Consider the following 71,195-nt stretch of genomic DNA (forward strand, 5'->3'; position numbering starts at 1 on the left):
TGGAGTTTATATCAGATAAACGCAGGTGCTGCATTATGGGAAAGCAAATCTTAACAGGACTTATACATTTAATGGTAAGGTCCTAGGGAGTGTTGTTGAACAAAGAGACCTTGGAGTGCAGGTTCATAGCTCCTTGAAAGTGGAGTCGCAGGTAGATAGGATAGTGAAGGCAGCGTTTGGTATGTTTTTCTTTATTGTTCAGAGTATTGTGTACAGGAGTTGGGAGGTCATATTGTGGCTGTACAGGACATTGGTTAGGCCACTGTTAGAATATTGCGTGCAATTCTGGACTCCTTCCTATCGGAAAGATGTTGTGAAACTTGAAAGGATTCAGCAAAGATTTACAATGATGTTGCCAGGGTTGGAGGATTTGAGCTATAGAGAGGGGTTGAATAGGCTGGGGCTGTTTTCCCTGGAGCATCGGAGGCTGAGGGGTGACCTTATAGAGGTTTATAAAATCATGAAGAGCATGGATAGGACAAATAGACAAAATCTTTTCCCTGGGGTGGAGAAGTCCAGAACTAGAGGGCATAGGTTTAGGGTGAGAGGGGAAAGATATAAAAGAGACCTAAGGGGCAACTTTTTCATGCAGAGGGTGGTGTGTGTATGGAATGAGCTGCCAGAGGAAGTGGTGGAGGCTGGTACAATTGCAACATTTAAAAGGCATCTGGATGGGTATATGAATAGGAAGGGTTTGGAGGGATGTGGGCCGGGTGCTGGCAGGTGGGATTAGATTGGGATATCTTATTGGCATGGATGGGTTGGACCGAAGGGTCTGTTTCTGGGCTGTACAACTCTATGACTCTATGATTCTATCTGTTCCTTCTGAAAACCAGATGAGATATCTCTGCGCCCGCCTACCTATTTTGAGAGGTTAGAATTCTCTTTTACCATCCTTGTTTTCCCTTTCTGGTACGTGCTTCTTTCTCTAAAGTTTAACCATTTTCCGTTAGGGATCTCTAACTTTACCTCTGGACCTTTACTTGCTCCTGACAGAGCTTCTTGCACTCAAGCTACTGGCTTTCTATGTGTAGCAATGATTCTGGGGAAATTGAATCACTGTCCACCTCCCAAACTGTATGCTATTAAATGACACTCTCTGCAATTCTATCTTTCAGAAAGCAAGCTTGGCTGAAACGATTTAAGGTCTGAAGCAACCATATAAATCCCCATCTGTAACGGGCTCAGCAAGAATGTCAGAGAATCTCAAAAAAACCTGCTTGAGATATATTTTTGAGACTGACCACACAAAATCCACCAGCATTAGTTGTGGTGTGATCAGGCTGGTGCAAATTGTATTGCAATAACATAATACCAAATATTGATCAAAGATACTAAAAAGCACTATACACAGCACTATTTTAAATAAAAGCAGGGGTCCTTTGCTCAGTGCCCTGGCCAATATTAGTCAAGTAACAAATAACACTGAAAAGTGCGAAGGAGAAATGCATTTCCTTAGGCTTCAATTTTGCCATAAATGAAGTGGTTCCCAATTTTAGCCAAAACAATGCCAGAGGCCCAAACCTGGAAGTTCATCCCCATATCCTGGATCCCACCGTTGTTATAGAGGAGAAATAACAGCATAGAGGCAACTGTACATGTTAAACTGCAAACGTTTCAATCAGATCCAACTTTTGTTAGTGTATTTCCAAAACCTGACCTGTGCACTTTCAGCATATTAGGAAGTCCCGGTTTATAACGGTCCATTGGAGAGTCTGGAAAGTCTCTTCTTTAGAAGAAGTAAGGTACCCTTTTGGATTTAGTTTCATGGAGAATGTGAGGACTGCAGATGCTGGAGCAGAGTTGAAAGTGTGGTGCTGGAAAAGCACAGCAGGTTAGACAGCATCTGAGGAGCAGGAGAATCGACGTTTTGGGCCTCAGTCCTTCATCAGGATATAGTTACATGACAATTTTGGGATTGGCCAAATGTGCTGTTGGAGCGTTAGGTTTTAAATAGGTATGACCAACCTGGTTGGAACTGTCAAGGGAGCTATTGAGAGTGGAACATAAGACTTAAGAGTAGGAGTAGGCTAATCAGCCCTTCAAGCCTCCTTTAATATTCAATAAGATCATGGATTGTCCAGTGCGGTCCCAACTTTAGTTTCTTATCTGCTGCCTATTACCCTTGTCTCTTCTATATAAATAAAAAATTACCTTATGAATTCAATAATACACCCCATACTGTTCTCTGGGCATAAGAATTTAACAGACTAATGAGCCTCTGAAAGGAAAACAAAATCTCATCTCTGAGATCTCCTATCCCTAAACTGTGTTCCATAGTTTAAGTCAGGCATGGTCAGGGCAGGAAAGATGAGATGCAAGGTAGATGTTTTCCCTGATTGGGGATTCCAGAAGCAGAGGACCCAATTTCAAAATATAAGTAGATCTGAGATAAATAAACATTTCTTCACTCAAGGGATAGTGAACCTGTGGAACTCTGTACAACAGAAAGCTCTACAGGCCAGGTAACTGAATGCATTCAAGAAAGAGATAAATACGTATTTAGATTTTAGAGGCATCAAAGGTAAGGGGAGAAAGCGGGAGTATGGATTGAGATAAAGGATCAGACTGAATTTATTCAAATGAGAGAGCATCCTTTTGGTATCCACTCTATGCAGAAACATATGTGTTTCTCATTATTTTTGGGATGTGGGTATCTTTACCAAGTTGTTGCTTAACCCTAATTGACCTTTACTGAGTATCTTGCTGGGACATTTCAGAGGAACATTTAGTAGTTAACCACATTGCTATGGATCTGGTATCCCCCAACCACACACACACACACACACAGCCGAAACGTTGGCTTCTGCATCTCCTGATGCTGCCTGGCTTGCTGTGTTCTTCCAGCCTCCTGCTTGTCTATCGCACTAAGGATTAGAGATATCTTTAGGATGGCAGAACATTAATGAACCAGTTAAATTTTTATGAGAAAGGCTGGTGGTCACCATTACTGACATTAGCTTTTAATTTCAAACTTAATAATTGAATGCAAGTACCATTAGATGCAGTGGTAGGATTTGAACCAGTGGTCCCTAATGGATTAGTCTGGTCCTCTGGATCGCTAATTCAGGAGCATTACCATTGCTTCCATGATGTTTCAATTGGCCTGGCAGTCTTTGTAAAATTAAATGAGTATAGGCACAACTAGTTCCATCTTTCTTCATAATATAAGCCCTTCATCCTAGAAATGAGTTCAGAGAACTCTGCATTATTCCTGATGCAATTACATGTTTTCTCAAATAAGTTCAAAGAACTATACTCTAGATGTGTTTTCAAAAATATCCTATAGATCTGTAGTAAAAACCTTTTTCCTTATATATTACATTCCTCTTTTGATAATTGCTAACATTTCATTTGCTTTTCTAAAAATAAATTTATAATTCATGTTCTAGGATACTAGATCCCTGTGGACCATTGAGTTCTATGAATAGCGTGAAGGGAGCTGTGAAGAAAATTTTAAACTTAAAACCATTAAGCATTTAAATCATGTGCACAATAAATATTTGGAGGAAAATAAATTATCTGCACTGTTCAAAAAATTAATGCTTGCTCTTTCAATGTACTGCTACCATCAGCCTGAGGGCTATAATGATAATGCTGCAAAGGTTGGTTTCGCAACCTATCATAACAAAGTGGGAGTGCTAATGTGAGAATTATCTTTGCTGGATTTTCTAGAAGATCAGTCATACTGCATGAACTGGTCAATAATTTGAAAGACCGTGACCATATCCTTGCTCCACAATAAGATATTCATATTATATAGACCTAAACATGTCCAACTAGAAATTTGATTAAGAAGTTTGATTCACAGCTCTAAGTGTTGATAAGGTTTTTAAAGTTAAATATAGTGAATAGTTTTCTTTTTAATTAATGAAATGACTTTTAAAAATAACAAATTCATCAATAAATGATGAAGAAATTTGTTTCATCTCAAGCAACAGGAATGGGCGAGAAGGGAACCCCATGACAAGCAGTATGATCTAAAGGAGCAGGTGACAGCAGGTCCCTGAGACAAGCAGTCAGCAACACGCAGAAGAGCAGCTGAGAAGATGCAAAATAGGTTGTCTACGGCACCTATTGGCAAGAAGAAGACACCAAGATAGTCAGCCAGCATCACCTAGATTAGTAAGGGAGGAAAGGACCCAAGTCAAGGAGTCCGTTACAGAACTAGTTCAGGAACTGATTGCTGACTAAGTATACTTTCTGCCTTCTCATTTTCAATTTAAAGTCTATAGTCTGAAAGTAGGCTTTAAGCATGGCAGGACAGCTCATGTGTAAAATGCCCATCCTGTGTCTTTCTGGAGTTGTGTAATCTTTATGTGGCCAAATGATAACGTGTGGGAAATGTTTCCTGCTGTTAAAACTTGAGATCTGGATTTTGGAACTCAGGTCATAGCTAGAGTCCATGATGCATCCACAAAGCAAATTACAACGTGGATAGCACTGTCAAGACTGTATCTTTTTATTTTACTTTACTTTTGATTGTGAATTGAAGTGGGAATCGGATTGTTTTAAAATCAAAGTCTGTGGAAGGAATTGCTGTACTTCTGAAAACAGGTTACTGGTGTGAGCTATGTTTACACTGTTGTTTTGTTCAAGCAGTCGGGGAGGTGAGATAACAAAGCACAGCACTGTGGGGTCTATGTGTGTCCAGTGAGACTTGGCCAGCAACAGGTAGCTGATTGGTTTGTGCAATTGTGACTAGTTGTGGAAGCCAAAGGTCATTGGCCTGACAATATCTATTTGATTGGTTCCTGAGCAGCCGAACAGCTTGGGAATTTGAATGATGCAATGGGAGAAGCATCAGAACCTCTGGAAGAACAGGTGCTGTGCCTCTATCTGAAACCTGCAGATAAGCAGTTATTTTCACCATGCAATTGCTGTATGCAGTTGCCTTTAAACAGTAACTAAGAGACTTTGTATTGCATATAAAAATCACCTGGTGCTTCCTGTGAAGAAGTGAAAGAAGCTGCAAAAGAGATTGAGTCTTGTGTCGTCTGAAACTTTGGAATTCTCTTCTTTAAGAATCACCTCTGGGACATGTCATATGTCCTCATATCTCTTTCTGTGAGTTGATGTTAAATTCTGTCTTATAATGCTGCTGTGAAACATGGTGGAACACTTTACCATGTTAAAGATGCTACATAAATTGCTGTTGCTTTTATAGTTTATTCAAACATTCTGATTTCACAGATGGTGCTCCATAATTTTCTTTCACCTTCTTTTCCTTTTATCCAGATTTGTGTATTTGTTTTATACAGGCCTTCAAACCAAAAAGGAAAAAAGAAACTCTGAGAAAAGAAGGTCATGATTTTCTTTTAAAGATTGCGAGTCTTTTGCTCCAGGTAGAACTGAAAAAGATATTTTTAATTTGAAATAGGATGAATCCAGGTTTCCATGACAACTATGACAAATAAATCGTACAACTGCATTATGCTCATTATATTAGGCATGCATGCATGAATATCTTTGACCAAATTATTGTCTCAATGATTTAATTGGAAATCACAACACAGAATAGGTGGTAAATTTGCAGTGACGGAGCAACACACTCCTTGTGTGATCTGGGACTGTGATCTCAGAGGGAATGGTTCTTGAAGGACAGAACAGTACCTCTGTTAGGTCGTGCACTATGTGATTACATACAAGTAATTGTGCATGTGTGACAATGCAGCACTCAAAAAGATCAAATCTTCAACCTTGTTTTGAGTGACCTGTGATACTCCATTAGTTACTCAATTCATGAGGACATCCATTTACGATCATAATGAAGGCAGACTGGATGTAATCAGGAGTGGGATGTTCAGTTCCGAAATCTATTGTTACTGAATTACAACCTCTTTCACGTTGTATTTCAGAAAACTAGTCCTGATATAAAATGGCATACAGGAGGTTACTGAGCCCATTATACAAACATCCTCATGACCATACGCTTCAGGACCACGAACAGGCCATTCAATAAAATCATAGTTGATCTGATTCCAACTGCAAATCCACAGAGCCACTCACTCCTGATATGCTTCCAATCTGTTGCTTGGAATCTATCAACGTCTGTCTTAAAAATGCTCAAGGATCAAGCTTTCAGCGAGAGAGTGCCAATAATTCATAACATTATGATAAAAATTTCATGTAATCTCTGTTTTAAATGGGTGGCACTTGATTTTTAAACAGTATCCCCAGTTCTAGATTCTCGCATAAGAGTAATCTTCCTGCCCATAATTGTCCATTCAAGACCCCTCAGGATTTTATATGTTTTAATCAAGTCTTTCTTACTGTTCCAAATTCCAATCCAACCTTTCCTCATAATACAACCAGCCCATTTCAGATACTAGTCCAGCAATCATTCTGTGCACTGCTTCCAACATATCCTTCTTTAAGTAAGATGACCAGTACAGTACACAGTACTCAAGGTGCGATCTCATCAGTGCCTTCTTTAACAGCAAGATAACTTCCCTACTTTTGTATTCAATTCCCCTCATGATAAATGATAATGTTCTGTTAGCTTTCCTAATTACTTGCTGTACCTGCAGAAACCTTTTATAATTCATGCACAAGGTCTCAGATCTCTCACCATTTCGATAATTTTTTTTTATTCTTCCTGTCAAAAGGAGATTTTCACACTTTCCCACATTATACACCATATGCCACATGTTGCCTATTCACTGAACCTATTAATATGTTTTTGTAACCTTCCCATGTCTTCTTCATAATTTGCTTTCCGAACGATATTTGTGTCTATGCTAGTCCTCTCACAGAGCTATGCACTGAGTCCCATTCCACCACCTCTTCCATATTGATTATTTTCATTTTCAAATATTTGTCCAATTGTTCAAGTATTTCTTTTATAAAATATCACCAATTGTGTTCCTGATTGTGTTTCAGTTATAGCATGCCATGATTTTATAATTTCCTGCATGAAAGGAAAATCCTAATCTCTGACATCCATCTTCTGATGATTATTTTAAATTGATGTCCTGTATTTATGAATTCATCAGTGAAAGTTGTATTTCTTGATTTACTTTCTTAAAACTTTTCACAATTTTGACGATAAGTATCCCTGACTTGTTTTTCTGAAAAAAAACCTCACTGTTTCTCAAATCTCTCTTATTGACAAACATTTCCTTCTAAAATATCATTTGCAGCATTATCCCCCTAGCCTTGACATCTTCCTGAAAAGATTCTCAAAGCTGGACATTATACTAGACAAAGCAGTACTAACTCAGAGTAATTCAGGTCATAGGAGATAAATGAATTGGCAAATATATTCAAATAAATACAATTATCCCTGTACAACCAAAAAATAATCGCATCAATTCTGTCATGTAATCCATAGTTACACAGGAATTGAAACATTTTAGGGAAATGCTCAGATAAATCACAATCAGTCAGCATTACCATTGCACAACATCAGAGATTATTGACGACTGGTCACTCCTTAGCTCTCATTTGAGGCAATTAACAACTTGACATGGAATGTTCTATATTACCCAGGGAGCAGCAAAATCGACATTTCAGGCAGGAGCCCTTCAGGAGCTCCTCGGTTGCTGCCTGACCTGCTGTGCTTTTCCAGTACCACTCTAATCTTTACTCCAATCTCCAGCACCTGCAGTTCTATATTACCATCAAGCCACTTTATTTAGCAGCAGTGCCAGTATTTTTGAGACCAGTCGACAACATAATCATCAAAACTACAGCAAAATAAAAAAACACAGAGAATGTTGGAGAAACTAAGCAGGTCTGGCAGCATCAGTGGAGAGGAATGTACTGAACAAACTATTGGGATTGAAGGCAGACAAGTTCTGATGGTTTACATTCTAGGGCCTTAAAGGAAGTGGCAGCAGAGATAATTGATCCACTAGTTGTTAAACTCCAAAATTCCCTCGATGCAGGAAATGTTCTAGTGGATTGGTAAAATGCTAATATAATGCCCTTCTTCAAAAAGGGAGCGGGGGAAGTAGAAAGTAAAAAAAACTATAGACCAGTTAGTTTAACATCTGACATTAATAATGGTTTCTAATCATTTCCTAATGAAGTAATAACAGGACATTTGGAAAGTCAATACACAATCCATCAGTGTTGGCATGGTTTTATGAAGGGTGAGTCAAGTTTGCCTAATTTTCTAGATCGTTGAAAACATAACCAGCAAAGTGGACAATGGGATCCTATAGATGTAGTTGTAATATATTTGGACTTTTAGAAGGCATTTGATAAGGTGCTATACAAAAGGCTAATATCATGGGGATATTAACCTTTTGTATAAAGATCACATGGTGTTAGGGGTAATTTATTCACTCAGTGAGAGGATGGGTTAACAAGCAGAAACCAGAGATAAATGGGTCTTTTCTGGTAGGCAAGACGTAATCAATAGTGTGTCACAGGGTTCAGTCCTTAGGCCCCAACTACTTACAGGAAAATCGACGTTTTGGGCAAAAACCCTTAATCAGGAAATGTCAATTTTCCTGCTCTTTGGATGCTTCCTGACCTGCTGTGCTTTTCCAGCACCACTCTAATCTTGACTCTAATCTCCAACATCTTCAGTACCCACTTTCACCCAACTATTTACAATCTATATTAATGACTTGGATACAGGGAAAAAAGTATTATAGTCAAATTTGCAGATGACACTAAATTAAATGGGAAAATAAGTTTTAATAAAGATATAAGAAATTTACAAATGAATATGGATACATCAGAAGAATGGGCCAAGATTTGATGGATGGAGTTTAATGTGGATAAATGTGAGGTTATTCATTTTTGTGGGAAGAATAGAAAGGCAATTATGATCTAATTGGAGAGAAACCTAGAATGCTTCAGTTCAGAAGGATTTGATTGTCCTCATGCATGAATCGCAGAAAACTGGTATGCAGGCACACCAGGTAATAAGGCGGAGGTGGGTACTGCAGATGCTGGAGATTAGAGTCAAGATTAGAGTGGTGCTGGAAAAGCATAGCAAGTCATAGCAAAAGCCCTTCATCGGAAATTGGGCTTTTGCCCGAAACATCGATTTTCCTGCTCCTCAGATGCTGCCTGACCTGCTGTGCTTTTCCAGCATCACTCTAATCTTGACACCAGGAAGGTAAGTGGAATTTTGGCATTTATTGCTAAAGTGATGCTGTATAAAAGTAGGGAAGTGTTGCTACAACTGTACAAGACATTAGTGATAGGGTGCCTAGAATATTGCATACAGTTTTGATCCCCTTAATTGAGGAGGATTGTAGTTGCATTGAAGGCAGTCTAGAAACGATTCATTAAATTGATTTTGGAGGTGAGGGGTTTGCCTTATGAAGAGAGATTGAGCAATTTAGGAGTTTAGGAGAATGAAAGGTGATGTAATGGAGATATTCAAATGTTAAAGGGGATTGACAAAGTCGAAGGAGAGCAATTGTTTCCTCCTGTGGGGCAATCTAGAATAAGAAACCACAGATTTAAATCAGAGATGTGGAGAAATAACTAGTCTCAAAGGGTTGTGAATCCGTAAAATTCATTACCCCAGAATGCAGTGGATGATGGGACATTAAGTAATTTTAAGTCAAAGAGAGACAGGTTATTCTGGAGCAGTAGGTTGAGGAGTTATGGGGAATGGGCAGGAAAGTGACATTCAGTTTGAGATGAGATGAGCAATGATCACATTGGATGGTGATGCAGACTCGAGGCACTGAATTGCCTACTTGTGTTCCTATAACAATACTGAGAAAACAACAACATGGAATTCTCTATGACAGCATTGCACATATTTCTGTGAAAATACTTTGCTCAGATCGAAAGAAACAAATTCAATACAATACAGCACAGGAACGGCCTTCAGCCTGCCAGTGGTCGTTTCTAATCCTAATTTAGACCAGCTACGTTTTGCGCATACACAGTTTCAATCCTTCTGTTCACCTCCTATTTATGTGTGATTCAAGATACACCTTAAACATGATCTATCCCCATCACTAAAACCCCCCTGAGCAGGCAACACCCTGGTAAACCTTCTCTCCACTATCTCCAAAGCATCCACTTAGTCTTTCTGATAGGCGACCAGAATTATGTGCAATATTCCAAATGTGGCCTAACTAAAGTTTTGTAAAGCTGTAGTGTCTTGCTTTGAGTCACCCCCACATTATTGACAGAAATTGTGTTCCCAGAATAGCTGGGAAAAGGAGAAACTGTTTTTTGGAAATAATACAACTTTTACAAACTGAACTTTTGGACTAAATTGCTTTAAATAAATATAGCTTTTCTCTTCATCTAATTATAATAAAACTGATAAGTCTAAAGTGTGTTGCACTTGTGGTGTTCGACTTTTGACATCCTACTTCTTATACAGCTTTCCCTTGATACTGAGGCATGGATCAGCACAGCCATTTAAATATTTCTTAATTTCTCTATCTTCCTTCATAAACAATCTATTTATAGGGTACCCATACAAATAAACACAGATCTCAAAGACACAGAGAGGCAGATTGCCACCAATACCACCTTAGAAATAACCTGATGGAATAGATTACTAGCCCTTTATGGAATTCGCCTAACTTTCTGATGATTCAATACAATAGAAACCGAGACAAATTCTATGAATGACAGATAATATCTATCAAGCTAACAGTCAGACAGTGAAGGTGAAACTTTACCTCAGATATTCTTTGAAAGGACAACTGCAAATGCTGGCCAACAATGGCACGAAAGCCATGCCTGGCATTTTGATTCTGACCTCTTTGTCTAAAGCCATATCAACCAATTCCGTCATTAACCTCTGTCACTGACACAATGGAATGCAAATCCAGAGATGTAATGTAACAAGCTAAATTAACATCCGTTACATGATCACACCAGAAAGGAAAGGATCCCTTTTAATCAGTAATTTAAACTTCTTAAACCTCTTAAAACTTTGTAACTTAAATCTATTGACTATGCACCATAGCTTGCATTAATGTGGAGGGAATTTTAATTAACGTATTTAACCAAACTTAAAACTAAATTTTGAATGACAAAATTAATTTTTCCATTGCTTATTGGCTTGGTATTTATAACTATGTTGTTAGCTAATGCTGCCAAGATTCAGCTTTGCAAGAATTTAAAAAGTACTCATTTGAGGGGCAACAAGTAGAATTGTATTTAATTAGTAATATACAGTCAAATTGTAAATTATTGCATACATAGATTATAAAGGCATTATTTCCCGCTCAGGAAGTCTGTAGTTCTGCTTTGTCAACTAAAACAAGAAGCAACAGAATGAGCATTCAGCTTTGAGAGTTAGATTTTTTACCATGCAAGTTCAAAACCAGAGACACTTTACAAATGCAATCACTGAGATTGTGACACAGACCGTTATATTTCTCAGTTTATGAAAGAATGATGTGACAGGAATGCAAAATTAATTATAATTATTAATAAGAATTATTATTAAGATGTTACATATGATCCCATTGTTACTAAAACTGAGGTAATAACATATTTGAAAATCCTTTATGTGGTATTCTAGAAATAATGGATGTGTTAAATAGTAATGTCAAGCATCTTTTTATATTCCACTACAATCCCGCATGTTCAACAACTGCACTTAAGTGGCTCGTGACTTAATCCATTTAAGGAACTTGGTGACACGGACATAAACACCAGGTTTATTTATCACCCCACAGCGATCGCCCCAGCTCACTACTCCATAGATCTGGTAACGTCCATCCTTCACACAAGTCAGTGGTCCTCCAGAATCGCCCTGAACATGAAACAAAGATATGTAATTTTTACAAGATATGAGCGAGACATCCATTCAGTCATTTAGAGATATAGAGTCATAGAGATGTACAGAACGGAAACAGACACTTCAGTCCAACTTGTACTGTGAACAGGAGTGTTTTTCTTTTGATAGAGACATTTCTTTACTGCGTCCTTACATTTGTTCACATAAAAACATAAGGTAATAAGGCACATTTGGTCATTTGGCCCACTGGCCTTTTATCTATATTTATCCTATCAAATATCAATACTACATTTCATTCACTGCTCCAATGGCAGCATCCATTTTGCTACTGAAGATAGCTGCAACGTATTCATTTCGTACCTCTGCCATACTCTCTGCCTCCTCAAAAAGATCTTTTTGCTCTCCACCTTTCTTTGACTACCTTTTTACACTTCATATGATCATAAAATATTTTTAGTTTCTTTTTTTTAATCTCGTCTCATCACCTTTCTATTCTTTTCTTATTCCTTTATCAGATCTCCTTTCAGTAATCTCTTTAGCTTTGTACAGTATAATCAACATTACATTTGTCATAGTTCTTCTTTTCCTTTTGCAATTTTCCTTTTGTATCTCTGGCTGGTCTGGTGTCTCAGTCCTCAGGATACCCAGTAGTTTATGGGACACCAATGTTGTCATATAACTGGACTAAAAGCCTTCGCAGCTCTGCTTATGGGCTAGGAGGAATAGGACCACTTCCTGCCACTTTCCACCTAGCCAACCTGCTTTTCTACCTGAAATTGGACACACTTTTGGTTTCTCATGATCTGGCACCCCTGTATTGGAATAACCCCCCCAATCACTAATTCCATACCAGCTAACAAAGATCCCCACTTGGTCATCAACTAATCCCACAATATTATCTGACAACCCGTTGACTCCATCATCTCTGACCTTGATCTCTTTCTGGATCCCTGTGATCAGCCTTGACCTTCTAAGTTATGTTGCACTATTACATCATCACCTCACCCACTCCCCATCTCTCGTTGCAAGAAACTTAGCTGCTGCTGAACTGTGACCTCCTCTGAAGTATATTCAATCCAACAGGGAGTAAGCCTATCCTTCAATTTCAGGTGAGATTCCCACTTACAAAACACATGGTCCCTACAGTATCGAGGGCCAGAATTTTGTTTCCTCACTTGGAAATTCTGCCCAAATAAAGATTAGGTGCATAAAGTTCCCAACTCTCCTTTCCTCTGAGCCAGTTCTCTGCTGTTTCTGCAGTTTATCAATCTCATTAACTATGCTATGTGCATTTCAAACCCAATGTACACTGCCTAGTATTTGCCTTCTGAGGGCTCATGCTCTTTGTCTCTCCCAATCCTCTGTGCCTCTTATTTCTTCTCGCTACTATTTCATCGTTTGCCAACTTTGCTTGTATTCTATTGTCCCATAGCACTAACTAACTTCCCTTTGAGGATATTTGTCCCAGTGTGGCTGAGATGCACTCTGCTTGGAACTTCATGCCCCAAAAACCTGAAGCCTGCCCTTTGAACATTGTTTCTCCAGCAATGTATTAACCTGCCTTCATGAAGATTGACCCGAGTCACAAATCACCAAATAGGGCAAATAAATTCCACAATCCACCAAATCCTTATAGCAAACCTGACATGAATCCACACTGCCATCCAGGTTTCCTGCACAAAACATGCTGTCATTGATAGCGTTTCCATAGGAACGAGAGTCCTTACATCGCTTGTCAGATATCAGTCTCACATTCGTATGCAATAACTGATTGGATGATGCCTCTGTACAATTTTTAATAAACAGAAAATAATGTGATGATTTTGTTGCCTATTATCAAAATAATGCTTGAATTTAAAGAAAAATATGATTATAAAATTATCCAAATTAATAGGAGCACCTGATTCTGTCTGACCCCATCCTGAAATGTGACATTCAGTTCCAGGCTGGAAATCAGCATCTGGTAAGCAGGCAGTTTTTACATACTTTGTTTCCTTGGCACAGTGATTGTTGACTTGCTTGATCTTCACCAAAGCTGGAATGCAAATTTTGATTTACATTAGAACTTGCTGAGACACCAAGAGACTAAAACAAAGGATCAGCAAAGGGTGGCAAGGTTAGGAACCTTTCAGAGTGGGGGAAGAGACAATGGTGGCAGGAAAATGTTAAGAAGCTGTGGCAAGGAAAAAGGTTGAGATTCTGAAGGGACATTACAGAGAATAAGGCAGAAATTTAAAAAGGAGGTCCTCAAGGGTAGTAATATCTGGATTACTCCCAGTGCTGCGAGCTAGTGAGGGGAGGAATAGGAGGATAGAGCAGATGAATGCAGGGCTGAGAAGCTGGTGTATGGGAGAAGGATTCACATTTTTGGATCATTGGAATCTCTTTTGGGGCAGAAGTGACCTGTACAAGAAGGACGGATTGCACCTAAATTGGAAGGGGACTAATATGCTGGCAGAGAAATTTGCTAGAACTGCTTGGGAGGATTTAAAGTAGTAAGGCGGGGGGGGGGGGGGGGGGGGAGGTTTGGGACTCAGGGAGATAGTGAAAAAAGAGATCGATCTGAGATGGGTACAGCTGAGAACAGAAGTGAGTCAAACAGTCAGGGTAGGCAGGGACAAGGTAGGACTAATAAATTAAACTGCATTTATTTCAATGCAAAGGGCCTAACAGGGAAGGCAGATGACCTCCGGGCATGGTTAGGAACATGGGACTGGGATATCATAGCAGTTACAGAAACATGGCTCAGGGATGGGCAGGACTGGCAGCTTAATGTTCCAGGATACAAATGCTACAGGAAGGATAGAAAGGGAGGCAAGAAAGGAGGGAGAGTGGCATTTTTGATAAGGGATAGCATTACAGCTGTGCTGAGGGAGGATATTCCCGGAAATACATCCAGGGAAGCTATTTGGGTGGAACTGAGAAATAAGAAAGGGAAGATCACCTTATTGGGATTGTATTATGGACTCCCCCCAATAGTCAGAGGGAAATTGAAAAATAAATTTGTATGGAGACCTCAGCTATCTGTAAGAATAATAGGGTAGTTATGGGAGGGGTTTTTAACTTTCCAAACATCGACTGGGACTGCCATAGTATGAAAAGTTAGATGGAGAGGAATTTCTTAAGTGTGTACAAGACAATGTTCTGATTCAGTATGTGGATGTACCCACTAGAGAAGGTGCAAAACTTGACCTACTCTTGGGAAATAAGGCAGGGCAGGTGACTGAGGTGTTAGTGAGGGAGCACTTTGGGGCCAGCGACCATAATTCTATTTGTTTTAAAATAGTGATGGAAAAGGATAGACCAGATCTAAAAGTTGAAGTTATAAATGAGAGAAAGGCCAATTTTGACGGTGTTAGGCAAGAATTTTCAAAAGCTGATTGGAGGCAGATGTTCGCAGGTAAAGGGACGGCTGGAAAATGGGAAGCCTTCAGAAATGAGATAACAAGAATCCAGAGAAAGTATATTTCTGTCAGGGTGAAAGGGACGGCTGGTAGGTATAGGGAATGCTGGATGACTAAAGAAATTGAGGGTTTGGTTAAGAAAAAGAAGGAAGCATATGTCAAGTATAGACAGGATAGATCGAGTGAATCCTTAGAAGAGTATAAAGGAAGTAGGAGTATACTTAAGAGAGAAATCAGAAGGGCAAAACGGGGACATGAGATAGCTTTGGCAAATAGAATTAAGGAGAATCCAAAGGGTTTTTACAAATATATTAAGGACAAAAGGGTAACTAGGTAGAAAATAGGGCCCCTCAAAGATCAGCAAGGTGGCCTTTGTGTGGAGTCATAGAAAATGGGGGAGATACTAAATGAATATTTTGCATCAGTATTTACTGTGTAAAAGGATATGGAAGATATAGACTGTAGGGAAATAGATGGTGACATCTTGCAAAACGTCCAGATTACAGAGGAGGAAGTGCTGGATGTCTTGAAACGGTTAAAAGTGGATAAATCTCCAGGACCTGATCAGGTGTACCCGAGAACTCTGTGGGAAGCTAGAGAAGTGATTGCTGGGCCTCTTGCTTACATATTTGTATCATCGATAGTCACAGGTGAGGTGCCAGAAGACTGGAGGTTGGCAAACGTGGTGCCACTGTTTAAGAAGGGTGGTAAAGACAAGCCAGGGAACTATGGACCGGTGAACCTGACCTCAGTGGTGGGCAAGTTGTTGGAAGGAATCCTGAGGGACAGGATGTACATGTATTTGGAAAGGCAGGGACTGATTCGGGATAGTCAACATGGCTTTGTGCTTGGGAAATCATGTCTCACAAACATGATTGAGTTTTTTGAAGAAGTAACAAAGAAGATTGATGAGGGCAGAGCAGTAGATGTGATCTATATGGAATTCAGTAAGGTGTTCAACAAGGTTCCCCTTGGGAGACTGATTAGCAAGGTTAGATCTCATGGAGTAAAGGGAGAACTAGCCATTTGGATACAGAACTGGCTCAAAGGTAGAAGACAGAGGGTGGTGGTGGAGGGTTGTTTTTCAGACTGGAGGCCTGTGACCAGTGGAGTGCCACAAGGATCGGTGCTGGGCCCTCTACTTTTTATCATTTACATAAATGATTTGGATGCGAGCATAAGAGCTACAGTTAGTAAGTTTGCAGATGACACCAAAATTGGAGGTGTAGTGAATAGCAAAGAGGGTTACCTCAGATTACAACAGGATATGGACCAGATGGGCCAACGGGCTGAGAAGTGGCAGATGGAGTTTAATTCAGATAAATGTGAGGTGCTGCATTTTGGGAAAGCAAATCTTAGCAGGAAGTATACACTTAATGGTAAGGTCCTAGGGAGTGTTGCTGAACAAAGAGATCTTGGAGTGCAGGTTCATAGCTCCTTGAAAATGGAGTCGCAGGTAGATAGGATAATGAAGAAGGCATTTGGTATGCTTTCTTTATTGGTCAGAGTATTGAGTACAGGAGTTGGGAGGTCATGTTGCGGCTGTACAGGACATTGATTAGGCCACTGTTGGAATATTGTGTGCAATTCTGGTCTCCTTCCTATCGGAAAAATATTGTGAAACTTGAAAGGGTTCAGAAAAGATTTACAAGGATGTTGCCAGTGTTGGAGGATCTGAGCTACAGGGAGAGGGTGAACAGGCTGGGGCTGTTTTCCCTGGAGCGTCAGAGGCTGAGGGGTGACCTTATAGAAGTTTACAAAATTATGAGGGGCATGGATAGGATAAATAGGCAAAGTCTTTTCCCTGGGGCTGGGGAGTCCAGAACTAGAGGGCATAGGTTTAGGGTAAGAGGGGAAAGATATAAAAGATACCTAAGGGGCAACCTTTTCATGCAGAGGGTGGTACGTGTATGGAATGAGCTGCCAGAGGATGTGGTCGAGGCTGGTACAATTGCAACATTTAAGAGGCATTTGGATGGGTATATGAATAGGAAGAGTTTGGAGGGATATGGGCCAGGTGCTGGCAGGTGGTACTAGATTGGGTTGGGATATCTGGTCGGCATGGACGGGTTGGACCAAAAGGTCTGTTTCCATGCTCTATGACTCTATATCTCTATGACTCTATGACACTAAGTGGATCTGCAATCCTGTTATGTCTGCAGTGTCGCTGCGGTAGGACAAAATGCAGAGCAGCTGGAGATTTGCATATTTATGCAAATCCCTGAGTTTAAAAGCAGAAAGGTTATGTACAGGGTGCTGCTGTGGTCACACCTGGAATACTGCATGCAGTTTTGGTCTCCTTACTTGAGAGAGGATGTACTGGCACTGGAGGGGGTGCAGAGGAGGTTCACTAGGTCGGTTCCAGAGTTGAGGGGGTTGGCTTATGAAGAGAAACTGAATAGACTGAGATAATATTATTGGAATTCAGAAGAATGAAGGGGGATCTTATAGAAACATATAAAATTATGAGGGGAGTAGATAAGATAGAAGCAGAGATAATGTTTCCTGCGGCAGGTGAAACTAGGACAAGAGGGCATAGCCTCAAGATTAAAGGGAGCAGACTGAGGACTGAATTGAGAAGGAACTTCTTCACCCAGAGGGTTGTTAATCTATGGAATTCCTTACCCAGTAAAGTGGTTGACACTACTTCAGTAAATGTTTTAAAGCTAAGCTAGATATTTTTTGAACACTAAAGGAATTAAAGGATACGGTGAGAACATGGGTAAGTGGATCTGAGTCCACACAAAGATTAGCCATGATCTTATTGAATGGCAGATGGCCTACTCTTGCTCCTAGAGCTTATGTTCTTATGTTCTTAAAGGCCCTGTAAATTTCGATTGGTCATGAGGGGGAATTCCATTAGCTCGGATGGCTGGTTTGCAATGCAATGTATTGCCAACAGTGTGGGTTGAATTCCCAACACTGACTGACGTTACAATGAAGGAATCTCTTTGTCACCCTCTCCCTTCACTCGAGGCATGTTGACCCTCAGGTTAAATCACTACCAGTCATCTCTTTCCATTGAAATAGCAGTCTAATGGTCTGCTTGGGCTACTGCAACTTGACCATTTGGTGAAGAGGACCCACAGCCCATACAGTGACGGCAGACAGGTCAGTCAACACAGCAACAATGAGTCATTTTGCTTCTGACTCCCTGAATTTTTCCTTTTTTTTAAACTTACCTTGGGGGAGAGCTTGAAGTCGCCTACATTCCTCAGCAGTGATGCCTCTCCTTCTGCGCCCTTCAGGTCACAATCTGTCTCCTTCATTGGCAGGCAGGCCTGCAGAGGGTAGCTCTGCCTGAGGGAACATCAGTGAGCCGCTATCGGTCAGAGCAGGCTCAGGACCTGATTCTGAAGCTCACAGTAAAACTCAGGAAGGAACTTGAAGGTACAAGTCTCAGACTACTTACCAATATCATTGTATAATCCCACTGAGCTCTCATGATAATTTTCATGGACAATTATATTTTCAACGTCAAAGTTCTGTTCATGCCATTCATCTCTTTGAAGGTCTTGTTTGCCAAGCTGTACACGGAAATCTCTCGCCTGTGCCCTATGTATTGGTTTAAAAGAAGAGACAATACTCTTAACTAAAAAGGATTAGCAATTGATTCTTAGAATTACTGATAATATGTAAAATGAATATTGCAATCAAAATATAGACAAACAGGCATTATAGCCTTCCTAAGTGTTTGATTTACCAGATATCAGTTTTCTCATTAATTAAGATGTCTGATTCTTATTTAAGTCTGTTGTTAACAAATTAAATGATTCGAGGTTTTATATGTAGCGTTTGAAAAGGCCTCTCTCTGTACTACCAGATTCACGAAGCAAAGTAGTAACTTGGATGTATCCCTCTACATCTCCAACCTTCACCAGGACTGTCTGCAGCTCTTCAGTTCTTCCTTGTACAGGGGCCTTTACAGTCCAAACACCTCCACCTGGTGGAGCTTTCTTCTCTCATTGAATAATTTCTCTTTTAACTTATCTCAATTCATTCAAATGAAAAGATTCACCCTAGGTATTTGCATGGGCCTAGTTATACTCTGCTCTTTGAGGCATATGTGGAACATTCTTTGTTCCAGTCCGAGATGGGCCCTTTCAACAACTCTTTGGTGTAGGTCAAGGCCTGCATCAGTGTCACCTCCTTCTCTTGTCTGGAACTATAAAGATTACTCAACTTTGCTTCCAATTTCCATTCTTCTCTCATCCTCAGCTAGTCCATCTCTAACTTTTCTCTTTCCTTTCTTGACTTCTCTGTCTCCATTTCTGGAGAGAGGCTGCCTACTAATACTCACTGCAAACCCATGGACATTCCCAGCTAAACCTTAACTGCCCTTTATAAATCCTGAAAGGACTACATTCTATTTTTCCAGTTCCTCTGTCTCTGTTGTAACTGCTTGAATAATGGCTTCTTTCCCACCTATGCTACTGGAATGTTTTCCTTTTTCCTCAACTGAGGAATCCTCCTCCCTACGCATTATGATGGATAGGACCCTTCAGTTTGTCGAACTCATTTGCACACTTCTGTCCTCATTGTTCTCCCCCCTCCCAGAACCACTGTTCCTCTTTTTGATGGCCTGTAGTGAATTATATTTGGGGATTTTGGTACATTTGATGGAGTGCTGTGATATCAGCCAGCTCTAATAGAATACCATTACAAAAACATCCATAACTCCCTGTAATTACTCATGGTGTCTTTGCAAGTTTGGCTATCAAACTATCTATTAGCTATGTCTCTGTCTGATAAGGCTAACTACATTATTCAAAAAGCATAATATTGTCACTTAGAGACTGCTAAATGCATGGCCATGGATCCCATTCCTGTAATCCCAAGGTTAATTGTGCACAGCAGATAAAACAAAAGATTTGGATCTACACTCAGTATCATTGAACTAACAGCTGGAATTATGAAATGGCGCTCTGCTGGCATCAGACAATGAACAAAAAACGAAAACACAGCATTGTGGTCATCTCCTTATAGTTTGCACAATGTGTTTTCTGATACAATCTTTATCACCATTTTTTTTTTCTTGTGACCCTTGACTCCACCATTTATGTTCCAGAGCTGAAGATGAAAGTTATTCCTGGAATTTTCTTCAGATTCATTTGCTTCCAGCTGTGGGATAGACATTCTAATTGCCCAAACACTTATGAGACAAACTAATTTGAAATATGACATTAAATTAAATATTTGAGTAGGACAAGGAGACAGGTTCAGGGGAGTAAAGAGTAAATTTAAAACTGGTGTCAGGAGATTCTTACGCAAATAGTGTTCAACATCTGAAATATACACTGGAGGGTTTGAGAAGTGGTAGAGGTAAATTAAAGGCTGTTGGCTAAAGAAATCCTGCATTTTCCCCCATTTTTGAACAATTCAGTATTTGGTTATTTCTAGCTTTGATTGTCAAACTGTGAAGGTTGATACATATAAAGATTGTCGGTGGAATGTGACTTTGTTTTTCCTACTATTTTCCCATCAATCCTCGTCCCTGTCATTACACACTGGTAGGAACAATATGGTATCTCAGCCATGAACAGAGGGTGGAGGTTATTGCTGAAGAAGGCCATTTCATTACTGAGTCAAGCTAACATTTACAATGTCTATTATAAGATGAGGTTTGTTCACTACAGTTTGGGAATTAGTTGGAGAGTCTTTGGATTTCCCTTTAAGAATTCCTCATTAAAACTTTTTGATGAGAAGTATGTGGATATGGAGGAGAGGTTGCGGGAATTTGAAAGAATCCAATATTCTAAATATTGTCAAAACTATAACCACACATCCATAAATTCAGACCAAAGAAATAATAAATGGATTTTAGGAAACTATAACTCCCAACTGAGACAAGAGCGGAGTTAAGCCACCTGCTGAGCTTAAGTACTGCCTTATTTTGCTCAAAATACAGAAGCAATGGTTTTTAGTTGGATCCTGTAGATAACTACAGTAGAAAGTAAATATATAATAGCAAAGTTACAAAATGTAGAGAGGCATCTCTTCAGAAATGATTCACTAAAATAAGGAGATAACTGAAAGCAATGTACAAACATGTTAATACCTACTGTGAGACAATGCAGTGGGCGGCAGTGAGAACCCAACATGGTTTAATCAATGTTCCTCCACACACATGTCCTGGTTTATAAAGTCCAATGCGATTTTTCAGCTGTAGAGATACCTGCCATGGGTATTTTCCTGGTACTGTCCTTTTTCCACCAAGGATTTTGCCTAAGACTACTGCAACCTCAGGTATTCCACACTGAAAGCGTGTAATGGAGGACGCAGACGCAGGTGATCGGGTCACAGGTTTGGCTGTAGCTTCTCTTTGGGGTGGTGTCTTAGCCGCTGTGGTGGAGAAACAGTACTGAGTCAAACCTCATTCTATACATTAGTGTTTGTTAATCATTGTAATTTTTCTTTGTAATTGTGCTATTTGATCCCTTTCCAGAAAGGATCAGAAAGTTGCTGAAATTATAAAAGAACAACAACAAAATGAGCAAGACAATCACTGCACGTCTAGAATAGGAGATCATTAACTCCATTAGATGACTATCTTATTGTGAACGAAAATGATTGAGGACCACCTTGAAGGTTGCTATGGGAATGCAAGTTCAACTCAGCAGGCCTGACAGGATTGGTGGTTGAGAAACTGAGTTACTGTTTTGTGTCCAGTATTTCAAAGTCCTTAAAGTTCATACTGAATTTGAAATGTTCACTCTGTCACTCCCTCCACAGATGCTACCAGACCTGCTGAGATTCTCCAGCACCTTTTGCTTTTATTTCAGATTTTCAATATCTGCACGATTTTGCTTTTAAAAGAATGCAAGTTGTTATTGCTCCAACTGTTCGTTAATATTCTTTAGTTATCATGAACAACAATATAATGAACCGAACAAGTACAGATATGCAGTTTTCAGGCAACAGACTTGACCCTTTCTTGTGCACAGGCAGATTGTGTGCTGATTAGAATGCTTCCAGTTGAAAAGGACTGTTGGAATAAATTAATGACAGCCTTTAGAATGCACTTTGAGAATCTGAAAATCTTTGGCTGCCAGAACAAAATAAATCTTTTTACCCAGGCACTGTCCCAGAGCAAAATGGAAGGGGATTTGATAAAATCTCTCAACCCTGAAAGTATTGAATCTAATAGAGAAAATTAGAAAGGTTTCAACTTAATTCAAACCAATTGACATTGTCCTTTTAATCTAACATTTATGCAGCAAAAGAATTAGGAAGCTCCATATTTATGACATTATTTTGTAATTATTGCTTATTAAGTAAGATAGAGCTAATACTCATCTGGATTATGACATTAATGGAATAAATTAACTGTTGTAAAATGCAATTAACAGCTGATACATACCTGGAGGGCAGGGAAAAATGGCACAATGTTCCCAACTTAATTTATCACGTTTCTCCCGATAATAGCACCAAGGTTTATCATCGCCATCAGGATTTCTGGAAATTTTTAATGTATTTTTATTGTAACCAATCCTGCCACATATCTTTAAAACAATATCTAAATGTATACCAAATGGCTTCAGTGAAAAGGCTGATTTTGATTTCAAAAGATCTATAGGATTGCAGGTGGTATGTAGCCCCCAGCTGCTTATATGTCAAATAGGTGACATACATTAATTACTTTACCTGTAGAACAGGAACAATATACACAGGGAATGGGTCATGTGTGGAATGAACCACCAGGGAAAGTGGTGGATGCAGGTACAGCTACTACATTTAAAAGACATTTCAATAAGTTCATGAGCAGGAAAAGTTTGGAGGGATGTGGGCCAAATGCAGGCAAGTGGGACTAGTTTAGTTTGGGAACATGGTTAGTGTGGACTGGTTGAGCCAAAGGGGTTATATGACTCTATGACTCTAATAGCACATGCTGAGCATATTGCATATTGCCACTCTCATTACATAAAATAAATTTAGATTCACCTCTGGAGTGAATAAAATGCAGGAATGAGTAATTGAATTTGTAAGGACGAGTAACAAATGCCGGATGAAACAAAGATACGGGCACAGTGGTTAGCACTGCTGCCTCATAGCGCCAGAGACCCGGGTTCAATTCCCGCCTCAGGCAACTCTCTGTGTGGAGTTTGCACATTCTCCCCGTGTCTGCCTGGGTTTCCTCCGGGTGCTCCGGTTTCCTCCCACAATCCAAAAATGTGCAGGTTAGGTGAATTGGCCATGCTAAATTGCCCGTAGTGTTAGGTGAAGGGGTAAATGTAGGAGTATGGGTCTGGGTGGTATACGCTTCGGCGGGTCGGTGTGGACTTGTTGGGCCGAAGGGCCTGTTTCCACACTGTAAGTAATCTAATCTAAAAGAGAAGGAAAGATTCTCTGTCAGTGTTGTGACTGCAGGGTTCATTTGATAACTTAGTACATGAAAAAATTCAAGTAAGAATAATGTAATGTGGGGATTTCATGAACTTGGATGAGTGAATGTTTAGAGAATATCACCTCTAAATGGATCTAGTTAGTAGAAATTCTAGCAGAAACAACCAGGATATCTTACTGATATTTTTCTCCAAAGATTCCACTAATGGAGGCTGGCTTCAAGATTGAGATTTTTCTTGGATGAGGGAGTTAAGACTTATCAGGTACACACAGGAAAGTGGAGGTGAGGTCAGATCTGTCATGATCATATTGAGTGGAGGCAGGGTTCAAAGGCCTAAGGCTCACCCCAGCCTCCAGCTTCTATGTTCCTCTAGCCTATGTTCTAATGGTAAGCATCTCATTCCACTGCTGTTGGTATTAATGCAGTAGTCAAGATTAGAGTAGTGCTGGAAAAGCACAGCAGGTCAGCTTTGGGCAAGATGATGGGTTTTTGCCCGAAACGTCGATTTTCCTGTTCCTCGGATGCTGCCTTACCTGCTGTGCATTTCCAGCAATACTCTAATCTTGACTTTGGTCTCCAGCATCTGCAGTATCCACTTTCGCCATATTAATGCAGTGGTTGGTGCAGGAAGAATGACATACAAACCTGCGCAGAATTGCTTGTGGGGCACGCTGGCATGGGGGGATGGGTCCTACCTAGTTCAAGGTTAATTTGTGTCTGATCAAGGGGAATGTATAGCGAGATACTTCCTGTGCTTGCTTCCAACACCCCTAACCTCTCCCCTGCTTCTCCCACCACACAAACCCCACTTCTACCATCACTTGCTTGTGGCCTGAGACCCAGCAATGATACCAGGCCTTAACATGATATATTAGTTAGTAATACCACTTACTTGATATTGAGCTACAATAAATTCACTAGAATATCGAGAGGGGTCTACAACAGGCATCCTGAGTGCAATATTAATTGTCTTGACTCCTCAACAGTTTCCTCCTATATATATATCTGTCTTCCTGTATCTAATCACCTTTTTTCTTACCTTCTCCCTCACTAACTGTACACCACAGATAAATGCAGTTTCACTGAATCATTATGAAAGAGGCCATTAAGTTATTCTTGGTGTTATATTTATCCTGTGCAGGAAAAGACAATGAGCACAGCCTATTTGGGTGTCGTGGGTAAATTTTATTTTCTGATTAACTGTGAACGTATGAAGGAACATGACTTAGGAGCAGCAGTAGGGCACTAGGGCCCTTGAGGCTGCACCATCATTCAATAAGATCATGGTTAATCTGATTCCTCTGCATCCCTGATAACCTGTGTTGTAATGGATATGTTTTGTTCTTACATATGGGGCCAAATGTAGGTCTGGTTGTGAGATGTGTGAGGTGTGTTTTGGTACACAAATGGCCACACTGATTCTCCCCTCCCTAGAAGTGGTGGAAAAGACAAATTATCCAGTTGATTGGCAGCACAGAAACGTACCCATCCTTTTTCCATTACTTTAGGAATTAAGTTCCAGATGGGAATGCTTATATTTCGCTATTCTGAGTGCAACAGACAGCAGAGTAATCAGAATGACTTCTTTATGGAGGTATCAGTAAGGCAGCAGCCTGTAGTGTAAATGCCTAATGGTCAAGGTCACATGATTACAGTAGATTAGAAAGGAGATTTGTCCATGATTAAATTTCAATCCAAACACTGATTTACCTGACCTGCTGCCAACTAAAGCCCTTAAATGGTTAATTAATGACCACTGAGACTGCCCCGGCATGATTTAGTTTGTTCCCAGCAGCAAAGGGTAGTGGCAGCCTTCCTGACTGTGACAATGGCATGTTAACGATGACTGAAAACCACACGCTGCCCTTGCCTCTGAAACTCTTGAAACCCCTTTCCATTGACATGCACCCCACTGCCCTGATCCTGTGATTCCCCACCACTCCTTTCCCATTGTTGGCGCTCTTCAGCCAGAGACCTGGACATCTGAAGTGACGCTGCTCCTCACAATGGTTAATAGGCATTGATTGGCCAGCAGCTTCAGGTGGGCGGGACCTCACTGACCCAAGAATTGATTGGCTAAGAAGCCTGCCAGATCACCACTTAAGTGCTTGACTTGTCCTGATGAGCTTACTTGGTGGCAAGGCTGGCGGGGGAGCTGAAGGCTGTAGGCTGTGGTCTGTGGGATACTTCATTCCTAAAGACACCCATGCCCACGGTGAGAAGAGAAAAAATAAAAATTCAAAGTTTAAGGCTTTTCTTGAGGAAACTTGACTTTCCTCTACATTGCCGACTCTCTCTCATTTTCCCCTGACCTTTCTAGGGCTCCGGAATGCCTAGTGTGCAAAAAGCACATCCATTCCCGATGAGTTCCCATTTTGAATGGAGGATGAAAATCAGATTTTCTCCCAAACACTATTTCCATCTGGTGGTGCAAATGGTTTTCAGCTGAGTTGTTCATTTCATCTGAGAATAAATAACAATTTTAAGAAGTTGCCATTATACATTGTCCATTTGATGTTCTTTTTGGTTTGTTGATACGATCTAATGTGATCACAAATAGACAAGGCTTTTTTCTCATGATAGAATGCATTTTTCCTCACAGTCAATTATATGGAAGTTATTATTAGATGTTGAAAGTTTAATTTTCTTCCCAAGGAATGTATAATATTTTTCACTAACTTTGAATAGTGCATAATAGGTGAGTAGCTGTGGATGTTACATTGGGTGCCAAGGATTGGCATGGGCGATTTGAGTGGTTATAGAGATGGCAAGAAAGTGCGTGGAGAGTGACATTAAGGGGGCATTTTGTGGAGTGTGTTGGAGAACTGAGGTGGGTCTTCGAACCAACCCATCTTTGTGCCCATGCTCCTCCATCTCAGACTACCTGATAGGAAATTATACAAGCTCATCATTTCAGTTACTAATCCATGTTGAACTCATCCCAAATTTATATAATAATTTGGGAGTCCATGTTTTAATGAGAAAAGGCTCAAGAGATTGAAGGTAAAATTTTAATGAGAACACTGTTGTCACTCAGCTCAGTGTTTACAAACTACCTTTTTATATCAATGTATTAAAACTGCAGTACCTGCAATAATTGTGATCAGCAATTCCATATTTGCTAGGATTCTCCATATGGGTACCAACAGCTTCCTTGAGCAGCAAGTGAGAGCTCCAGTGCAGACATGTCTTCCCTCGTTCAGTTTGTTTCACCATACCTCTATATGATAAACCATTACCATGGTAACAATCATTTGGCACTAAGAAAATAAATGCACAAATAATACAATGATAAGACTTTTGCTGAGCTGAAACATAATAATGAGTCTAAATAAGTTTGGAAAGTACTTATGCAGCGAGCACTGTTATAAGTCTTATTATTATCTAAAGTAATGGTAAATTTGGTACTAAGAACAGAGTTCCTGGTGAATGAGCTGTGTGAGATCTTTCACTGCAACTTTATTGCATGCGAACTATATAATAATTATATGTTAGGAATTACTGCTGGCAATATTAGTGGATACTTGCTTCACTTAGTTACTTGACCTGTCTTTGTTATTTTAATGCAGGCATAAATCTGTTTACATAGGGATGGTTGTGTGGTGGTAATGTTGCTGGATTAATAATGTAGAGACTCAAACAAAGGTTAATAATATGAATTCAAATCTCACCTCTGCAGCTGAAGGAATTAAAATTAAATCAATTAGTAAATCTGGAATAAATTGATGATTTCATTAGAAACAAACATGAATCTATGGCTTTCTAATTAAAAATCCATCTCTTTCAGTAATACTGTGGGCGGCATGGTGGCACAGTGGTTAGCACTGCTGCCTCACAGTGCCAGAGACCCGGGTTCAATTCCCGCCTCAGGCGACTGACTGTGTGGAGTTTGCACGTTCTCCCCGTGTCTGCGTGGGTTTCCTCCGGGTGCTCCGGTTTCCTCCCACATCACAAAGATGTGCAGGGTCAGGTGAATTGGCCATTCTAAATTGCCCGTAGTGCTAGGTAAGGGGTAAATGTAGGGGTATGGATGGGTTTCGCTTCGGCGGGTCGGTGTGGACTTGTTGGGCCGAAGGGCCTGTTTCCACACTGTAATCTAATCTAATCTAAACTGTTCAACAGAGGAAATCTACTGTCCTTACCTCAACATATATGTGATTCCAGTTCTTTCACCAATGTGGTTGAGTTATAACTGGCCCATCAAAATAGCTTGCCAAGTCAGAATATCGAACCGCTCCAGAAAGGTCAAATACGAATGAAACTGAGCAGACCACTCAATCAGCTATTTTGCTGTTGGAACTGACACCCTGCCCTTTGATCTTGCAAAGTCCTCCACACTAACATCTGGGGGTTTACGCAATAGAAGATCCACCCTAAGATCTACTCAAGCAACAGTCTAATATAGTCATACTCACCAAATTATGTATTACAACCAATATTCAGACCCCTTCCTCATAATGTTTGGAGGTTGGGCTGGTGTGGCTGCATTGTGGTATATGGTTGGGAGGGAGAGTCTGGAAATTTTCAATGTTTGCTCAAGACCATATGAAGTCTCATGACATCAAATCAAATATGGACACGGAAATCCTCTTGCTTATTGCTAGCTAACATCTTCCTTTAACTGATGAATCAGTGCTTTTCACTGTTAAATAACACTTGGAAGTAGTTTCTGATCAAATCACAACACACACTCTGAATGAGGGACTGTAATATCCATCATCAAGGGCAGCTCAGTGGTGCCATTACTTATTGAGCTGCCCATGTTCTGAAGAGCATGGCACAGTTACTGGGAGAATGAATGAGAGAGACATCTACCTGATCTGGTTCTTATCAATCAATCTGCCACAATGTATCTGTCCATGACAGTATTTGTAGGAATGGCCACTATTTTATAACCCACTGGGTTAGCGTGTTGTAATTTGAACCCCACTACTCCCAGAGTCATACTAGTGTTTAAGATTTTTTAAGGTATGCACAGTACCCAAATTTACCTGACTTTCAGATCAAGATTGATAGACAGCTTGGACCAAGTTTTATATAAAAAGAATTGTTATTTAATATAAGTCAGCTTTAATATAGACAGCTTGGACCAAGTTTTTATATAAAAAGAATTGTTATTTAATATAAGTCATTCGACTATAGCTACAACTAAAAAGATATAAACGATTGGCATATAATGATACTAACTAAACCTCTAATCTGCTTATAAACTTGCCATTACACACACATAGAATCATAGAGTCATACAGCACAGAAACAGACACTTGTGTCCAACCAGTCCATGCTGAACATAATCCCAAACTAAACTAGTCCCACCTGCCTGCTTCTGTCCCATATCCTTCCAAAAGGTTCCCATTCATGTATTTATCCAAGTGTCATTTAAACATTGTCATTCTGCCCACATTCACTCCTTCCTCAGGAAGTTCATTCCACACATGAACCACCCTATGTGTAAAAGATTTGACCCTCATGTTTTTTTGAAATCTCTCTCCTCTCACCTTAAAAATGTGCCCCATAACCTTGAAATCTCCCATCCTAGGGAAATTACACCTACCATTAACGCTATCTATACCCCTCACGATTGTATCAACTTTTATAATGTCACATCTTAACCTCCTACGCTCCAGTGATAAAGTCCCAGCCAGCCTTTCTTTATAACACAAACCTTCCACACCTGCTAACATCCTGATAAATCTCTTCTGAACCCTTTCCAGCTTGATAATATTCTTCCTATAACTGACAATCAAATAATGAAAATAGATTCTTGGTGAAGGTAGAGAGAACTGGAAAGTCAGTTAAATTGTTTTTGCTTCTGCATTCTGGTTTTGCAATAATAATTCTTCAGCTAGGCAGGTTCTTGGTGTTCAGGTATCTTTCTTCTGAAGTTTTCAATGGTTTATAAGAAGTACAAAGCAAATTAATCACTTGGAAAAGTCTCTTATCTATTAGTTTGAAAGTTGCAGCTCACGGCAACAATTGCGAGAAAAGAGAACTGTTTATTTTCAAGGTTAAACTTTCAAGGTTTTTACTGCAGAGAACAGGCAGTTTCTATTGGGGAGATCAACATCATAGTCTTTTGTGACTCTGTGACTTGTTTTCAGTTCCAACCTGCTCAGTTAGCTGAGAACCGATAAGCTTCACTTGTAAATTACTCCTCAGCTCCGGATCATCTGCACATTGCAGGAACACTTAACCATACAAACAGAACAGAATTCATGTATGTATTGAGAATTCCTTGCTGTGAAATTATGCAGCCATCCTGGTATATCCCCATTTAATAAAAAACAAATCTTTCTCCTTGTAGACCAAATGCTTTAAAGACACAGACAAAAAAGGACCCTGTTTGTAAAACTATCAATACTCTTAGAGATATTATCCCACTTTCACTTTAAGGGCACCCTCCACTGTGTGGTGTGGAATTGCAGAGTGTCAGGTAGAATAGATTCAGAACAGACCAACCAGCTCAAAACTGAACCTCTGAGTTTTTATGAATCACGAGCAATTACAGGAATGTATTTTGCTATAATCTTTACACAATGGCCTGGCAATTTCTTCACTCCATCATTACTTCCAAGCCAGGGGGTAAACCTTGAGCACTCAATGAGTAGTGTACAAGGGCTGTCTGGAGAGCACAAGGCATACATAAAACAAATGCATGCTTAAGAGCTAGAGAATCTTGCTATAGATGGAGCTAAACAATCCAACACCAACAGGTCAGATCAAGGCACATTCATCATTAAGTGCTGGTGGACAATTAAACAAATAACCAGAGGAAGAAATACTAAAAGCATCCCCAATCTCAATGTTGAAGAAGGCCATCACACCAGTGGAGCAGTCAAAGATTTGCCATCATATTCAGCCAGAGGAACTGAGCAGGTGATTAACATCTGCCCCCTCCTGTGGTCCAAACCATTACAGATCTTCAGTTAATTCAATTCATTCCATGTGATATCAAGAAATTGCTGAAACACTGGACATAGCAAAGATTTGATATCTGACAACATCCCAGCTGCAGTACTGCAAAAATATGCTCCAAAAGTAGTCATGCCCTTGGCTAAGTTGTTCAGTCTAATTACAATACAGACAATTACACAGCAAAATTGTCCAGGTCTACACCTTAGGAAGGATATATTGGCCTTGGAGGGAACACAAACAGGTATATCAGAATGATATTCAGTGATTAAGTTATGAGGAGAGACTAAACAAATCAGGTCTGTTTTTTTTAGAATTTAGAAGGTTAAGGAGTGATCTGACCAATGTCTTCAGGATATGAACAGGAAAAGGCAGGATAGATAAAGATAAACTATTTCCACTGATTTAGAATTGGAGAATTAGGGAGTATAATGTGAAAATTAAGTCTAGTCTATTCAGGAGAGATGTTAGGAAGCACTTCTACATAAGGAGTGGTAGATGTTTAGAACTCTCTTCCACAAATGACAGTAGATCCAGGATCAGATCATAGATAGATAAGTTTTTGTTAAGCAAAATTATTAAGGGATATGGGCCAAGGGCAGGTATATAGATCTAGGGCCACAGATCAGCCATTGAATGGTGGAACAGGCTCCAGGGACCGAATAGCCTACTCCTACGTTTCCTATGTTCTATGTTCCTAGATATGTCCAGTTCACAAGAATCTGAATAATTGGCATGCCAGCAATGTAATGTGAGTAGATGGTTTTTACTGTGGCTGGAGGTTAGTGTAATGGAAATAAGTTAACTGATCCACTGTGAACAGATTTATATTACAGTATCAGCCACAGCGACCATGAACAGCTCTATTACCTATTTCACACAGCTCCCCTCTGAATGATCCTGTGCAGTTGCAAGTGAAGGATCCTCTTTTCTTTCCAGCTCGGCATGTTGCTCCATTTTTACAAGGATTGGGGCTGCATGGTGAGGTGGCTTGAAAGACACAATTGTCAAAAATGACTATTTGAGGAGAAAAGAATTACAGGTGCTGGAAATTCTGGAATCAAAAATGAATAAAGGTGACAAAATGCAGTAGATTCCCCAACAGCCAGCTAGAGAAGTATTAGCACTTAAATCATAGATCATTGTCTGAACTAGAACCTGGAAGGATAAGTGAACATATGAACAGAATTGAACATGGCTAAATAGGCAGAGAGAAAGTAACTGATGAGAGGCGGCTGTCTATTGTTTAACCGCAGTCGCAGCAAAACAGTTAATCAGCTTCAATCAAAACAGGAAGTGCTGGAGAAACTCTGGCAACATCTTGTTCCAAAGAAGAGTCATATTCAGCATCCGCAGTATTTTGTTCCTACTTAACGATCTGAAGGTTTATTTGGAAGTACTAGCTTTCGGAGCGCTGCTCCTTCATCAGGTACCTGTGGAACAGGATCTTAGGACACAGAATTTATCGCAAAAGATTACAGTGTCTTGCAACTGAAATGATTTATTGAACAAACTTAGATTGCTGTTAAGTCTTTCATCTTTTAGAATGGGTTGCAGGTTTCGGTTCATTAATTTGTAAATCCCAGAACTTAACGTTATCTTGAGAATGTGACAATAAAGAAGTGGTGGGATTTACATATTAATGAACTTAAAACTGCAACCCATTCTAAAAGATGAAAGACTTAACAACAATCTAGGTTTGTTTAATATATCATTTCAGTTGCAAGACACTGTAATCTTTTGTGATAAATTCTGTGTCTTATGATCCTGCTTCACATCTACCTGATGAAGAAACAATGCTCCGAAAGCCAGTGCTTCCAAATAAACCTGTTGGTCTATAACCTAGTGTTGTGTGATTTTTTTTTTTACTTTGTCCACCCCAGTCCATCACTGGATCCTCCACAGTAAAGATCTGCAAACAGGTATCAACAATGCTGGAAGTGAAAATGTGTTTGATGATAGACAACGCTCCGCTCAATCAGACAGTAGAAATGTGTGAGAAGATTGAAGGCAGCCTAGTCATACAACTAAAGCTATTGGAAGGAACGAAGATCATAAAATCCTTGCTAGGATGAATGATAATGACATTGAATATGCATGACAGAGACAAGAAAACAGGTACACTGAATAACGCTAACTCTAACCTGAAACATTCACTGTTTCTGTATCCGCTGATGCTGTCAGGCCTGCTGAATATCTGCAACCTTTTTAGTTTTATTGAAGGTAAATAGAGAATACTGTTTGGGTCTTACCATACTCAAGGTTTTGTTCTGATCAGATGGGAGGAGAATGCCTGGGCAGGAAAACTAAAGCTCAGATCTTCCAATTGGAAGGCATTTCTTGCTGAAGTATAGACTTAAGTCCCACATTGAAACTGTGCAGACATTCCAATGGAGCTGTCTCCACAGGACTTGCTCAAAATCAAAACTTCCAGCAGGTAAATATGCAGCATACAGAACCCTCTAAAGTTAAAGTTAGAGGTGGGACTCTGACTTACTTCTCTTAACATGGCTAACTATAGAACTGACACTTGACTACCTCTACCAACGCCCCCATCTAATTACCACAACCGAATCCCTACAGACACACAGAAGCACTACAGACCCACTAACTCCAACACCCTGATCTGATCCTCACCGCCTGATTATCTGCCAGCCCCAACACCACACAGATACCTGATCTGCTAACCGACTATCCCTGAATTTCACTCCCTTCACAATCACCCACAGGCCCAACACAACACCCTCCCATACCAGATCCCTTACTGATTGAAAATCCAACTCTTCTCCTTTCATGGATATTCAAGCCACCATTCCTCCAAACTGATTCCCAAATGCTTCCATGATTTCCACCCGATCCATCATGGACCAGAATCCCATGTCAAATAACCTAAGTACCACCATCACTCATACTCAGCCTCTACATCTTCCTCCTTATCCCCATAACCCTCACCCCAAACCCGAATAGAAACCTTGGCATGCCCTAAGCTCTCACCTACTTAACTGCTATCCTTCCCTATAACACAGAAATACTAGTCAACTACGAGACTTGTGTTGTGCAAGAACAAAAAGAAATTAATATAGGTAAAGGGGTAATACTTGAAAATTAGCTGGATTGGGTGTTGGTAAAATCCCCTGAACCAGATGAATTACATTCCAGAGTGTAAAAGGAAGTAGCAATAGAGATAATGGATTCATTGGTGGCTACCTTTTGTAATTCTATAGATTCTGGAAATGTTTCTGCTGATTGGAAGGTGATGAATATAAACACCATTATTAAATAAGAGAGGAAGAGGGAGAGTGGAGAGGTACAGACTTATTGTGTGTCAGTATTTGGGAAAATGTTAGAATCTATTATAAAGAATTTGATCATTGGATATTGAGAAAAGACTGGTAAAAGTGGGCAGAGTGAATGCGGATTTATGAAGTACTTGCAGTACTGATAAAGGAAAACCAGTAGGCATGAAGTTTTGGATTTTCAGAATGTTTTGGGTATTGTCCTGCACAAGACAATTGATGGTAAATAAAATTAGAGCACATGGAATTTGGGGGTAATATATTAGTATGATTGAAAATTGGTTTACAGACACAAAGTAGAGAGTGGGAATAAATGGATCATTCTCAGGATAGCAGACTGTTACTAGAGGAGTATCACAAGGCTCAGTGCTCTGTCCATCATTATTCACAATCCATATTAGGATGTGGGGACCTATTTATAATATTTTCAAATTTGCTGATGACTCCTAAATAGATGGGAATGTAAGTGACAAGGAGGATGCAAGAAGGCTTTAAAGAGTACTTGACAAGTCTATTGATTGTGCTGGAACATGACAGATGCAATACAATGTGAGTAACAGTATGATTGGAGAAGCCGGTGTTGGACTCAGGTGGACAAAATAAAAAATCATTCAACACCAGGTTATAGTCCAACAGGTTTATTTGGAGGCAGTAGCTTTCGGAGCGACGCTCCTTCAACAGATGGTTGTGAAGCAAAGCTATAAGACACAGAATTTATAGGAAAAGATTACAATGATACAATAATACATTGAACAAGGCTAGATTGTTAAGCCTTTCATCCTTTAGAATGTATCTGTTAGTTTCAGTTTTTTAATATGTAAATCCCAGAACTTCTTTTAAGTCACATTCTCAAGATAATTGAAGGTTTTATAACAAAATGTGACAGCTCAGCTCAGACAATGACTTAAACGTGTGAGTCAGACCAATGTTGAGTCAGACCTGTTCTATTTCCAAAGTAGAACTTATAAATATTATATAAATTCACTGCCTGCATTGACTGCTTGCAGGTTCTGCATTGCTTGAGCAAAATAGAATGTATCTGCAAATATAATTGTGCAAATACAAATTCACCCCATAAACTTATATGTGTGTTCACGTTCAGAAGAGAGAGTCAGAGTGAGTGTGTGCATGTTGAGTGTGTCCAAGCTTGGTAAAGTGTGTGTGTGAGTATGATGGGGCATAAGCCTGTGAGAGGGTGTGTTGTCGGTGTGAATGCTGGGAGTGTATGTGAGCTCGTATGAGAGACAGCTTGTGTATGAACAAGGGTCTGTGTGTACGTGCGTGCGTGTGCTCGTGTGTATGAGTGAGAGAGCATATAGAGGAGTGTGACATGAACACAAGTTACCGATTGAGGCCATCCTCATGGGTACCGAACTTGGTTATCAGCCTCTGCTCGACCACTTGGACACAAACTCTCTCAGACGCACACGCATATACCTCCCACACTCAAACCCATACTCGCACCCTCTCACAGGCTTATGCCCCATCCCACTCACACACACACTTTACTAAATTTACACACACACACTGACTCTCTTTCCTGCATGCGCAAACACATGTAAGCTAATGGGGTGAATTTGTATTTGCAGAACTATATTTGCAGATAAACTCTATTTTGCTCAAACAATGCAAGTCAATGCAGGCAGTGAATCTATATAATATTTATAAGTTCCACTTTGGAAATAGAACTAGTCTGACTAGATTGCTCTGACTCACACGTTTAAGTCATTGTCTGAGCTGAGATGTCACATTTTGTTATAAAACCTTTAATTATCTTGAGAATGTGACTTAAAAGATGTTCTGGGATTTACATATTAAAGAACCAAACCTGCAAATCCATTCTAAAAGATGAAAGACTTAACAATCTAGTTTTGTTCAATGTATCATTGTATCATTGCAATCTTTTGCAATAAATTCGGCGTCTTATGGTCCTGCTCCCACAACCACCTGATGAAGGAGCAGTGCTCAGAAAGCTAATGTTTCCAAATAAACCTGTTGGACCATAACCTGGCGTTGTGTGATTTTTAACAGTGAAGTTATTATCTTTGGTAGGAAAGACTGAAAGATGGAATATGAGCGAGAGGTTAGGAAGTCATTGTCCACAAGTTGCTAAAAGCTAGTATGCAGATGTATCTAAAGAAGGTAAATGGTATGTTGGTGTTCATTTCAGGTGGAATAGACTTAATAGTAAAGATGTGCTATAGGAAGTTCAATGGTGATTCAATACATTCATTCATATAACAATGGGATTATCCTATGAGAAGGGCTGGAGGAAACCAAGTCTGTATCCCATAGATTTTAAAGGATGAGTCGGTGAGTTTATTGTAACCTGCAAAATTCTTACCAGTGGATACAGACACAATGTCTTCCTTGGCTGGTAACTCTAGAACCAGGGGATGGAATCTCAGAGTCAGGACAGGCTATTTAAGATGAAGATGAGGAGGAATTTTCTATCCCAGTGGGTCATGGAAGCTCAATCATTGAGCAGGTTCAAGATAGAAATGGATAGGTTTCTGGATAATATTGACATTAAAGGACTGGAAGAAAATGTGGGAAAGTGCCACTGAGGCGATGATGAACCATGATCTACAATGGTGAGGAAGGCTTGATGGCCTACTTCTGTTCCTATGTAAATGTACAACCACGATCTTATAAACATTTTAGCAACTTGCCCTGTGACCTTTAAGGATTTAGTACGGACACTCGGCATATTGCTGCTCATCTATACTTTTCAATTTGTGGAATTTGTAGAATACTGTCTTTCTATTTAGTCCTCCTAAAATGCTTCACTTCACACTTCTGCACATTGAACACCATCTGCCATACTCATGTCATTTCACCATTCTGCATACTATGCCTTAAAGCCTGAATCTATCCTCATCACTATCTACTAATTTGCCAAGTTTTATATCCTCTTCAAACTTAACACCTAAATCTAGGTCATGTATAAAAATGGAAAGGAGTAATTAACTGATCTTGGGAAACACCACTGCAAAATCACCTGCCAGGTTAAAAAACATCTATCCATCTTCATCCTTTGTTTCCTGTCACTGAGGTAATTTTCATCCAAAATAGCATTTTCCTCTAAGATTTGCACTTCCTTAATAAGCCTCCTGTATTGTACTTTGTCAAGTATCTTCCATGCGTCTTCACAAACATTTACCACAATAGCTGGAAATGTGTTGCTGGAAAAGCGCAGCAGGTCAGGCAGCATCCAGGGAACAGGAGAATCGACGTTTCGGGCATAAGCCCTTCTTCAGGAATGGGGAAAGTTTGTCCAGCAGGCTAAGATAAAAGGTAGGGAGGAGGGACTTGGGGGAGGGGCGTCGGAAATGTGATAGGTGGAAAGAGGTCAAGGTGAGGGTGATAGGTCAGACTGGGGTGGGGGCGGAGAGGTCGGGAAGAAGAGCTCAGGTTAGGAAGGCGGTGCTGAATTTGATGGATTTGACTGAGACAAGGTGGGGGGAGGGGAAATGAGGAAACTGGTGAAATCCGAGTTCATCTCTTGTGGTTGGAGGGTTCCTAGCCGGAAGATGAGGCGTTCTTCCTCCAACCGTCGTTTTGTTGTGGTCTGACGATGGAGGAGTCCAAAGACCTGCATATCCTTGGTGGAGTGGGAGGGGGAATTGAAATGTTGAGCTACAGGGTGGTTGGGTTGGTTGGTCTGGGTGTCCCAGAGGTGTTCTCTGAAACGCTCCGCAAGTAGCCGGCCTGTCTCCCCAATATAGAGGAGACCACATCGGGTGCAGAGGATGCAATAGATGATATGTGTGGAGGTGCAGATGAATCTGTGGTGGATATGGAAGTTTCCTTTGGGGCCTTGGGCACAATAGTTCGATCATTTTTCCCTACAATCTCGTAATATAATTCAATTAAGTTAGTCAGACATTTAACAAATGAATGATGTCTTTCTCTTTGATTAAACATTGATAAACATTCTTTTGTTCCTGATAATGATTTCTAATAGCTTCCCCACCACTGATGTTGGACATACTGCATGGCTTGTAGTTTCCTGGTTTATTCCTCTCTTCCCACTTGAATAGTGATTGACCTTCACTTTACCTATTCAATGGAAAATGGGCAATAGTGGATTGGTTTCCCATTTTACTCACTATTCAATTTTATTTTCTTATTTATTAATATATAATAAATTGCCATTCGGCTCCTGCCTGTTGTTTATCCACAAAAGCTCACCACCACATAGCCATATTACATCATGAATGGGGAATATCGAGTCCAGAATTTTGGGCCTTATTTCTAAGTAACAAAATATTACATGACTCATAATAATAAGCAGTATTGAGTCTTACCTCTTTTACATAGCGGTGGGACATATGGATGTTTACATTTGCATTTATAATACGGTGCATTGGGCTGAACAACACAGTCTCCATGTTTGCATGGGTTTTTCTTACAAGGATCATTCACTGTAACAAAAATATAGGATCCCAGTATTAAGCATTCATCTTTCAGATTTAAATTAATGTATGAAAGAGTATATTTTATGCTTATTTTAGAGTAATCTTAACAGTAACTTATTACAAAGAGTAAAGTAAATATTTAATGAATATTCAAATTCTATACATTAAAGAATATAAATAAGTTTAAGAAATTCTTTGATTTAATTTTAGAAAGTTTAATTTTTAAAAGAACGCATGAATAATTGATAATTATATTTGTTAACATTGGTATAATTCACTGATAATGGGCTGGATTTTGCTGAGAGGGATGAAGTAATACTTCATTCACTGATAACCTTTAAAAATGTTACCAATGAAAATCTAGTGCTCTCTTCTTTTTTCCCTTTTGGGTTTTAAATCTATTGTGAGGTTAAGGGGTGTCTTGGTATTTAGCAATAATGGTATCAGTAAACAAGGATGCAACAAATTATTAGGGGCACCATGGTGCTCAGTGGTTAGCAGTGCTGCCTCACAGTGCCAGGGACTCAGGTTCAATTCCAGCCTTGGGTGACCATCTGTGTGGAGTCTGCACATTCTCCCCTTGTCTGTGCGGGTTTCCTCCAGGTGCTCCGGTTTTTTCCCGTGGTCCAAAGATGTGCAGGTTAGGTTGGTTGGCCATGCTAAATCACTCATAATGTCCAAGTATGTGCTGGCTAGGTGGATTAGCTATGGGAATTGCAGGGTTACAGGGATAGGGTAGGGATGGGGTGGAGTGGGGGGGGGGTGTGGTGGAGGAGGTGGGGAGGGGGGAAGCTTCGGCTGGATGCCTGTTTCCACACTGTAGTGATTCTATGATACTGAAGTCATGAAACTCAAATAACAAGGAATTCACAATGATTTGCAATACTTTTTAACTTGAATCTTCGGTGATTGTGGATTGAATGGTTCTCACAGGGTTAAAGATAACAAAAATTAAATGAAATGTTAAAAAATGATTATTTTCTCACTATAGAGAAATATATAATCAATTTTTAGAGCCTGTTTGAAGATCTACAATCGAATATATTTAGCAGAATTTCACAATAGTGATTGATTTGATAAGGGGTCTGTGATTCATTTTGATCCGTTTTGTTGTGGGCCAGATTTTAACATGATGTTTTTAAACCAGATTCTATAAAAGGCTTGACTTGATTATTCATTTAAAGGTTGTGTATCTCAACTCAGATACTACCTTTTGGGCCATATGTGATGCTACATTGTATGTTTGGGTTCTTCCAGATTGATCGAGGAGAAAGAAAAATCAAGGATAGACTTTAGGTAAACTTTTACATAACATTATTTGTTATCTTTGCGTGCTAACTGATACTGTACATGACAAACAAATAGTAGGTTCTGACTTATAGTTCATTAAGTGACAACTAACCTATCTTTTCAAATCCATACATTCTCTGTCTTTTTCAGAGAGTTCAGTGTATCTTTTAGCAAGCTTCTTCCAGTGTTCTAACTCAGTGGTATTTAAACCCAGTGATGTTCAGCTCCATGACATCACTGCAATTTAGCTCCAGGGTCCTAATCCCTTACATAACACTTATGATCTGCCTTTGGTGGATCATTCAGTGTGCTATGATTCCATCTGATGTTCTCAGTGGACAAGTACACATAATGGGAAGATCCTGGAGGTGTTGCTGAACAAAGAAACCTTAGAGTGCAGGTTCATAGTTCCTTGAAAGCAGAGTCACATGTGGATACGATAGTGAAGAAGGTATTTGGTACGCTTGCCTTTACTGGTCAGTGCATTGAGTATAGGAGTTGGAGGTCATGTTACGGCTGTACAGGACATTGGTTAGGCCACCTTTAGAATATTGTGTGCAATTCTGGTCTCTCTGTTATAGGGAGGATGTTGTGAAACTTGGAAGGGTTTAGAAAGGATTTATAAGAATGTTGTGGGGTTGGTGGCTTTGAGCTATAGAGTGAGGTTGAATATTTTCCCTGGAGCGTCGGAGGCTGAGACGTTGTCCTTAAAAAGGTTTATAAAATTGTGAGGGGCATGGATATGGTGAATAGACAAAGTCTTTTCCCTTGGGTGGGGGAATCCAAAACTGGAGGGCATAATTTTAAAGTGAGGGGGAAAGATTTAAAAGGGAATTAAGCAGCAACGTTTTGATGCAGCAGGTGGTACGTGTATGGAATGAACTGCCAGAGGAAGTGGTGCAGCTTGGTACAACTACAACATTTAAAAAACATCTAGATGGGTACATGAATAGGAAGGGTTTAGAGGGATATGGGGCAAATGCTGGCAAATGGGACTAGATTAATTTAGGATATCTAGTCTGCATGATGATTGGACCAAAGGGTCTATTTCTGCACTATACAGCTCTATGACTCTAAGTCAGATCCCAGACTGAAATATGGCCTAATAAATCATATTTTCTTCATTTGATTTTAATAAGATTGTTATTACTGAAACATAAACATACAATGCTACCGATTCAATTGAAAAAAGTACAACATAAATTTACTTTACAAAATGGAAATCAAAATGGAAATAAGCCAAAATATTTACATAAAGCACAAATTTAAATATTTCAAAGTACATGATAAGATATAATCCCAAAAACATTCCTGTATAGTACTCACACTAGAGAGAATTCCCTTCTTTATGGCACAGAAAGTTGAACTCAGATGCAGCTGCAGCTTCATTTCCTCATTGAGAGAATCTGATTGCCACTTTCTTGAGACTTTGTACAACTGAGTGTAGACTTTCTCAGCTTCAAATAACCCCTTCAGGATTTAACCACAGATTTCTGATCTGGAACTTCAAAACTAAACTCTGTAAACTGAGATAACCTATTTCTTAACAATTAGAAATAATCTTCTCTTTCTCTGGATCCCTACGCCACTTCTGCAAAGTGCCAAAATGAAACCCAAAAGCTTTTACAAACTTTTGATGTTTCTCTCATCAAAAGAACAAAAGTCAATCTTTGACATTCTAAACCAAAAGTCTTATACACAACTGCTTTCTAAGTTTGATCATAATAATTTCCCCAAAGTAAACAAATTCCCATTAGCTTTTAAGATGTATCTCTCTCAAGCTGTTTCTAAAAAGAAATCACCATAGCTGTAAAAATACTTACAAGGCAATAATTAAACCCTTTTAGGCACAAAGATAAAACCCACATGCTGATAGTTCAAATCCAAACTCTAAAATTAATGATATTAAAATATCGATAAATCATACAGCTTGCATTGCAAGTGGTGAAGATATGTGGGACATTAATATACCACAACATAATTTTGGGATATGCAGACTTAATCCAAAAGCTGCTGATTTCATACCTCAACTATATTTCTGGTTAAAGTTATAGTGGGGAAGGAGACATTAAAAAGACGTAGAAATCAATCCAAATGCTATTCATTGCAATTTGTGAATTATGAACACTCCTGAGGCATTTCTTCAGGCCTTTCATCAATACCATTGTAGGATAATAACATTATTACCTTTGCGACAGTTCTTTCCATTAAATGGACGAGGACATCGGCAAACATAACTTGAAGATGTTGTTTCACATGTGCCCCCATTGCGGCAAGGATTTGACTGACAAGGATCTAGAAGAATGCTACTTTTGTTAACATTTCATAAGGAGCATAATCTTTAAACATCTTTTCTTAGTTGTTCATGGATTTAAAATTCCGTTAGTCAAAGCAATCATTTCAATGAACATATATGAGTCAATATCACTGAACAAACAACAATGTTGTTGGAGAAAAAAATAAGTTGATCAGCTGTGGATTCAGCAAAACTGTTCTATATTTTGTGAATATTAATGGACAGTGAATGTTTTATATTCTGCATTATTCACTTGTTTAAAAAAAACTGATGCATATTACTTTGCCTGATAAATCAAAAACACAGTTTCTTCAAGTAAGGATTCTGGGTAATCCAGGATGGAGGATGAGGAAAAATGTGGATGTAAGAGCTGCTCCTTTTTTGAGGCATTCCAGTGGTGGAGCTGATTTCCTCAAATTTTTGGAGCAGTAATTACTGTTTTATAAGCTGTTGCATTGTTTTGGAACTCTTGGAACTTTGGGAATCGAAATTCATCTCTATGGGGAAAATACCAATGTAATCATAGCTGGAGATTTCTGGAAATCATGGAGAAATGGCATAAGTAGCTGTTTTTATTTATTTATGCCAATTGTCCAGAGGTTCCACTGACCTTCTCATAGAATCATTACTGTATGAAGGGAGGCCATTTTGCTAATTTAATCCAGGTTTGTTTCTGTTGGAGTTGTGGCAATAGTTTAAGAGAAATTCCATAGAAATTACGGCATTTCTTAAAAAAAATCTAGATGAAGTAAATACTGATATCTCCTGTGATGCGATTTTGCAATTTCTTTGAAGCTGTTTCCAATCTCTTGGGCTCAGACCTGCAGAAGAGTTAGGCAAAAGGTTCAATGATCTGAATGAAATCAGACAAAGTAATACCATTCCATTCTCCGTTTTTGTGGCTAGGATTCCCTGAATGCTAGTACACTTGTTACTGTTTAAAATTAGAGGCCGTACTACAATCCTTGCGCACCAAAGTCTGCTTAAAGGAAGGATAAATTAAGGATCTTATCTAATGTCCCCTATCAGTAGTCACTTGCAAGCACAATCTTAATAGGCCTCTTTCAGCTTAAAAGGGTGCTATCTCCACATCTGCCATATCAGCTCTCCATCACTTGGGAAATAATTATCTCACTTCACCAGCTAGCAGCAGTAGGATTAACTGGTGCACTATGATAATGTAAAACCTAAATTCAAAGAAGACATCCTCTTTATTAAGTTCTGACTCACATGGAGCTGATGGGCAGTTCTTGCTGTGTGAGAAGTCAGGATTAGTGGGTACAGTGTCGGTACCAGATTAATGATTACAGTATAACACAGTCACCATCATATGCTCACCGATTCTTGACTTGTGTTTCCTTTTCCTATAAATCTGTATCAGGGAGAAAAATTATGGGAATGAGGAGAATGAGAGGTCAAACCCTTCTTTCATTATTGTCTATATGGATGATGAAGACAAGAAAGTTGTTATTGAGATGGGGGAGAAAGAGTCATAGAGATGTACAGCATGCAAACAGACCCTTCAGTCCAAGTGGTCCATGCCAACCAGTTATCCCAACCCAATCTAGTTCCACCTGCCAGCATCTGGCTCATATCCCTCCAAAGCTTTCCTATTCATATACCTATCCATATGCGTTTTAAATGTTGCAATTGTACAAGCCTCTGCCACTTTCTCTGGCAGCCCATTCCACACATGCACCACCCTCTGCGTGAAAAAGTTGCCTCTTAAATCTCTTTTATATCTTTCCCCTCCCACCCTAAACCTGTGCCGTCTATTTCTGAACTCCCCCAACCCAGGGAAAAGACTTTGTCTATTTATCCTATCCATGCCCCTCATGATGTTATAAAGCTCTATAAGGTCACCCCTCAGCCTCCAACACTCCAGGTAAAACAGCCCCAGCCTATTCAGCCTCTCCCTATAGCTCAAATTCACCAACCCTGGCAACATCCTTGTAAATCGTTTCTGAACCCTTCCAAGTTTCACAACATCTTTCCGATAGGAAGGAGACCAGAATTGCATACAATATTCCAAAAATGGCCTAACCAATGTTCTGTACAGCCGCAACATGACCTTCCAACTCTTGACTCAATACTCTGACCAATAAAGGAAAGCATACCAAACACCTTCACTATCCTCACCATCTCGACTCTAGTTTCAAGAACCTGCACTCCAAGGTGTCTTTGTTCAGCAACACTCCCTAGGATTTTACCATTAACTGTATAAGTCCTGCTAAGATTTGCTTTCCCAAAATGCAGCACCTCGCATTTATCTAAATTCAACTCCATCTGCCACTTTTCAGTCCATTGGCCCATCTGGTCAAGAGCCTGTTGTAATCTCAAGTAACCTTCCTTTCTGTCCACTACATCTCCAATTTTAGTGTCATCTGCAAATTTACTAACCATACCTCTTATGCTCACATCCAAATCATTTATATTAATGACAAAAGTAGTGGACCATGCACTGATCTTTGTGGCATCTACTGGTCACAGGCCTCCAGTCTGAAAAACAACCCTCCACCACCACTCCCTGTCTTGTACCTTTGAACCAATTCTGTATCCAAGTGGCTAGTTCTCCCTGTATTCCATGAGATCTAACCTTGCTAACCAGTCTCCTATGGGGAACCTTGTCAAATGCCTTAATGAAGTGCATTTAGATCACGTCTACCGCTCTGCCCTCATCAATCCTCTTTGTTACTTATTCAAAAAAACTCAATCAAATTTGTGAGACATGATTTCCCATGCACAAAGCCATGTTGACTATCCCTAATCAGTCCCTGCCTTTCCAAATACATGTACATCCTGTCTCTCAGGATTCCCTCCAACAACTTGCCCACCACTGAGGTCAGGCTCACCGGTCTATAGTCCCCTAGCTTGTCCTTACCACCTTTCTTAAACACTGGCACCACGTTAGCCAACCTCCAGTCTTCCAGCACCTCACCTGTGACTATTGATGATATAAATATCTCAGCAAGAATCCCAGCAATCACTTCCTTAGCTTCCCACAGAGATCTTGGGTACACCTGATCAGGTCCTGGGGATTTGTCCACTTTTATGCATTTCAAGACATCCAGCACTTCATCCTCTGTAATATAGACATTTTTCAAGTTGTCACCATCTCTTTCCCTGCAGTCTATATCTTCCATGTCCTTTTCCACAATAAACACTGATGCAAAATACTTGTTTAATATCTCCCCCCATCTCCTGCGACTCCACACAAAGGTCGCCTTGCTGATCTTTGAGGGGTCCTATTCTCACCCTCATTACCACTTTGTACTTAATGTATTTGTAAAAACCCTTTGGATTCTCATTAACTCTATTTGCCAAAGCTATCTCAAATCCCTTTCTTGCCCTCCTGTTTTCCCTCTTAAGTATACTCCTACAGCCTTTATACTCATCTAAGGATTCGGTCGATCTATCCTGTCTATATCTGTCACAGGTACCATCACACCCACCCATATGTCCCTTGACCTGTTATATGTTACATTGCCATAGCTCTCCCAGTCTTATCCCTGACATCTTTTCATTTCCAACAACTAGCTTAGATGCATTCATTCAAGAAGATGTGTACATTCGTGTGTTTGGATGGGGGAATGAAGTTAGATATACCCAGTGATCTTGGACAGAAAAAGTGATTGAAAGTGATTTGAGGATGTGCTACTTTCTCAGCAGAGGCTGAGGTGTTGGCTGCCCATGGTTTCGGGGAGATGTGAAATCTAGAACTGAACTAAGAGGAAAGATATTTGACAAATGTAATGCATGTGGAAATTTCCATCGAATTCACAATCAACTCCCACTTAAGAAGCAAACATGGTGCAGCCAATGCCATCTCCACATAAACACAAATTACAATATGAGAGGCAAAAGGCTGTACCTTATAAACCTTGCCAACCGAGATGCTAATTGTTTTCTCTCAGAGCTTTCACAATTGAATTGCTAACCTTGGATCCTGTTTATAAATAATGAAGTAATGGGTTCAAATTTCATATTATATATTTGAATCCACTATGTACACAATTCAGCACCACACTGAGACAGGTCACTCTCTTGGACAAGGGGCTACCTCAAGATTGTGCCTTTTCTCTCAGGCAGGTGTGAAAGATCCCAAGACATGTCTTGAGGGCATGGAAGTTTCCTTTGTTATGCTGCACAACATTTATCCTCCAATCCACATCACAATCAGATTATCTGGTTGTTTATCTCATTGCTGTTTGTGAGACCTTGTTGTGGGTGAATTGGCTGCTATGTTGTGTAAAATTAAAAATCGCACAACACCAGGTTATTGTCCAACAGGTTTATTTGGAAGTACAAGCTTTTGGAGCACTGCTCCTTCATCAGGTAGCTACGGACTAGCTAGTGCTTCAAAATAAACCTGCTGGACTATAACCTGGTATTGTGTGATTTTTAACCTTTTCCACCCAAGTTCAACACGAGCACTCCCAAGTCATGTTGTACAAAGAGGCAATACATTTCAAAAGTTATCCATCCATTATGAAGGACTTTGGAATGACCCGAGAAGACACTATATCAATGCAAGTTCTTTCTTCCTTCAATAACCATTATTTGATAAACTCTTTTTATGACCAGTGACTAAGAGTCCAATAGATCAGTAGCTAGAATCACCTGGCTGAACTCAGTCTCTCAGGTTAGCAATAAATGCCAAGTTTCCCTGGTCCTGATCTACAAGCTTCAGCGACATAGCCAATTGTGGCTCTTCTCACATCAAGCTCCCATAAAAGAACTGCCAAAACTGTTCCATCATGCATTAATAGCACAGCAGCCACGCATCTCTTGTAACATTGGACCTGAGCTTGCAGCTAAGCAGAAGCACCATAACATGTCAAAGAAAGGCATTGTATTAAAGCTATGGAGAAATGGTCCTCTTATTTTATCCTAATTTATTGTTCATGCAGCAGCAGAATTGCCTGTTGTTGTCATGTTCCAAGATGGGTAACAAATTTGACTTGAAGGTTCTGTAGCTGGACCAAGCTTGACAGTGGTAAAGGTAGACAGTGTGAAACATAATAAATACCTCCAGTTATCAGTTTTGCTTGGATGCTCCTTGAAGTAGTTAATGAAGAGTCCTTGAGTGATCTTTATGGTGATGCTGTCCTTCATATACCTCTGCCTCCAAAGAAACCTCTGCAATAATAGCCAAGCTCAGCATATTTTTGATGTTGAAGATTTTCAGGTCAAATCCTCTTTCGGTACTGATTTGTCCCTTGATGCTACTCTGATAGACGCATTGTCACATTTTTTAGTGTCCAACACCACTGCTTTGTTGTCATTTAGTGAGATCATTAACCATTCAAGAGAGGGTTATGCTTGAAACATTGACTCTCCTGCTCCTTGGATGCTGCCTGACCTGCTGTGCTTTTCCAGCACTATGTTCTTCGACTACATTTTGTTACTATCAAGGCATTCTTGGACATGACTCCTTTCCTTGGGTACTCAGGGAGGACAGAATTCTGAAGGACAAATGAATTTTGAACATCTCCAGCTGCTTAAAATGCCACATGCAATTTGTCAGTTCATGGAATTCAAATACTGAATGTTTAGGAGGCTCAATACAGAGGAATGTGGATGTCACTTAATATCATAGAGCACTGTGGGTGTCATTTATTACAATGTGATGTTTGGAAAGATAATAATGTTAAAACTGGTGGCCTAACTACCTCTGATACCAAATCAGTTAAGTACCACAATTGTCCTTCAAAGGAGGCTAGTTACCTGACAAAGACTGTGACTGTCCCAGATCCATACATGTAGAGTGCAGTTCCCATTATTGATCGACTTAGAACCAGGTGAACTGTGGACTGTGTTCAGGTGGACTGGATAACTGTGACAGCAGACCCTCAGGAAGCATGTGGTAGAAGTTCCTATATTCTCTTAAATATTTCTCTTTAACAAGCTCTCATGGAGTTGTTGGGAGTGGAGGGGAGCTTTGGTGGAAGTGATAGGGGCTAATATACGATGATGCTCACCCTCCTTTAAAGCTAGCTCATTCTCCTTTCCTGCAACACCTCTTGTTCTTCTGCTGTGGCTGTGGCAAGGGTGTGCCCAATGGAAATGTGTGCCCGGTCTCCAGATACCTCAAATATAAATAGATGGAGTTCAATTGTCCCAGTGATCTCAAAATCAGCTCAGTTAGAAGTCCAATCCTGAATACAAGTAAAATGCTTCAAAATGTTGCTCCCAGTTGCAATAACTTAGAGTCATAGAGAGTCATAGAGATGTACAGCATGGCAACAGACCCTTCGGTCCAACTCATCCATGCCGACCAGATATCCCAACCCAATCTAGTCCCAGCCAGCACTAGCTCATATCCCTCCAAACCCTTCCTATTCATATACCCATCCAGATGCCTTTTAAATGTTATAATTGTACCAGCCTCCACCACTTCCTCTGGCAGCCCATTCCACACACGCACCACCCTCTGGATGAGAAAGTTGCCCCTTAGATCTCTTTTATATCTTTCCCCTCTCACCCTAAACCTATGCCCTCTAGTTCTGGACTCCCCGACCTCACGGAAAAGATCTTGTCTATTTATCCTATCCATGAACCTCATGATTTTATAAACCTCTGTGAGGTTCACCCCTCAACCTCCGACACTCCAGTGATTGCACATGGTTTCTGTGGCTTTGTCATACTGCATTACCACTTTGACAAGTATGGATCAATGTGGTAATGCAGTATGAGAAAGCCACAGAAACCATTACAATTTATGCTAGCTTGTTATTTAGCCAAATGGCTGGTGGCTAAGAAGAAGTGCTGAGAACTTATAGATATTTATGTGGAACAATTTTGCGCAGATAATCATAAGAGACTTCCATCTAATGTGCAGGCCTTTAAGATACTGTCTCAGTTTGTTTTTCCTGCAGACTCAATGAAAACAGTGTGAAAGTTCATGGCTTACATGCTGATGTTGGTTTTGGCAACTTATCTACAGTAATAAATAAAATGAGACACATAAATTATGCTTAATTTGCAGCTTTTTAACATAATATTAAATCTGCTTACATTTAATTGAAGTACTTGAATTATCTATCACGTAGACCATTTCACAATGAACACTCAATTGCAAGAAGATAAATTAATAAGTATAAAAAGCATTGTTCACAAACCATTATTATCGTAGGAATTTTCTAACCAAGGAGGATAATTGTCCTCGTCAAATCCTGCAGGATCTTCCCCTAGGATTGGATCACATTTAAATAGTATCATTGCAATGTTGTTAGTTCAGGCATATCAATAATTAGCAAGGTAATGAAAACCTATTTCTGCCTTGTTCTGTTACAGTTTCCTGGCAGTAAATGGCCAACGATATTGGTTAATTTTATCCTGGAAAATTTCCAAAAAAAGTATTTGTAATTTTTTTAAGAAACTTTCCTTCATAAACTTAGAAATTGCAGAGAAGATTTTCTTTGAGATCAATAAAGCTAAGCATTGGTCTTGCATTTGAAAGCGTCAAAAATTTGTTTCAAAACTTTACTCTGGGCCCACTTCGCCTGATGAAAATTTCTAACATTTGATTTTCAGGTTTTTATGCTGTTTTTCTGAGGAAAGTGATTCCGGTTGGTTTTATAATTCCAATTGTTCCAGAAACTATCTGCTGCCTTGGCCAAAATAGCTTCAGCAGTTAGTATTGATAGATTATTCAATCAGAGGAAACCACAGCTGTCCCTAATCCTACCATTACTTGATGTTCACATGTACATAATTTCCCCCCAAAAAATGGCTCGATTATATGCGGGAATTGAATTTTTTTTTCCTTTCCAAAGCCCAAGGCCACTGGGTCAATTATTTCAATTGTATTGTTTACCCAGCTGAGATTGGCTAATTCAGCCAACTTCGACTGAAGATTGAACCGAGGCTCAGTACTTCTCTGTGATTATTTTTTATTAGGAAAAACTACTGCAGCCCGTTAAGCAGAAAATTAAATGATTAAGAATTTGTATTTGATTTGGAAATGGAGCTGAAACTGAACTGTTAATCCAATGACCTAAACTGGACAATTTCAGATTGCCCTACAATTAATTTTTTGTTTTATGCAGTAGGCTTGAATGCATTGGTCCCTTTAATGGAAGTGATGCACTGTCTACATAGAGCACAATTTCACTGCCCTCCCTCTCACTGTTTGTATGCAGATCGATTACACGTGCTCACGTTCATAGGCACCATCATGGAAAATACATACACATGGCCTAAATGTCACTAGATCCAAAGCAACAAAGTTAGAAGTGTGTTTATTGTTTATGACATTTTATATTAAATTTAAATCTAAACTAAGAGAAATAATATTTGATAGTCTAACAAGGTAGTAGGAAACATTCAATCCTAGCTTTTGGTACACTGTCCATTGTCACTCTGATTTATTGCTAGGGGTTTGACAGTGATAATGTGCGGATTTTGAGTTTGAAAGCATGACAAGACATTTCTGCTTCCAGCCTATTTTTCCATCATTGTCATCTGCTACTCACCCCATCAGTGCCTACCCACTGGCACAAATTGGCTACCCACCCATCAGTGCCTACCCACTGGCACAAATTGGCTACCCACCCATCAATGCCTACCCACTGGCATAAAATGGTTAACCACCCATCAGTGCTACTCACTGGCGCAGATTGGCTACCCACCCATCAGCATGCTGCCTGACCTGCTGCGCTTTTCCAGCAACACATTTTCAGCTCTGATCTCCAGCATCTGCAGACCTCACTTTCTACCCACCCATCAGTGACTACCCACTGTAACAAAGTGGCTTCCCAAGCGGCAGTGCCTACCTATCCAGTAATGACTGCCCTTCCTGTAGGGAGCACCCAGCAGCAATGACCACATAACTTGCAGTGGCTACCTGCCAGAGGCAACTATTTGTCCAATGGCTGTTAGGCTCCTGGAAGTGCTGACCAACCCTGTAGCTCCTACATATTTGAAGCAGCTTTCCAGTGGCTGGTCAGAGAAACTCATGAGGCCTTTTTCTATGTAACCTTCCCCCCAGTGGTACCTCAAAGCTCAGCGTGCCACAGCTGCGACCATATGCATCCTATGCAGAGACTCCTCCTCCACCATAGCCTTGCTAATGTGGCCAGGGTTTATTTGGATAAAATTCCAACCTTTTCACTTGACCTTCAAGATGGAGATGCCCTCACAGTGCCCATTCTGCAGTGGTATCTCTTTATTTGGATGTGGGGTGTGCTGTCTTTCCAAAGGTGCGGACCATCTGATTGGGTTTGCCGCCTCAGCGATTGACCCACTGTCCCTAACTGGAAGACAGACCTGGAGACAGCCTCCAACTTGGTCAACGTTTGGTAGGAATTGATAGGTTGACAGCAGGCCCTGGAAATGGTCCCGTGCTGCAACAATATTTCAAGTGCATAAGATTTTGTCGAGGGTTCTTGTTTATTTTCTCAGTGTCCAACACACACAGAAAGTCATTCCCCCATGTAATAGTATCTAAATCAATCTTATAAGAGATATATGGGTTATACATTTACATACCCATAATGAAGTGTGCACTATCTCCCTCCAGAAAGATAACCCACATGTTTAAATTCAGAGAGGACTAATGCTGCTGCCATCTGATTAACTTCAATACAGTATTATGGATCTTATTCTCACTTCACTACTTTAACAATAAATCAATGCTATCTGTACCTAACAGTTAGCCAATAGCATGATGAATCAACCTTGTGCAAGCTTTTGGTCCATAGGTTGTAAGCTCATCTGCCTATCCCAGTATTCCCACAAAGTACATCCTCAGTTATCACAATTTAGGAGCTGGAAGGGTCCTGATTTACTATAGTTAGGATTAACAAGGATATTAGTGGAATCAAAAAAAGGTGAGCATGGAATGCTACCATCTTGCGGATTAACTGCAGCTGTCTCTCTAAAACAATGAAGCCCATTCTCCTGGGATTTCTCCAGCATCCCCTGTAGGAACTACACACAGAAATAGGTAACCAGTCTCAGCCCCTTCCTGAGGTTCCGCAGCATTACAGCTGCCAATCTTCATCCAATTCAGGAGTAGAGTGGTGCAGGAAAAGCACAGCAGTTCAGGCAATATCCGAGGAGCAGTAAAATCGACGTTTCGGGCAAAAGTCCTTCATCAGGAATACTGGCAGAGTGCCTGAAGGGTGGAGAGATAAATGAGAGGAGGGTGGGGGTGGGGAGAAAGTAGCATAGAATACAATAGGTGAGTGGGGGTGGGGATGGAGGTGATAGGTCGGGGGGGGGGGAAGGTAGCAAAGAGTACAATGGGTGGATGGGGGTGAGATGAAGTTGCTAGGTCAGAGAGGAGGGTGGAGTGGACAGGTGGAAAAGAAGATAGGCCCGTAGGACAGTTCATGGGGACGGTGCTGAGCTGGAAGTTTGTAACTGGGGTGAGGGGGAGGGGGAAATGAGGAAACTGGTGAAGTGGGGAAATGAGGAAACTGGTGAATTCAGTCCATTTCACGTGATATCAAGAAACAGCTGAGTGCACGTAACAACATAGCAAATTTGGAGCAGGCATGGGATATTTTTCTCCTTGAACCTGCCCTGACATTCAATGATCTCCTTCAGGCCTAAATTCCTCTTCTATGCCAGTAATTAACTCCTGAGATTTCAAAAATAAAATCTGTCTAACGCCTCTTTCAATATTTAGTTATCTGGCTTTCACAATTCTCTGAGGCAGGGAATTCCAACCATTCATTACACCCTGTGAGACAAAATTAATTTGTGTCTTAGTGTCTCCTCTTTTTCTATAACTATGTCCCCTAGTTCTAGATTTCTCCACCAGTGGAACCAACATTCTAACATCCAGTCTGTCAAGCCCTCTCGGAATCTTGTATATTTCAATAAGATTTCTTTCTTTCCAAACTCTGATCAATAACTGCCTAAAATGTTTAGCTGTCCTTAATAAATCAATCTCTTTATAGAAACACAGAAACATAGGCCATTCGATTCTTTGAGGCCATTTGCCATTCTAGATAGTCATAGCTGATCATCCTATTCAGTCCTCTGTTTCTGCTTACTCTCTACACCCTTTGATCTCTTTAGCCCTAAGAAATACATCTAACTCCTTATTGAAAATATTCAATGTTTCAGTCTCAACTGCTTCCTGTGGAGGAGAAATACAAAAGACTCACCACTCTCCAGTGAAAGTTCTTTTCATTTTAGTCCTAACTGGCCTACCTCATATACTGAGACCGTGTCCCATGATTCTGATCTCTCTGGTTATAAAAATATCCTTCCTGCATTTACTCTGTCTAGTCTAAACTCCAGTGAATACAGGCCGAACAAATCCAGGCTTTCTCCATAGGTCAGTCCTGCTATTCCAGGCATCAATCTGGTAAATCTTTGTTGCGCTCCCTCCATAGCCAGAACATCCTTCTTCTGATAAATAGACCAAAACTGCACACATATGCCAGGTGTGGTCTCACCAACGTCCTGTACGAAAATAGCAAGACATCTTTGCTGCTGTCCTCAAATCCTCTCACTGTAAAGGCCAACATACCATTTTGCTTCGTCAGCACATCTGCATTTTTACTTTCAGTGACTACTGCGCAAGGACACCCAATTCTCATTGCACTTCCCCCTTTCTCAATCTATCGCCATTCAGATAATAATCCACCTTTCCATCTTTGCTACCAAAGAAGATAATCTCACACGTATCCACATTACATTTCATCTGCCATCCATTTGCTTATTCACTCAACTTGTCCAAATCGCACTGAAGCAATTCTACATTCTCCTCACAGTTCATCTTCTCTGACATCTTTGTGTCGTCTGCAAACTTAGAGATATCACATTTAGTTGCCTCAGCTAAATCATTAGTATCTACAGTTCATTCCATGAATCAGGTTAATGACTTACATTTGAACTGTCTCTAGTATAACCTTTTCAAAATCTGAGGACCAAAACTGTATGCAGTATTCCAGGTGCGGCCTCACCAACACCCTGTATAATGTTAACAAGACTGCTTTCAAATTCCAACTCCACAGCAATAAAGAACAAAATTCTATACGCCTCTTTAAATTACTTACAAAGTAATTTACATAACATCTGCAGCTAACTTTTATTTTGTTTCATGCACAAGGACACCCAGACCCTATTGAGCTGTATGTTTTTGGAGTCTTCCATGTAAATAATAGTCGGCCTTTTGAATCTTCCTAACAAACTGCATGAACTCATTGTTTCTCACATTAAACTCCATCTCTCAAGCTTTTGTCCACTTTCTGAACCTATCTATATTCCTTTGCAGTTTCCTTATATTCTATCTGCCCTTATACCTATTTTTATGTAATTAGCATGTCTAGATACATATTATACTTCACTATTTTCCAGGTCATTAATAATTGAGGTCCTAGAACTGGTCCTTGTGGGATTCCACTAGTTACATCTTTCCAACCTGAAAAAGACCCCATTAATCCCACTCTCTGTCTTCTGTATTTTAACCAATCTTCAATCCAATTTAATACATCGCCCTCAATACCATAAGCTCCTACATGGTGTGGCATAAAGGTGTGGTGTGGAAAGTGAAGGGGAGAGCTGTGCCGTGTGTATACTGGGAAGTTTGAGCAGATGGTAAGAGAGCACTAATTTTTACGTAAACAACTCCAGTGAGATCACTGAACCACTTTTGGCATTGTAGCCATGTCCTGAGGGCTAACCTCTTCTTAGAGGTCTTCTCATTATTCATGGAGGTGGGACCTACAGGGCTTCGTTCAAAGTGGAATTTCACCCTCATGCTCTTGCCTGCACCAAGGAATCCAAGTCAGATTCCAATTTTATGGTGTCCTCTAAAAACCTATTTCTCCATGAACAAATGCCTCCCTCTTGTCTTTGCTTCTCCTTTAAGTCTATATTTAAGTAGCATCAGAAATGCCCCAATTCTCATTCCCCGAAAGATACACAACTCCAATTGCATAGGTAGTACTGGCTGTACATTTGACTCCTGCCAAATTGAGAAGAAACCAAGATTCCGATTTGCTTGGGTCAACACTGTCACAAACCAGCCCCAGTCCTCTCATTTATTGGCACAATCATATTTCTAAGGTCCTCTTATTTCTGGAACTTTTAGTCAGGATGTGACTGAAGCCCGTTCAATGTGAAGTCCACCTTGTTTGAGATATATTCGAACCAACTTGTTTGGGGATGTTTTTACATACCTCGAGAGTGGGTAGGACTTGAACACAAGTCTCCTCATTTGAAGCTGTTTCAAGTTATTTGTTAGCAACTGGAAGGATTCATTTCTGATCAGTGGAACAGTCTGGATAGTCTGTCTGCCATTCCCAACTAAGCGTAACCTAATCTCTTACTCCTTTCTTCCACTTTCTCTCTTTATAAAACCTCCCTAATTTGGTAGGTTATGTTATTAGCTGCTCTGAAAATAGACCTATCATTAAGTAATTGAATCCATACAACAAGCTTGTATTTATTGTTGAACTGAATCACACTAATTGAAATGTTATGTCCACTTCTCACAACAGACTGCCTAATGCACTGTGCATAAAATCAATATGAATAACCCAATGGCACAGCATGGTGGCTCAGTGGTTAGCACTGCTGCCTCACAGTGCCATGGACCCGGGTTCAATTCCAGCCTCGGCGACTGTCTGTGTAGAGTTTGCACATTCTCCCTGTGTCTGTGTGGGTTTCCTCCGGGTGCTCCGGTTTCCTTTCACATTCTAAAGATGTGCAGGTCAGGTGAATTAGCCATGCTAAATTGCCCATAGTGCTAGGTGCATTAGTCAGAGGGAAATGGGTCTGGGTGTATTACTCTTCAGAGGGTTGGTGTGGACTTGTTGGGCCAAAGGGCCTGTTTCCACACTGTAGGGAATCTAATCTAAAGTGTATTTGTGTACAGGACAAGGCATGTATTATATCAACCTGCTGTGGTTCCAGATATTTCCATTCCCCGTGATTATAAATTTTAAACAAATGGAGGTATTATTGCTTGGTGGAAGAAGCACCATTGAATAATAAATTGGAATTGAGAATGTGTCACAGTAACCATAATAAATAAACAGCGAGAAAACCACATCAACAGCTATGCACCAATAGCCTGCTTACTGATGCTCAGTCTGGGGTTGAACTTATCAGCACCATGATAGAGATATGCCTACCCTGTGACTTTACTACCAAAAGGAATAAGAGCAGCAATGTTAATCGAACATCATCAGGTTCCTCCCGTATAATCCTGACTTGGATATTTTGTACCATCTCTTGTTAATGGTTGAATCAATACCTTGGAATTCCCTGTCTCTTTGCCTTGTGGATAAGCATAAGGCTGGAAGAGCACAGCAAGCCAGGCAGCATCAGGAGGTGGAGAAGTCAACGTTTCCAGTGTAACCTTCCTTGAAGGGTTGACTTTTGCACCTCTTGATGCTGCCTGGCTTGCTGTGTTCTTCCAGCCTCCTGCTTGCCTATATTGGATTCCAGCATCTGCAGCTGTTTTGTTTCTATTAGCATTGTGGAAGGATTGTTATCACCATATTTAATGCATCCGTTGAAAGAAAAGTTCTTTGAGCACTTTCTCAGAACAAGGAAGAATAGAGACATTTTAGTCAGAGTCATACATATCTCAAAAAGCATATTTTAAATGTTGGCTTATGTAAGGCTGTTGATTTATGCTTTGTGCTCACTGAGAAACATTATGGTTGGCAATTTCAGTTTAGTGAGCTGTAATATGGTCTTCAGAACATCTGGACTAGTAGCACAGATGAAGAATTAGAGCATTGTTCACTGATGTTGAAACTGCGCCATTCATCAGAAACTCTGCTAGCTACTTCCTGTTGGCCAAGCAGAGCCATGTGTTGGGAAAACAAGTCCTTCAATTCTCTTTTTAAAACCCAGTAAGTTCTAAATTAGAGCACTACAAAAATAGAAAAATGAGGCCGGACAAAATATCATGGATCAAGTAGAATTTGTGGAATTTTAGAACATGGATTGAGTATGGGCACCAAGTCATGAAAACAATGGTAGTTAGAAGGAATCCTTTAGAAGAAACTAGGGTGAAGATTGATGTGGATAGTGTCACACTGGACAAAGAGACAAATTTATCTGTCTAAGACCAATGATTATCAGAAGATGGCACATGTGATGCAAAAGTTGAAGGATAGAAATACCCAAAGTAACATTGTAAAGATGAAGGATATATTAACAATAAAAACATTCAAGCTTGTAATAATGAAAAATCTCATAAGTTGCTTATGCGAGTTGAAGAATGTCTAAAGGAAAGAAAGACAACTTCAATTTAAGCAGAGAAAGCAAAACAATAGAAGTAACCTCTTAGGAGTTAAGAGGGATTCCAAGACTAGGCAGCACATTTTAAAGGTTAGAGAGGAGAGAGATTTTAAAAAAAGACATGAGGGGCAAAAGTTTTACACACAGGATGGTTCATGTGTGGAATGATCTTCCTGAGGAAGGGATGGTTGTGGGTACAGTTACAACATTTAAAAGACATTTGGATACATTTGTGATGATGTTTGACATTGACTGCTTGACTGAAGAATCTGTTCCATGATGTATGACTCTATGCAGTAATATCCTTAGACTGATTCTGAGTAAATTAAATGTCTACTTAAAGGACAGTATATAGAATGTCTGTGAAGTTCCTTTTTGTTTGAGATAATAGTAAAAAGGAAACACTCTGTTTTATGGGTTGAAATATAAATTGCCTGAGATAATATCATTTAGTCAGTAAGGCGTCTTGCCTTTTGTTACAGCTAAAGTCTTAAATTGTAAAATCTTGTTTTGTTATTCTTTCAGCTACTAACTGGAAGAGTGAATTACTTTTGAAAACTTATCAGTCAGAAAATGGCAAAATATTCAACTCCAGACCTGTTATGTTGACCCATTTAAAACTCTATTAAATTGCTGTAAAAATTCCCATCTATACATACTTTGCATTTCTACTTTATATCTCAATGCAAGTATTATCCAAACAATGTGCATTGCACAGGTTCATTGTCAATCAATTGGCAGCTGTTCATTAAACAGAACTTTAATGTTAAATACACACTATATATGTTAGTTTTTTTAGGAAAGGAACACTCACCATTGTCACTGCAGACTTTCTGTGGAGAGAAAAAAATGTTATACATGAATCTACTGCAACGTACAAAGGGGCATTCATAACTTTGAAATGTGTGACTTGGAAACTTCCAGACAAGTTAAGTCTCTGGAACATTCCACTGAGAAAACTTTGCTATTTAAAGTAGATTCATACTCTAGTCTAAATTACATTGATTAGTGTTTAAAAGACAGCAGTGTAGATTTCTCCATTTACAGTTTAAATGTCTTCACGGTGAGATGGAACGATTGATGTAATAACATAATGACATCACTGTGTCGGCAATTACACCGTTGTGTTTATCAATGATTCAACAACATTTTTGTAAACAAAGTCTCAGTACGGACAATGCCCCTTTAAGACAAACCATTTTAATTAAAGGAGAAATAAATTATTTGCAATGCCTTTATATACATTGAGCAATTACTGTGAATTTATTTCAGCTGATTCTAGTAAAGCTTGCCTCCACAACATTGATTTTATTACTGCTATAAAAAAGTATATGGGAATAGGCTGTATGCAGGAACTATTAAAGCAGCATGACATCATTTGCCCATTGCAAGTAAACAATATCTTGCAATCCAGAGGCCTAATGGAAAGAATAGGAGTTTACTGAGCAGAGAAATCAAGAGGAAACAGGCCAGGGAATGTGCGCAGTAATTAATTTAGGGGGGAGGGGTGGGGAGTTGGTGGTGGGAGAAAAAAAAACGCATAATGGAAGAAATGTTTCATCAATGGCTTTTTTAGTGAGTGGATAAATTAAGTTTTACAATGTGCACAGCTTTAACGATACCATTGAAACTGGAAAGTTATGTGTAACAATTTTAGACCTGGTGTAGTGCATCCAGAAAACCAGTTCCTGCGACTACTGTTTTTGTGCTTCTACTTTCATCAAAAAATAGCACTCATACATTTTAAAGCTACGTAAAAAGTGCTTACTTACAGAGTACGACAGTAACACCGCCAGCCAGATGAAAAAGCACCTGGTAGTTGACCAAACTATTGCTTTTGGCATATTTCAAAGATTTGAAAGTGCTTTGCTTCACTCTGGACATTTGACTTTCTGCTATTTATATTACAACGCACGAGCAGGGTCATATGAACAGACTAGAAGTTATTAACCAGTCTTCAAACATAGATAATTTAAGGAGGCAAAAAGCATTGGCTTTGGTAAAAATGGCAAAAAGACTTGAAATTAATATCATTGAATACATAACGATAAAGGTAAAAAGAAACTCTTCAAATGGACTATTTCTTAACAAATGTCCTATTTAAAGTACATATTTAGCAACTGTTGCTTTATTGTCATCAAAAACATAAATTAAAAAGTAGAATTTATCTCCTTAAATTGGTGTAACTATGATTTCAGCGTACAGACTGAGTAATTCAATTATATTCAGTTATTTTGTCTTTGCTTTTCTTCCATTATTGTTCTCTGGAGGAAAGTGGTTTGAAACGCTTATAACACAATGGCTGCGAGTAACTTGGAAAAGAAGAGCCATATTGATCTTGGAAAGTTAACTTTGTTTTTCTCTTTATAGCTGCTACCAGACCTGCTGAGTTTCTCCAGCACTTTCTGGTCTATTCTATTCTAGAGGGCCTCTTTAACTGTGGATGGTAATGTAAAAAGAGTAATTCAAAATAGGCTGTTATCCATCCTAACTTTTTTTTACACTAACTTCAATGGAAAGGATTTTTGGATGGAGGTAGATAATTCAACATGACCATCGATCAAAGTTAAAATGATCCCTTTAGTACCAGAAAGTTTTTGCCATAACAAAATCCAAGTCTCTCTTCACTGGCAACTTTTATACAATTTCATACTTTAACACCTATGGCCTGAAAGTTTGAGTTGCTCATTGGGCAGGTGAGGTCAATCCAAAAATCTGACTCAAGTGGCTCTTTTGACCTGTTATATTTTACGACTTTGTCCCAAAGTTTTTAAAAGTTCCTCTCAAAGCTGAACTGTCAGACAAAGAACTCATTTGGTTTCACATTGACTGTGTTGAACAGGAGGTGGATTTTGTTTAAGAATGAAGGCTTATATGTTATTTGCAGAAAGTTATATTGTCACAATATACATGTTATTTTAACAATTGCTGTCAAATGTCTGACTGTACTGAGAAAACAACTGCTGATATTGCACCTCTCCAATTGGTACACTAACATTCAGTGGAGTATAACCCGTATTCACAGGTTTTGACATTACTAGTCCACTGGCACAAGTTCACTTTATCCACTGATTCCCAATTGTAACAACTAGGTAGGATTTGCAAGGCTTGTTTGAAGGCTGCCCTATACTGCGAATCAGATGGTCAAAGGAAGGTTTAACAAGGGGTCAAAAAAGAACTCCATTTCAGTCCTGATGAATGCAAAACAAAAAATATGGACTCCATGTGCTGAAGTCGATTTTTTTTTGGCTAAGTGCGAGTTGTGTTGAGTTTTTGGAGGGATTCTTGCCATGGAGCCCAATGAGATTTCTCATCAATCTGACCAAACTTGTCCCATCAACTATTTGCCCAGTCCGAAGGCATCCCTCACATCCAACTCTAGCACAACCTTACCATCCCTGAGCAACTAGGCACTCGGCAGATCTCAGCAGCCTGGCTCCTGCCATTTTTAAAAGGCCATGTGAAATGGGGCAAGAATTGACATTCTGACGCTGTCCTTCACTGGCAGCATAATGGTATAGCAGATACAAAGCCACACTGCTCAATGCATACAGCCAACATGGACAAAGCAAGGACTGCAGATGCTGGAGAGTCAGAGTCGAAGAGTGTGGCTCTGGAAAAGCACAGCAGGTCAGGCATCATCCGAGGAGCAGGTGAATTGATGATTCAGGCATAAGCCTTTCATCAGGAATGCCTGAAATGTCGACTGTCCTGCTCTTCGGATGCTGCCTGACCCGCTGTGCTGTTCTAGCGCCACACATATAGTCAACATGGCTGACACTTCTTCCCACAGATAACCCCTTATTGTCTCACCCTGGTCATTGTTTAAGCACCAGGCTGCACACAGTTTGCCCATCCTTAGTCATGTCCCATCTAAACTCCTCTCTAAGTCACTGTTGTTCCATTTCTAACACCTGCTGGCGATCCACAGCCTGTCATTGTCCATTAGGGGAACATTGCATACAGACAAATGGTGAGACAATTCCAAACTGGAGAGGCTAAATCTTACTTGGTTTTTGGCTAACTGCCAGTTACTTGGGTGTTTTGCAGGGATTTTTAACAATGAGACCTAATGAGATTTCTTGCCACATCTTACCAAATGTATCTCATTAATTACCCACCCTGTCACTACTTGATCCCTCTCGTCTGGTTCTATCCCTACCTCACCATGAGCTGTTCCTGAACAAGTCACTGAACAGATGCCTGCTGAAAGGGCAGTGTTCCTGTCACTGCTTTTTTAATTTAAAAATGCAGTTGAGTGCCCAGGCGACCCCTGGCATTCCAAGGTTGTCCTCAGACAAGTTTTGAGGTTGTCCGAGATTGGGAGGTTAGAGCCACACAATTTTTAACAAGATCTAGAAGGGCTGGTGGAGGGACTAGTGCAAAGGAGGGGAGTGCTCTTCCTGGATGACCAGCAGAGGAAGTTCCTCTGGCATTGGCAGCATGATCCGGGGTCACCACTGGGTTGAGGTGAGTGAAATCTCAGCTATCTAGAGGAATGGCCAGCAGTTGGTGAGAAGGTTAATGACCTTCTCTTCTATGCCAGGGTAAGTGCCACACTGTTCTCTGTGCTATTGCACAGTCACTCTATTTCTGTTCATGCAATCACCTTCCACCAAGGCTCATCATCTTCCGCTCTTACTATCATTGGCAACATCTTCCTTCATTTGCTCTCACTCCCCTGAAACCACTTGCATTGTCTCTGAGCTGCCGACTTATTTGCTTGGGAAATGTCATCAACATTTGACAGCGCAAGCATCAGATATGCCAACCAGTATCCATCTTTTCTCCCATTCCACAATAGGGCAGATATAGGGCCCAATATTAGTCTGCGCCACCTCTCTGGGAGAGATTGCTCACCCTCACCAGAAAGGATCAGAAAAATGCCAGAAGGCATTCTGAGAAATTCATGAACAGCCAACCATTCATTACAGCCAGTGTCAGTCTCTGTCAATGTCTGTTTCTGCCAGTCTCACTTCTAACCAACAGCTGTGACTTCTTCTCTCTCTTGTATCTCGCAGTACCACTGGGAGGTCCACCACCTTGGTAGAAATCACTTCTTCAGCCTTAGAGGACAGGGAGACTTTGAAGGAACATTAGCAAAGGCTCCTCCCGCATCCCACCAGATACTGACACCTGAATGGGAACCACAGTCTGGTGAGCACTTTATTGCAACAGCTCTGCAGCTGGCCAAGCCAGAGAGAGCCCAGACGCTGGCACTTGGAGGACTGCCAAAGATCGGGCACCTGCTCAGCCCTATGCATAAGAGGAGAGGAGCCTGAGGTGCTGGTCCACATTAACAGGGAGGAACAGGAGCAGCAGACAGGAATACAGGACACAAGGGCCCTCATTGCCCATGAACTGCAGCAGTGCAAGTCTGGCTGTCTGCCCCAGAGACCCAGCTCCAGTAGACCCTGGGGTTCCTGAAAGGCGTGTGCTGTTTCTGTTTAAAGCTCCTCAGCTCCTGGTATTGTCACAGCCATGCTCCTTCCCTTTGGCACTTCTGAGTCTCAATTTGATGGGGGGTGATAGTGAACACACCTTGGCCAGTGGATTCCAGTCTCTACCTGTCAGCAAGGCCCTGAACATCCACAACCCTTTTCCCCAAACCACCCCCCGCCCAGGCTTTACACCTTCGCAGGGTCCCTATCCAACCCATTTACTCCACCCTCCTTCTCCTGCAGCTCCTGTCATATGGGATTACTATGTGTGGGCACAAACTGACCTGCCTTGAAGCCAGGGTACTCCTGACTATGGATGAAATTTCTCCTTTCACATAACTCTCTTCCCACCCACGCATTTCTGTATCCCCTCCCTTATAAATACTGTTGCCCCTCTTCATCATAGTCATTGCCACCTCCCCTCAGCTCACAGCCCCTAGATTGAAGCATAGGTTCTTGAGTCTCCTTCCTGCTTCAGATAGCCCCTTGCCCACGCCTCCCCCCATTGCCCTTTCCCTCAGTTTCCCGGGACAGATTCGATGGACTGATTGTCCACCATTCCCTCAGCACCCTAACTGGAGAGCCCTGGCCCAAACATGACCAGAGCACTGATTAATGCCAGCACACCTCCCAGCTGTATCAGTTCGACAGCCTAGACTGGCTGCTATGGAGCCACATTACTGTCCGTATTCCCCTCCCTTGACTGGAGAGGCATGACCCACGACTGAGGACATCCAGATTGGAAGCCTGGGGGGTGATATCTGTGCTTCCTAAACATCCTGCAAGTAAGTCGGATCATAGAAATATCGAATGCCAATCTCTGTGGGCAAAGCCTGTGTGCACTGGTGCCTATGGTTTGTGTCCTGAGATGCTGTTTGGAGCTGAGCAAAATGGAGGCTGGTTGCAGCTAGCATTGAGTTGAAGTCTCTCGGTACTAGCTCAGATTTCCATGTCGAGAATTCCTGTACTGTTGTTCCTTCGGTGCACTTGGTGAGGTAAGAAGCTGACTATTGATGAGATGAATTGCACAGCTAATAAGGCATGTACCAAATGATAATTCCCCTTAACTGACATCATCTCTGATTCTGCCACAAATCTCACTGTAGCTCATGTTGCTCAGACCCTGGTAATACTCCTGATCAAGATTTTACTTACAACCAGCATAAGCATAAACAAACCCAAAAGTTCACCCTCACAATACAAACCCAAATGTTGGCAGCATGACCAACGACTGTTCTATATTCCATGATGGCTTGTAGCACGCAGCTCTCATTGACTAGGACTAGGTATTAATCAGGTCCTGTCTGCCTTGTAGAGCCTGAAGCAGCTCAGCTTATCAAAAGCCTATAGCCTCTGGCAGAAGCACCAATGTGCTAACAGGCACAGCATGGCATGGCAAAGACAAGGCACAGGTGCTGTGGGCATGCAAGTGGGCGCTAAGTGAGGGGGTACGAAGTGAGCAGCCCCCACAATGTAACCTGGTCCAGTCTGTGAGGTGGGGTGTTATCCCTCTGTGTAGTGTGTCCTTGCAGCAGCTTTTCAATACTTGTTGCTGGTCTGTCCTGCAATGCAGGTCCGTGTTACCTAAGTATCCTCTAGTTGGATCCACGATGTAATGAGGGGTTAGAAAATCCCAGATGCCAGTGTCCATGGAGGAGTGTTACATGGAGTTGGTAACCACGGACTATGATCTGAGATGCTCAGTGAGCGAGATGAAGGCTCCTCGCAGCCAGCAGTGAGCTGATAATGCACATACTTACTCTGGCTTCCATATTGAGAGCTGTTCATGTCTCATTTGTTTGACTGATTTGGTAAGCGAGGCAGCAGAATATTAATGAGATGTGCTGTGCTGTTAATTAGGCATTTAACAAGTAAAAATCTCCCTTTAATGTATAACTGATTACTGCCTAGTGAGAAACTCACCTCAATGACCTGGTAGTTACAGGTCGCTTTCCATATGAAGATGGTCCTCACTGGATTTCTCTGATTCTGCCACAAACCTCACCACAGCCTGTCTCTCTCAGGCTCCTGTAAGATTCTGCCCACATTATGCTTTACCTTTTATTATATTAACTGTTCAGTGGTATGTTCAGGCATACCTTGGGATCTTTTCCATTATGTTTTATCTTGGACTTTGGAGGCAGAGATATTTGTTTGATGTTGTGCGCTAGATGGGATTATTTGTTGCCTCTTCATTTGGTAGGCAGATAACTTGAAATATAAAAAGACCTTGACATTTTAGAGAGCCACAATGGAAAATCTTCCTAAATATTTGAAGCAAAATATTCCTGTATTATCAACTTTGTGGAGGCTGATCCCACACTGAGGAGTCATTGCAGGTTTTGTCTGTAACTCACAGACGATGTTATTTGATTGCTGCTTATCTTGGAACTGCTCTGAAGATCCTTTTTATTCACTTGCATGCTATGTCATCACGAATAAGGCAGCATTTATTGCCTATTTCTAACTTGTCTTGAGAACGAGGTAGTGAATGACCTTGAGAACAAGGTAGTGAATGACCTTGAGAATGAGCTGGTGAGTGACCTTGAGAATGAGGTTGTGAGTGACCTTGAGAGTGAGGTTGTGAGTGACCTTGAGGTCAAGGTGGTGAATGACCTTGAGAATGACATGGGGTTACCAATAGTGATAGTGTTTAGGCACGTACAGCATCTAGTCAGAATGGTATGTAACTTCAGGAGGGGGAATTGCAGGTGGTGACATTCCATTACCTCGAACACATTGCTGTCACTGTGTATTAGTGAGGGAGGAAGTGAATGTCTTAAGTGGTCGATTGGCTGCTGATCATGTGGGCTGCTTTGTTCTAGATATAGTTGAAATTCTTGAGCATTTTTAAGCATTTGCGCTCATGCAGACCAGTTGAGAATGTTCCCTGGCATTTCCTATTGGAGGAGGGACATAATTTTCACAATGGGAAACTCTCTATTCCTGTTAGGAAGAGGATGAAGTATAGAAAGTTATAGAAGAGGCAACATAGAAAGCTCTTAGGCATCACAGATATTTGTTTTCTACAATATCCATGCCAAGTGGATTAATGGCATTGTTTAAAAGTCTGTCTGTGCCTCAGAAGTTGCACTTCTTTCTCAGAGGAAATTGGGAAATAATGTCAACCTCATTTAACATCCTTTTTCTAACAGAATTATTTTGTTTGCAACATTGGAGTTGTGTAGTACCTTGAAAATACTTTTACAATGCTGGATTCTTCCAGGATCTTCATCACACTGTTAGGATGAAGAAGATCATTAACAATTTTTTTGATGCAGCCTCCGCGGCTTGAAAGCTCACAGTCAGTCTGAAGTTCCTACAAATGTACGGTGCATTAAGCGTGATTGTTATGTGGAACATTCACAATGTCCGTCAGTTTATTTTTGAATGTCATTTGCCTGCACTGTTAAAATATGCCAAGCTAAAATTTGAAACTCCCTTAATCTGTTGGCATTACATAGAAACGTAGAGAATCAGAGCAAGAGCAGGCCAGTCTGTCCTGGGAGCCTGCACTACCCAGACAATGATTGATTATCCAACTCAATTCCTTATTCCTGCTTTCTCCTATTATTCTCTGATCCCTTTTGCTCCAAGAACTTCTTGAAAACATTTAACATTTTTGTGTCGATTACTTTCTATGACAGAATTCTATGACAGGCTCAACACAGGTTGGCGCAACATCGAGGGCCGAAGGGCCTGTTCTGTGCTGTATTTTTCTATGTTTTATGTTCTAACACTCTTTGGGTGAAATAAATTCTCCTCTATTCTGTCTAAATGTCCTAAACTGCGACCCTTGGCTCAGGACTTCCTAGTTATCAGGAACTTCCTTCCAGTGTTTATCCTGTCTAGTTTAGTCTTGTCTAGTCTAGTCTAGTCCAGTCTGATCTAGTCTAGTATAATCCTGTTGGAATTTTATAGGTTCCCTCATTCTTCTAAACTTAAATGAATGTAGTCCTAAACCACCTGGTCTTTCCTTATATTTGTATCCTGTCATCCTCAGAATCAGGAGAAAGTGAGGACTGCAGATGCTGGAGATTAGAGTCGAGAGTGTGATGCTGGAAAAACACATCAGGCAGCATCTGAGGAGCAGGAGAATCAACGTTTCGGGCATAAGTCTTTCATCAGGAATTGTTGAAGAAGTGCTTGTGCCTGAAACGTCGATTCTCTTGCTTCTCAGATGCGGACTGACCTGCTGTGCTTTTCCAGCAACACACTCTCAATATCCTAGGAATCAGTCTGGCAAACTTTCATTTCCCCTCCCTAATAACAAGAACATTCTTCCTTGGATAAGGAGACAAATCAAGAACACAATACTCTGGGTGTGGTCTCACAAAGGCCCTGTATAATTGCAGCAAGACATCCTTGTACTCAAAACAGCTCTTGTACTCAAATCTTCTCGCCATGAAGGCCTACATACCATTTGCTTTCTTCACTGTCTGCTGCATTGCTGTTGCATTGAAGCAGGCTTCAGTCAAAGATGTTCTTCATGTGTCATGATTCCCTGTTTCCCATTTTTGGAGGATTCAGGTTTCCAACAGTTTGGTGAAACTAAAAAGCCTGAAAGGTCTACAAAAGTGCTGTGCTCAGACTCACACTCAAAGCATCTCTTGAAGCAGTCATTCATCTTCTTAACAGCTTTGTTTTGTAAATTATTGCTTCAGAGATCTCCTGGATTGTCTCTCCTTCCAGGTGATCTCTGTATCCTGCATTTTGGTGTAAGTGCATGCAGTGGAATCACTCTACCTAACCCTTGACAAAATCCAGTGACTGTATCTGAAATCTATTGTCCAGAATCATGCTGCACATCCAAGCTCTTCAGCCAATGTCGTTTCTACACCCAATATGGTGGAGGGACATATTCATCTTCCATTTCCAGATTCCCGCATCCATTTATATTTTATTGCTCACCAAAAGAAAACACATTTAGATTAGATTACAGTGTGGAAACAGGCCCTTCGGCCCAACAAGTCCACACCGACCCACCGAAGCGAAACCCACCCATACCCCTACATTTACCCCTTACCTAACACTACGGGCAATTTAGTATGGCCAATTCACCTGACCCTGCGCATCTTTGGACTGTGGGAGGAAACCGGAGCACCCGGAGGAAACCCACGCAGACACGGGGAGAACGTGCAAACTCCACACAGTCAGTCGCCTGAGGCGGGAATTGAACCCGGGTCTCTGGCGCTGTGAGGCAGCAGTGCTAACCACTGTGCCACCGTGCCGCCCAATCTAATTTAATTGTAATTAGATTCATAGAGATGTACAGCATGGACACAGACCCTTTGGTCCAACTCGTCCATGCTGACCAGATATCCTAAATTAATCTAGTCCCATTTAACAGCACCTGGCTTATTTCCCTCCAAACCCGTCCTGTTCATGAATGCATCCAGATGCCTTTTAAATGTTGTAATTGTATCAGCCTCCCTAACGTCCTCTGGCACCTCATTCCATACACACACTACCCTCTGTGTGAAAAAGTTGCCCCTTAGGTCCCTTTTAAATCTTTCTCCTCTAGTTCTGGACTCCCCCACCTCAGGGAAAAGACCTTGTCTTTTATCCTATCCATGCCCCTCATGATTTTATAAACCTCAAGAAGGTCATTCCTTAGCCTCCGACACTCTAGGGAGAACAGCCCCAACTTATTCAGCCTCTCCCTGTAGCTCAAACCCTCCAACTTTGGCAACAGCCATGTAAATTTTCTCTGAACCTTTTCAAGCTTCACAACATCCTTCCTATAGGAGGGAGACCAGAACTGCACACAACATTCCAAAAGTGGCCTAACCAACGTCCTGTACCACCGCAATATGACCTCCCAACTCCTATACTCAATGCTCTGACCAGTAAAAGAAAGCATACCAAATGCCTTCCTGGGGCATGTAAGTTGACGTGACCGAGTTTATCCTTATTTTACATAAATTAGGAATCCTGAGTTGAGTTCTGATATCAACTTCTGAGTCAGCTATGATTTCAAAAGCATAGAATTTTGTTCAGCTGTGTGAACACTTCTCCCTGTTTCCTTTTGTCTGCCCATGAAATGCAAAACTTCTTATTATTGCAAAGCTTTAATTATATGTCTGCGTCTCTCCCAACCACAGTTCCTTCTGATCCTACAAAAAAAAGCCATTAAAATAATGAATGTACAGACCTTCCCAATTGTCCTCAGACTGATCTTTCCTCAGCAAAAAAGCCACAGCACTCTCCCTTACTCAATCTACAGTTAAAATTGCCTCCGGGACTGAATATCATTGGAGACCAATTAGCAGTCTGGAATTATGAACCCACTGGCTTTCCACAGATGCTTTAAATGTTAGTCCAGAATGCTACAATTAAATTAGGCACATTAGACTCCGATCCTTCTGTTGGACAGAAACCTAAAGCATTTTAACTGCCCACTCACGAATCTTTCACATTGAACAAGTCAAGTTAAAATCCTTCACCCTATTCTTTTGGAATTTCTAGGTCATCATTTGAGATTGTTCAGTCTACAATATCTGGTTCAAGTATCTTTATTTAGATTAAAGACACACTTGTGGATGCAGTGATAGTATCATGTCGCAGGTTGCATAGTCTCAGAGGGAGAAAGGCTAAGAAAGTGAGGCTAAGACAAAGAAAGCTGCACAACTGAAGAATAAATTTCCAATTTATTTAGAATCAAGTTAATCATAAAATGGGCCCATTGGTCCATTACTCAGCATGTGCCCTAAATGGCTAAATTGAATGTTAAGTGATCTGCTGTGTAGTTCCCAGCATTTTGTGCCTGTAGTGTTTTGCACCAGGATACAAAGAATTACTTTGAAGAAGTTCTTTTTCTCAACGTTTCTCTCAAATACTGAATTCAGAAAAAAAAATAGTAATAGTCACCTGAATAATCATAACTCAACAGAAATTGAAGCAATCTAATGAAAGTTTTGCCAGAAAATTAATTATAGTCCTCTCTAAATGAGCATATGGTGAAGAAGGTGTAATTAAGCTTCTTGGATCTACCTCAACACTGTGTAATGTTATAATGTTATGCTTGGCTAACACTAGTGGCACATTAATGATGGCTTAAAAATGTGTTGCTGGAAAAGCGCAGCAGGTCAGGCAGCATCCAAGGTGAAAGAGAATCAGCTTATGCCCGAAACGTTGATTCTCCTCCTTGGATGCTGCCTGACCTGCTGCGCTTTTCCAGCAACACATTTTTAAGCTCTGATCTCCAGCATCTGCAGTCCTCACTTTCTCCACATTAATGATGGCCACACTAAATGACAAAAAGCTGTGCCACAATCGCTGACCACAGCTTTGGTCCATATATTTTATGTTACAGGAAAAGCATAAGAGAAAATCAATACGCTTTCAATTGTACAATAAAAAATGAAACCATAAAGTAGCCAGATTACCCAAAAGAGGCTGATGGATAGATTAAAATGCAGATTTTCACTATACTGATCTTATACTGCACTATGTTTGGGGTAAACTCAAGGTGAGATTGAAATGTATGATGAGTCTGATCAGTTTGATTATCCCTGTCTTGTGACAGTGAAAGTATCACTGACTAGCAATCTAGAACCCCAGGCTTATTACTGAAGATATGGTTTTGAATCTCACCAGGGCAGATGGCAAAATTTGAGACCAGTGAAAATCTGGGCAAAGAAACAGCTTGCCCTATGGTGACCATGTAAGCCCTTCATAAAAACCCATCTGACTTACTCATGTCCCTTCGGGTAGGAAATCTGCCATCCTAACCTGGTCAGGCCTACATGTGACTGCAGCCCCACAGCAATTAGGGATGGGCAATGAATGCTGGCCTAGCCAGCAATGCCAATATCTCATGAATAAATAAAGCAAATCATACCTGCAATGTGAAATACAGCAAATACCTCCATCACTGAAGATGGGCAGAGATAGATTTTTGTTGCTCTATTTGCCTGAAAGCAACATATCCCCAAAACTAATGGAATTTAGTACACAGATTGAGTATGGCCAAGGAAAAAATGAGTAGTTTTTTCAAAACTGCAGTTCCAGATTCAGATCCTGGAATTTATCAAAGTCTCTATTAATGTGGGGATAGAGGGCACAATAACAATTCTTCAATAATTTGTGACTAACAACGATAACAAATTGCTTGAGAAGTAATTTCCTCTATTCTTGCACTAACAAATCTGTTAATTTTATGTGGTAAATGTTTCCCATTTTTTGGATCCTATGATCATTTATGTCCATGTCATTAACAATCATGAGCTAAGAGAACTTGGCAAAGGTACATACGCTGCTGAGTGCCCTCGTCACATGTCAGTATCTGTTTTTCACCTGAATTGCTTTTCTTTTCTTGCTACTTTTCCCTCATTGCTGGATTATAAAATGTCTTTCTGCCTCCCTGTCAGGCAAATATTTGTGTATCCCATACTGTTCTGCGTATTCTGTATTCTGCGTATTCTGCGTATTTCCAGCTGATGCTGGAAATAATCAGCTTCAATGGTACAAATCTCCTGAACATTATACCATATTCTGTCATTGTTTCATTAATTCTATGTCCTTTTCAAACAACATTCAAATTGCTACATATATGGCCCTGAGAGACATTGCTTGATCTTGTCACATGCTAGGATGTGTCAATATTTTACTATACTTAAATACTTTGCTTAAGCTTAATTGCAGTTAATGTTTCTACAGCATTTTAACCAGCATTGAATAAACAGCACATCAATAAAGACCAAAGTACAAACAGACATAGATAAATCTATTACCTGCTGTTCAGATATAGACATAACGGCCTAAGTATTTGAATGTGTTTTGTTCACTTTTCAGGTGCAGAATGGCTATGCACACATGCAATGGCATAAGCAGAGTACAGACACTCGTTTGTACAGAAAGCCCACTATCCATCGTGTTGATCAGTGC

General features: G+C 40.3%; 1 protein-coding gene across 3 annotated transcripts; it reads right to left on the minus strand.

The window, feature by feature from the left end:
• Positions 1 to 11,070: 11,070 nt before the first annotated feature.
• On the minus strand, positions 11,071 to 58,776 carry LOC122561198 (factor VII-activating protease-like). Of its 3 annotated transcripts, XM_043712767.2 has the most exons (13): positions 58,638 to 58,776; positions 57,680 to 57,698; positions 48,768 to 48,836; positions 41,538 to 41,645; positions 37,950 to 38,066; positions 31,214 to 31,333; positions 26,520 to 26,691; positions 22,448 to 22,542; positions 21,150 to 21,429; positions 18,500 to 18,642; positions 13,584 to 13,718; positions 13,325 to 13,467; positions 11,071 to 11,698 (listed from the first exon to the last, which is right to left on the minus strand). In XM_043712767.2, the coding sequence occupies exons 1-13, from the start codon at positions 58,707 to 58,709 to the stop codon at positions 11,543 to 11,545; spliced, it is 1,629 nt and encodes a 542-aa protein (XP_043568702.1). In that variant the 5' UTR covers positions 58,710 to 58,776; the 3' UTR covers positions 11,071 to 11,542. The 3 variants fall into 3 exon arrangements, with proteins under 3 accessions (XP_043568702.1, XP_043568703.1, XP_087855004.1); XM_043712768.2 differs by lacking the exon at positions 41,538 to 41,645; XM_087998878.1 differs by lacking the exons at positions 57,680 to 57,698; positions 58,638 to 58,776 and adding an exon at positions 42,985 to 43,018 and having other exon boundaries at positions 48,768 to 48,809.
• Positions 58,777 to 71,195: the final 12,419 nt, after the last annotated feature.

The sequence above is a fragment of the Chiloscyllium plagiosum genome, unplaced genomic scaffold (genome assembly GCF_037043375.1).
Source record: "Chiloscyllium plagiosum isolate Xiang-an unplaced genomic scaffold, Cpla_swu_hap1 HiC_scaffold_22, whole genome shotgun sequence".
Lineage (NCBI taxonomy): Eukaryota > Metazoa > Chordata > Chondrichthyes > Orectolobiformes > Hemiscylliidae > Chiloscyllium > Chiloscyllium plagiosum.

Bases quoted from the DNA above. Each gene is read 5' to 3' on its own strand.
- LOC122561198 (XM_043712767.2), bottom strand. From the start codon at position 58,709: ATGCCAAAAGCAATAGTTTGGTCAACTACCAGGTGCTTTTTCATCTGG. The intron at 13,719-18,499 runs GTAAGTAGTCTG...TTTGCATTCCAG, and splicing joins GGGATTATACAATGATATTG to CTTTGGTGAAGATCAAGCAA. The intron at 11,699-13,324 runs GTTTGCTATAAG...TTTCATGTTCAG, and splicing joins GCAGTGTGGATTCATGTCAG to GGCGATTCTGGAGGACCACT.